At 35.9% G+C, this 72,089-nt stretch overlaps 3 protein-coding genes, 1 long non-coding RNA gene and 5 other non-coding genes across 14 annotated transcripts in view; 4 read left to right on the top strand and 5 right to left on the bottom strand.

The window, feature by feature from the left end:
- LOC111910497 (uncharacterized) overlaps positions 1-3,858 on the top strand; it is a 16,420-nt gene extending 12,562 nt beyond the window's left edge. The window contains exons 4-10 of the mRNA XM_023906336.2: positions 2,198-2,300; positions 2,653-2,703; positions 2,827-2,974; positions 3,066-3,204; positions 3,293-3,393; positions 3,555-3,708; positions 3,787-3,858. Coding sequence (XP_023762104.2) covers positions 2,198-2,300; positions 2,653-2,703; positions 2,827-2,974; positions 3,066-3,204; positions 3,293-3,393; positions 3,555-3,708; positions 3,787-3,858 — 768 coding nt within the window. The remainder of the gene's footprint in view (positions 1-2,197; positions 2,301-2,652; positions 2,704-2,826; positions 2,975-3,065; positions 3,205-3,292; positions 3,394-3,554; positions 3,709-3,786) is intronic.
- A 1,783-nt stretch (positions 3,859-5,641) lies between these two features.
- On the top strand, positions 5,642-7,747 carry LOC111910505 (protein ALTERED PHOSPHATE STARVATION RESPONSE 1). The gene has a single exon (XM_042898112.2). The coding sequence runs from the start codon at positions 6,581-6,583 to the stop codon at positions 7,334-7,336; it is 756 nt and encodes a 251-aa protein (XP_042754046.1). The 5' UTR covers positions 5,642-6,580; the 3' UTR covers positions 7,337-7,747.
- Positions 7,603-9,087, top strand: LOC122194949 (protein ALTERED PHOSPHATE STARVATION RESPONSE 1-like). The gene is made up of 3 exons (XM_042896370.2): positions 7,603-7,805; positions 7,884-8,754; positions 8,952-9,087. Exons 1-2 carry the CDS (start codon positions 7,603-7,605, stop codon positions 8,602-8,604), a joined length of 924 nt encoding a protein of 307 aa, XP_042752304.1. The 3' UTR covers positions 8,605-8,754; positions 8,952-9,087.
- A 22,578-nt stretch (positions 9,088-31,665) lies between these two features.
- LOC111909233 (uncharacterized) lies at positions 31,666-36,301 on the bottom strand. Of its 6 annotated transcripts, none has more exons than XR_008231170.1 (13): positions 35,787-36,301; positions 35,386-35,437; positions 35,169-35,295; positions 35,041-35,082; positions 34,825-34,940; positions 34,704-34,758; positions 34,514-34,611; positions 33,652-33,733; positions 33,494-33,578; positions 33,156-33,312; positions 32,182-32,888; positions 31,995-32,087; positions 31,666-31,915 (listed from the first exon to the last, which is right to left on the bottom strand). It is a non-coding gene; the product is annotated as an uncharacterized LOC111909233 (long non-coding RNA). The 6 variants fall into 6 exon arrangements; XR_006189416.2 differs by adding an exon at positions 34,082-34,136 and having other exon boundaries at positions 31,995-32,888; positions 35,787-36,299; XR_008231168.1 differs by having other exon boundaries at positions 31,995-32,888; positions 35,787-36,047; positions 36,134-36,298.
- A 3,040-nt stretch (positions 36,302-39,341) lies between these two features.
- TRNAL-CAA (transfer RNA leucine (anticodon CAA)) lies at positions 39,342-39,425 on the bottom strand. The gene has a single exon. It is a non-coding gene; the product is annotated as a tRNA-Leu (tRNA).
- Positions 39,426-43,354: 3,929 nt separating this feature from the next.
- Positions 43,355-43,428, bottom strand: TRNAR-UCG (transfer RNA arginine (anticodon UCG)). Its single transcript has one exon. It is a non-coding gene; the product is annotated as a tRNA-Arg (tRNA).
- A 160-nt stretch (positions 43,429-43,588) lies between these two features.
- On the bottom strand, positions 43,589-43,662 carry TRNAR-UCG (transfer RNA arginine (anticodon UCG)). Its single transcript has one exon. It is a non-coding gene; the product is annotated as a tRNA-Arg (tRNA).
- A 131-nt stretch (positions 43,663-43,793) lies between these two features.
- On the bottom strand, positions 43,794-43,867 carry TRNAR-UCG (transfer RNA arginine (anticodon UCG)). The gene has a single exon. It is a non-coding gene; the product is annotated as a tRNA-Arg (tRNA).
- Positions 43,868-62,412: 18,545 nt separating this feature from the next.
- On the top strand, positions 62,413-62,519 carry LOC111910908 (small nucleolar RNA R71). The gene has a single exon (XR_002856677.1). It is a non-coding gene; the product is annotated as a small nucleolar RNA R71 (small nucleolar RNA).
- Positions 62,520-72,089: the final 9,570 nt, after the last annotated feature.

The raw sequence follows: 72,089 nt of genomic DNA, 5'->3' as shown, positions 1-72,089 counted from the left end.
CCTCATCCTTTTCATCATCCTTTTCAGCCATCTTCTTAAGGACACAATCTTTAGCATAGTGGTTTTTCCCACCACAGTAGTAACAGCTTACTCCAGAATCACCATCCACCTTCGGTTCCTTCTTGGGCTCTTCAACCTTCGGTTCATTGTTAACTTTTTCTGAACTATAACTCCCCTGCCAGTTTCGGTTTTTATTGCTGGGGAATCTCTTCTTTATGAACCTCTTGGGGTTAGACACCATCATAGCATAATCCTCAGACGTGAGGTCATACTCCTCCAAGTTAAGGTCTTCATCCTCCATCACAGCTTTACTTTTTGACAGGAGGGCCAGCGAACCAAGGCTTGAAACAACGTTCTTCTCCTGCAGTACAATCTTCTCCTGGGACTTGAGAATACCCACCAGTTTCGCCAAAGAGTATGATTTAAACTGCTCATGGGCTTTAACTGTTGACACCACAGCTCTCCATTCTGACCTTAGACCATTTAAGAACGTAACCTTCTGCTCGATAAGCTTCCTTTCGATGTCATGCTTGATCATCCTGCTGAGAAGATGATTGAAGCGATCGAACGTCTGGGTCACAGTTTCTTCGGCTCCTTGCCTGAATTCTCCAAACTCAGATAAGAGCAAGGTTTGGATAGAATGTTCAAGATCCTCGTCTGTAGAGTACAGTTCGCGAAGTCTATCCCAAACTTCCTTTGCCGTCGTGCATGAGCTGACCAACCTGAAGGTGTCGGACTGAAGGGCGAATCTGATCAACCTTAATGCCTTAATATTGCACTGGAATTTATCCTTTTCATCTTGCGCAATATCTTTAACATCCTTCAACAGGTCATTGTACTCCTTTTGAGTTTTGATAAGCCTTGACGTTGCAGAGTGAGAAAAAGGTCCATTAATGATTGCTTCCCATATGAGGTATCCATTGTCCTCAGATACTATAACGTAGTCTTCAAAGTGATGCGCCCAGACTTCATAATCATGGGTATATAGGATTGGAATCTTCGTGGTTGAACCGATGCTGTTGGAAATATTGATGGGGTTTGATTGCGACTCGTCCATTATGATCGAAAAACCTGTTTAAAGATCAGACTTGTAATAAATCAGATTAGGGAAAAACAATAAATATCAAGATACGTCAATAATGAGATGACGGCTCAATAAATATCAATGATTGCGGAAAAACCCTAATTGAAACCTTTTCACAGAAAAGATGTGTATCGATTACACAGCCTCCCGCTCTGATACCAATTGATGAGATTAAAACTTTAATCTTTGAAGATCGATTAGATCTTAAACAGGTAAGTAAATATAAAACAGCAAGAACACGAAAATAAGAACAAGGCAAGAGTGAATCAAACGTGTCGAATGATTAAAACAAAATCCTCAGAAGAGCTCGATTAAGAACATCAACTATAGAGGATTGGTAGGTTACAAGAACGATAAAGAAATCTGTAAATACTATCGTTATACTCTAGATCAATCGTTCAATCCTTAACCTAATATGCATGCAAGCATATACTTATATATTAAACATAATGGGCTCTCGGTTGGACAGGCCCAAACCGGAATACAAATTAAATAAACAAATAGCCGAGCCCAAAGATGCAACCCTTGAACAAATCTTCAACCCAACATAGGTCCCTTATGATAGGTGTTTAGGGACGTAAAGTGAGGATAACGGGAACGGGTAATCGGGTTATTGTTGATCGATGAAATTAATAAACTTATTTATTGTGGGTTGAAAACCCTATGTGCTCACCAGGCTCCCAAGCCTGACCCACTCAGTTTTATGTATTACAGGTAGTGGCGCATGAGCATAGGTGTGATGTTTTGGACGAGGGATTACGGATATAGGCCTGTAGATATGAAATAATGTAGTAAGGCTTATATTGTACTGTTTATGCTTTTGATCTGTACGAACATGACATCCCGAGTCTTTTAATGAAATACATTTCTATGGAAATGCTTTTGATAAATCTTTATCATATTTTTGTTTTGGGACAAATTCCGCAACACTTTCATTTAAAATGTAACTCTGATTTTTAAACAAAGCATAAACAAACCGGTCTTTTCTGGCCGTGATTTTGGGGATGTCACAGTCTCTTTTACCATACTTAAGTATAAGCATAATATTTTTTTGTGGTATTTGTGTCTCTTTTGTGTTACTTTTCCAAGGCTATTATGCTTGCTCTGTATCAGGTATGGAGAGCGGAATTGGTCCTATCTGATTTTGTTTTGCATAAGATGTTCACTACATCTGAATTTGATGGGATTGTGGCAATAGAACTTGGTGCTGGTACAGGTAAACTTGAAGTGCATCTCATAAAAGAATTTACTGTCTCATTAAAATTTCACTTGGAATGTACCTCATTAAAATTTCACTAGAAATGAAACAGCTTTATACATACGACACTTTTTCCATACAAATATCATTTTATCCATACGGTACTGAATGAAAAAAAAACAGCCCCTCAATCTTCCAACTTTGTAATTAAAGCCCCAATATTGCATTCCAAATCAATTGATTAAATGCTACTAATTAGCTTTAACTGTACACCTTCCATTTCAGTTCCCATCTTTGTTGAAACTCTAGACATAAAAATGGTAAAACATAAGTGCTTGTATGACAAAATTTTCATTTTATCTTTGTAAAGGCTTGGTTGGTATGCTACTTGCAAGGGTTGCAAAAACAGTCTTTCTGACAGGTATTGGTATTCATTCATGCATATATACACCTATGGCTATACCCATGTTATGTCCCTCCCTCTTGTTTAAGCTCCTAAACAAATAGGATGCATTGCAAATTAACTGATACCTTTATATTATAGATCATGGGGTGGAAATACTTGAAAATTGTGCAAGGAATGTGCATCTTAATTCTGTTATGCTACCTTCTAAAACTTGGGTTTATGTACGTGAACTTGATTGGAAGGCTTCATGGCCCCCTAACCAAAGCAATTCAACATCTTCTCATAGGTGAGGATGAGCATGTGTCAGTCTAACTAAAAACATTTTTGTATTATTATTTCTTAGTTGACTAGAACTCGACTGTTTGTTTGTAATCTAGTTATGGTTGGAATTTATCAGAAATTGAAGAACTTGAGAGGGCATCTTTGCTGGTAGCTGCTGATGTAATTTATAGCGATGACCTCATCGATGCATTATTTACTACTTTAGAGAGGTTGATGTCACACGGTTTGAACAAGGTACCATTTAAAAACACATACTTGCATAAAGAGGTTGCACTTTCACTGTTACTTTTGTGTAGTTGATAATGTAATTCTCTTATTTCAGGTGTTATATCTGGCAATTGAAAAACGTTACAATTTCAGTCTTGATGATCTTGACGTCGTTGCAAACAGGTATTCATGTTTTCGAAGTTATGTAAGGGATGAAACAGGTAGAGATCCCTTCTTTTTTAGAGTGATACTCTTATCTCTTGTCAGTGCAAAAGACCTAAATGCCCTCATCATCCGTATGAAAAATAGCACTAGAAAGCTTGTTTTGTCTTGTCTAGTCGTTTACCACTTTTGGTTTCTAATGGTGGTTTGGCAACAATAAATGATGCAGAACACCACGAGCTTCTTCAAAATGGAATGGAATGTACGTTTGTTGGCTCACGAATTGATCTTACAGAGATCCCTCAGTATGCGAATAATTACGATCGAGGACAGGATCTAGAACTCTGGGAAATCAGGTATGCAAGAAAGGTAAAAAAAACCAAAAATTTGAAGCGCTTTGTAAAAGAGCACTTTCTTTAAGTTTGCATTTTGGTTGTTTTCTTTAAGACAAAATTAAAGGTTGAGGACACATATTACAATTTACACCTGTATTCAATACAATTCTCACTTTTGCCATGATGAATGTATAAATAAATGATAACTCACAGTAGTTTAACAGATAAAACGGTAGTTGTGACTATGAATTTGGAAGACAGAACACATCTCTTTAAAGTTCAAATCTTGCTGAAATACTCACAAACTTTGGATTTAATACTAAATAGGAATAGGATTATGTTTGCAACCATTTCAACCCATTGACCACAAATTTAGTTGCAATTAATCTTCTAACTAGTTACGCTAGAGGTGCACATTTATCCCAGGCTTTCAGGCAGACCCTGGCCTGGGTTGTGCAATAACTAGGCGGATCATTCTATTAGTTAGGCTTGTTTGGCAAAAATAAACTGGCTTATAAGTTAGCTTGTTGTAATCTACTATTTAGTAAAACCACAAAAGTAGCTTATTTTAGTTTATGAACTAGCTTATAAGCTAGCTTTTGAACTACCTCATGATTTATACATGTTTTTCATACACTCATGGAAGTTGACTGTTTACTATTAGTGTTATATTTGACATTTCTTATCCATCAATCATCCTCATGGATTTTTTTGGTTGTCCATTTCTTCTCTTCGATTTGTTCTAGAATATGTTTCATCGGTGTTGAATCCAAAAGTAACCTCACTCATCTTTTCAACATCTTCTTCTTTGGCCAATACAACATTCTTCATCACGTCGGTCATTTTCTAGTGATGTTGATTGTCGGAGCTTGAATGACATTTAAATTTATGAGCGATTTTAAACATTTTAAAAACCGACAAGCCCAAAAATGCCGGTGTATTTTGATTTTTGGCACAAGGAATGAACGAATGCTCAGGCAAAGCCTATGGGCCTAAATGTCATGATTTAGTGGTTTTCGGATCGAACCTTCATCAGGCGTTGCTTTTATCCGGTCTGGGTTTTTAATCTGCAGGCAAGGTTGGGCTGGAAGCCCATTTATGCAGCTCTAGATTAAACGAAGTAAAGTAGATTAATACTTGGATGCATTAAACAAGTTGAAATTTGTCCTTGGTGCATTCAAATGATCAAAATCCTTTAATTTATTTTATTATGAAAAAATAAGATTTTGTTTGATAATATAGTTATATAACCATGTTCAAATTATCACCACCTTGCGAATATTACCACAAACCAGGCACTTATCTTTGCCAAAAAAAAAAAGACCTTGTAAAATGCTTTTCTTTTTGCAAGATGCGAATTTTTGTCAATGGACATTTTTTGTGAAATGTTGATTCCGTTTAACAAAACAACTGTGAAATAGATGTCATTTTTTTGTGATTAACGTTTAAAAGTTGATGTGATAATCTTTTTGATCATTTTAATGATTAAACCTTTCAACTATTTCTTAAAAAAAATATATACAAATAAATGTTTGCAAATTAATCCGAAGAATATCATCTGTCTCAACCTAGCTAATCCGTTATAATAGGTTACCCAACATGTATAACCCATGCTTTTTTGCACTACTATTGTACTTCATTTTTATTACCATACTTTTTGTTTATCTATAATAATAACAACGTATTTATATTTTAACCCATAATAACAACATAGTAAATACTAACATTTATTTGTTGATAATAACAGTATGTAATTTGAAACTTGCAAAATATAATTTATGTTTTAGGCAACTTGATGATGCACTTATATTTCTTTTACATATAACAACAATATATTAACATATAACCTTTTATCCATAATAGTAAATACTTTTATATTTTTTTTACCAATTATATAATCCAAAAGTTATAAGCACTTTACAAGTTTCAAGCAATATGTTGTTATACTGTTATTATCGGTATAAAGATACAAGTATTTTGTATTATGTGTAAAAATGATAAATAAATTGTTTTTATACGTAAAAAAAACTTATGCGCAGAGAATTAAGATACTGTGGGTAGGCTAATGCCAAACGAAGCAAACTAAGTTTATTTTCTGAACCTCCACCAACAACTGGACATCACTTGGATGCATTAATAAGATGCCAGAGGTTGGCATTTTATGAAGACATTTAAGCAGACTTATTGTCTGTTAATGGATGACTAGAATTTGAAAGCTTTGGATTTATTACTACTGTATGTATACCAGCATTCTATGTCAAGGTTTGTGATAATTTTGTTTATGTAAAAATAAAAGAATAGCCAAAATACAAAAAACGAAATAATACAACTTGTTAAAAGATTTTTTAAAACATACAATTTTTTAGATGACTCGAGCTCAACGACTGTTCAAAAAACCCCAATTATGTTTTATCTGTTCAAAAAAACCCAACGAATTTAACATTTTGAACAGACAAAACCTGATTGGAGTTTTTGAACGGTTTGAAAACTTTGTTGGGTTTTTTTTTTAAAAAAATGTTAAGTTTGTTGGATTTTCATGAGCAAACAAAACATTATTGATGTTTTTTGAACGGTTTGGAAACTTCGTTGGACTTGTAAGTAATTTCCCCTTAAAAATTAGATTATTATGATAATAAAATTATTTTATAATCACAATAACTTATTAACCAGCTAACAAAATTTTAGAAGTAAACAATTTTTATTATAATATTTAACTCATTTGTTTTTAAACTCGTAAGTTTGACCTCTGTTGCGACCCTGATACCTGTTGGCTATTCTGATTATCAACCTTGATATTGCTACTTTGTTTTAACTTACATACATACCAACATGCATAAAAAACGAGCCCAAAATTCTCAGGTTCGAAAGATTTATCAGATCATAAAGATTAAAGACTAAGAAGAAATATGGGGTGTTCGCAATCAACGATTAGGATGGAGAACAAAGAAGCTGTTAACCAATGCAAGGAAAGAAAAGAGTTCATGAAACAAGCAATCTCCGCTCACTACGCCTTTGCCGCCGCCCACTTAGCTTACGCCGCTGCCCTAAAAAATACCGGTGCCGCCTTCACTAATTACGCCCTACGGGAGCTCCAATTTGCTGATCATCTCCACCCGACGTCGCCACATCCCCGTTATGATTCCCGTCGTCCTCCACCACAACCCGATGGTGGTAGCAGATTTCGTACATCAAAACAGGAGATGGAAAACGAGAATGTACCTCCTCCGCCGGGAAACGATGGAATCATGCCATGGGATTTCTTTTTTACATCAATCGAGGACGTCATTGGGTCTGAATTGACTGAAGTTGATGGCAAGGGTAGCAGAATCGGGAAACCTGATATTCAGAGGACGATGGCGGATGATAAGAGGAGACATGACGGTGGTGGTGGCTGCCGTCATCGTGCAGTGGTGGAGAGTGAGAAAGAACCACTACTGTCATCCATGAAAGAATATGTGGAGAGTATGGACTTGTTACATGTAATTACAAAGATCGATGATGGTTTTGTGAAAGCTTCGGAGAGTGCTCATGAGTTTTCAAAGATTATTGAGGCCAATATGTTGCAACACGACTCTAATTCTGCAGATAATCTTGGTATATATATCATATGGTTCCCTAATCACTTTATCTTTCATACATTTCACATATCATCTTTCCTTTGAAATGCTTGGATTTAGGCCATACCGATCATTCTACAAGAGTCACTACATGGAAACATTTGTTTAAAGGAGACCAAATTTCTAATCATGATGATGAGGACAATTATGCTCCCAAAGAGAAACAAACTCATTACATAATACTAGACAATATACTAGCATGGGAGAAGAAGCTATACGATGAAGTCAAGGTATATGTCCAACTTTTTGTTTCTGTAGTATAAAATGTTATGATAATGATTTAATCTGATACACAACAGGCAGGTGAAGAGATGAAATATGTGTACAAGAAAAAGATTGCTTCACTAAACAAACATACAATGCGAGGAACAAGTAGCGACTCATTGATGCGAATAGTAAGTCATCTGCACACAAGATGCATTGTGCAAATGCACTCCATTGATTCAACCGTTTCAGAAATCAATCGCCTTCGTGATGAGCAATTGTACCCAAAACTAGTTCAGCTTGTTAAAGAGTAAGTTTAGATGCAAAGAAGATTAAAGACTACCCAGAGAAAAAGTATGAGTAAAAATGTTTCAAAACTTGTTTGCAGAATGGGCACAATGTGGGAGAGAATGGGAAAGCAACATGAAAACCAATGGAAGATGGTGCAGGAGTTAATCAAAATCTCTCAATCCCGGAATGAAACAAGCGAGGACAATCATAGCAACACAAAGCAACTCCATGTTCATGTCAAGATGTGGTGTTCTGGATTTCAAAAACTTATTCTACACCAGAAAGAGTATGTTAAATCTCTCAATAATTGGCTAGAATTAAACCTCATGTCTATCGATAACAACTTAAGAGACAAAGCTTCCTCTCAGCAAAAGCCTCAAAACCCTAAGATTCAGTCATTGTTACGTACCTGGCAAGATCAACTCGAGAAGCTTCAAGAAGAAGGTGTCAAAACCGCTATAAACACTTTCGCGGCTGCAATTTCTACCATAATTCATTATCAATCAGACGAGATGCAGATGAAAGAGAGGTGTGAGGAAACTCGAAGGGAGATAACCAGGAAATCACGAAAGTTTGAGGAATGGTGTGATAAACAGATCGCGAAGAGAACTCCAACAGATGTGGTGGATGATATAGAGGTGATTGCGGAGCACCAGATTGTGATGGAGGCGTTGAAACGGAGGTTGGAGGAGGAGGAGGAGGCATATCGGCGGCAGTGCATTAAGGTGAAGGATAAGTCGTTGATGAATAAGAAGACCGGTTTGTCGTTGGTCTTCGCGGGCACGTCCGAGCGCTGTCGTTCTTTGGTTTTTACCTAATTTACAAAATCCAGTAAAAATGTGGTACGCAATTTACAGATTAACCAGAAGGGCGACAGGACTACAGAGGATACGCTTCAAAAAATCGAGATTATCGTTAGGGAGAATGGGGTTACTTTTGGGCTTTGTATGTTAGACAGTTAAACTAAGGTCATCTCCAATCCATTAAACTCATGAAGAGTTGCATGGATTGCCACATAGGAAAGAAAACATACACATTCAATTTAATTATTAAAAAATTCATTACTTTTCATTACACCATTAAACTCTACACTCTCTCTCTTCTATATTATATTCACATTTAATCTATTAAACCCTCATACAACTCCCATTGTGGATGGCCTAAGGCCCATGTTCAAGCTAGGCCAGTATTGGCCCACCTATGTAAGACCCACTGGCACTGGCTACTGACTAATATATACTGCAAATAATTTGTAAAATCAAAGTTTATATAAATTTGCAAATATTCTAAAAATTCTATCACATTTGTCAGGATGTTCCTTTCCAAATAAATCATCAAATTTATCAATTAAATCATAAAATCAACAAAGACAAATATTTTCAAGTATGAGAATATAAACACCTAATGTGTAGGTTACGACACATAAAAGTTTACGTATAAATATACACGACATGATATGATAGCTCGGAATTACGAAAAAGAAAAATATCAAATAATTACACAAAATGAGTAAGATTTTGGTCGCATGGAATCCAGTTTGTAACACTGATTGCTTTAAGCACCTAATAAAGATTTCCACTACATGGAATCCGATTGTTAATTTGAGATTTTAAAGCTTTTGTTGAAAAGATGATTAACATTTCTCAATCTATACTTGGGAATGTGAATTTAGTAGTTCTAACTTTGACTGTTTGTGTTTCAGGTTTATAAATTTGATAGAATTATAAAAATGTAGATAGTTGGAGGATGGAGGGTTGTCCGTGACTATTTCGAAGCCAGGGGGTGATATGTAACTTGTGTCCTATATGGTGCCTGATTATGATGATTTGTTAGAGATATAACGTTTCACATTGTGGTTATCACAATTTGAGAGAGTAGTCATCTTCGTTACACAAACCCTAAAACTCTTTGTACCAATAAATGTTAGGATTTACTCCTATTAGTTTGTCTTTATTTTGTTAGCTTTTATATGTGTTAATGTAGATAGCTTGAATCTACGAGAGTGAGAGTAGGTTTAGTTTTGTTTGTATAGGTTAGAGTAAGGTTTCTTTTTGTAATTATTATGAAATGGTTCTTAAATAGTTAAGGGAACTGTTCTTGATATCTATTTCATGTTTTTTAAGAGCTATTTAGCTGACTTTTATAAATCATGTTGGTTACTAGTCACAACATCGGTTAGTACTTGTCATTGTACCTCTTTATTTTTTGCAGTGCATTGAGTGGGTATCATGAAGTATATATGTGTAACCTAGTATGACCATTTAATGGTTACAAAAATTATTTTTTGCGACATATATATTCAGATGGATTTAGGACATTATAGTCATTTACTAGTACCAACAAATCATAATCCAAGGCCATGTTAAGTACTAAGAAATGGTAGTACGTTAGTTGACCTTTTACAATGATTGCACTTAAATCTACCATTTTACTTAGTGAACTCACCACCATGGTGAATCTTCAAAGAAAGCAACGACATGTCAAGAATAATTATGGAAGAAGACACACAATATTTGAAGTAATTAAATATCATGCCAAATGTATTAAAAACAACCGATAACACCTATGTAATGCATAAATTATGCTATAAATCCTTAATCACCAAGGAAGTAAATAAGTTGACAAACACACCATATACCTCTTGTAGGTTAATGTGATCCATCGTAACTCTGAAGTTTTACATCGACATTCCAAAAGTGTTCGGTTGATGATTAGGTTTTTTTTTCATAAGTAGTTAAATATTCAGATTTTGATCAATGGATATGAAGAGTTCTTGTTTTAAAAGAATGTTTAACTAACAGGGGGATTGGTTTGGCAACTTTAATCATTGGGTTTTGATACTATGTATGTGTGTATGAGAGAGAGAGAGAGTGTGTGTGTGTGAGAGGAATTGACAAATTTGCATCCACGTGTGTCGTGCATGGGAGGGTTCAACATCATCAGGGTAATTATACTACTAGAAAAAGAAGGGATTTCCTACGGATATTTCCGAGGAAAATGAATTTCTCGGTATTACCTACCAATTACCGAGGAAATTCTTAGGAATAATCATAAACGTGCTTTTCTCGGAAATCCCTCGGAAGTTCCTACACTTTTCCTAGGATATTTATAAATACCCAACTTTCCTTGGTATTTCCTTAGTAATATTTTTTTTAACAATTTTTTTTTTGTAACAACAAAAACATATCGAGTTTATATATAGAATACACTCATTGTTCCTACATTTTTCCTATGGAAGTTGTACTAACTACACTTTCCTTGGTATTCCTTCGGTATTTCCTACGCTTTTTCTAGGATCTTTATCAATACCCAACTTTCCTCGGTATTTCCTTAGTAATAATTTTTTAGCATTTTTTTCCCTTGTAACAAAATAAATCATATCGAGTTTAATAGAGAATACAGTCATTGTCCCTACATTTTTCATACGAATGTCGTACTTACTACACTTTCCTAGGTATTCCCTCGGTATTTCCGAGGCATTTCCGAGGAACTAGCATACAAATGATCAATTTATATAGACACTTGTGTTACTTAAACAAATTAAACCATGACTGTTACTAGACTTAAATAATTTATATAGACACTTGTGTTATGTACGTATGTACACCACCATAGCACATTACTCAAAGCATTTGTTTATTATTATATATTCTATATATTGTATGTGCATATATGTATGTTTACGTATGTGTATAATACATATTTTGGTAAGATAAAAGTATTTCATGTATAACAAAATTCCACAAAATATGGAACAAAAAATTGAACGTTTGAACCTATAAAAATGAAAAAACGAGTTTGCTTTCTAGGAAATCCCTTAGAATTGTTGGAATAGTGTCTAAGGCTGCAACTATATTAGGCAAGTATTTGACCCGATTATGCATGGTCCTTTTGGGTTGCCTTCATCATAGCAACTTGACAGGATGATTTATTATGAGAGAATAATATAAGGAATACTAGTATTATTATTTGATTAATATAAGTCATAAATCAATTAGAATTAATTTGGTAACTTAAAGAGATTAATTAAATAAGAGGGTATAAATTGTCAATTGTTTGTTAGTTACACTTTGGGCTGTAAATCCTTTATGGATAGGGTTGGACGATTTCTAGGGCTTAGGATAAGCCACAAATCGTCCAAGGGCTTATCTTGGAAAGGATTTGGATTGCTTTGAGTAAAAGATTATCCAACTAGGGTTTAAGGGTGAAACCCTAGGAGCCTTACAAGTATAAATAGACCCTTGGGGCAAGGGAAATCGGCACCTCTGCTAAAGCAAAAAAACCCTGGCTGATTTCTTCCCTTTCCTCTCTCTCAAATCATCCTCTTGCTAGTTGGTGTTTGTAAGCCATTAGAGGAGTGACATTTGTGACTCTAAAGCTCCAAGAACTAGAAGATCAAATAAGTGTTTCAAGGTATGCTTCTAACTCTAATTTTGTATTGTTCTTATACTCTATTAGTTATTAGAAGTCTTGGATCCAATGCATGTTTAATTAGAGAAACCTAGATCCAAGCATTAGGGTTTGTATGCGCACATAGAAATGTTCATATGGACAAAACCCATCAGGAATTTCATATGCATTTCCTAGAAATTTGTGACGAATAATGTCTTTCCTAGGAAATCCATCGGAACTTCACAAATTTTTCCTAGGGATTTCCTAGAAACGCAGTCCATTTTCTAATATTAAAAGTTGAAACATCTATTTTTTGTTCAATATTTTGCACAACATCATTATACATGAAATGATTTTAGTTTACCAAGTTATGCATGATATATACATATGTAAATGTGCGCACCACCATAACACCTTACTCGAAACATTTGTTTATGATTATATATTCTATATATTGTATGTGTACATATTTATGTTTATGTGTGTGCATAATTCATATGTTGGTAAGATAAAAGTATTTCATGTATAACAAAGTTTCACAAAGTATGGAACGCATAAAAAATAATAAGAATGAAAAAATGAGTTTGATTCCTAGTAAATCCCTTGGAACTTCCTATGCATTTCCCTTAAATTTGTGACGACTAATGTATTTCCTCGGAAATCCATCGGAAATTCCCGCATATTTCCTATGGATTTCCTAGGAACATAATCCATTTTTTAATATTAAAACACGAAACATTTATTTTTTTCGTTCAATATTTTGTACAACTTCATTATACATGAATTGTTTTTAGTTTACCAAGTTATGTGATGATATATACTTACGTAAGTGTGCACACCACCATAACACATTACTCAAAACAATTGTTTACCATTATAAATTTTATATAGTATATTTTTACATATTAATGTTTATGTATATGCATAATACATATTTTGGTAATATAAAAGTATTTCATATAAAACAAAGTTGCACAAAATATGGAAAGAATAAAAAATAACATTTGAACCTATATGAATGAAAAATTTTGTTTGATTCCTAGGAAATCCCTTGGAACTTCTCATGCATTTCCCATAAATTTGTGACGACTAATCTATTTCCTCGGAAATCCATCAGAAGTTCTCTTATTTTTCTTAGGGATTTCCTAGGAGCAAAATCCATTTTCTAATTTTAAAATATGAAACATTTATTTTTTTGTTCAATATTTTTTACAGTTGCATTATACATGAATTGTTTTTAGTTTACCAAGTTATGCATGATTTATACATACGTAAGTCTGCACACCGTAATAACATATTACTAAAAACATTTGTTTATCATTACACATCCAATATAGTGTATGTGTATATATTTATGTTTATATATGTGCAAAGTTGCACAAAGTATGGAACGAATAAAAAATAATATGAATGAAAAAATGACTTTGATTCCTAGGAAATCCTTTGGAACTCCCTATGCATTTCCTACAAATTTGTGACGACTGAGGCATTTCCTCGGAAATCAATCGGAAGTTCCCACAAATTTCCTAGAGATTTCCTAGGAAAAGAATCCATTTTCAAATATAAAAATATGAAACATTGATTTTTTTCGTTCAATATTTTGTACAAAATCATTATACATGAATTGGTTTTAGTTTACCAAGTTATGCATAAAATATACATACGTAAGTGCGCACACCAACATAACATAATACTTAAAACATTTGTTCATCATTATACATTTTATATAGTGTATGTGTACATATTTTTATGTATGTGCATAATATTTTGGTAAGATAAAAGTATTTCATACATAGCAAAGTTGCACAAAGTATGGAACAAATAAAAAATAACGTTTGAATATATAAGAATGTAAAAAACTAGTTTGATTCCTAGAAAATCCACTGGAACTTCCTATGAATTTCCCATAAATTTGTGATGGTTATGTATTTCCTCGGAAATCCGTTGGAAGTTCCCAAATATTTCCTATGAATTTCCTAGGAACTGAATATATTTTTTTATATTTTGAGATAAAAACGTATTATAACTCCTAGGTTAAATGGTATTTTTTTTCCTAGTTAATGAATGCGTTATTCCTATAACATTCCTAGGAATTAAACTAAATAAACTCTCCTTATATACTATAGGTCGTTCTTTTTTTCACAGCTAGCAACGATGTTTTTTTATTGCGCTCCAAAGAAGTCGGAGTTCCCCCCAATTTCGTCAGCAAATTCCACCATCGCCACGACCGCTAGTGTCGCCGCCACCGCTGGGTCGACCGAAGCTACACTCAACGCCTTTTAGTTCAACCTCTTCTTCCTTGAATCGTTTTTTGAAGGTAAAACCCTAACTTTTTTATTTTTTCGAAATCTTTGAATTTAAGTGGTTAAATGTTGAAAATTAGGTTTAGATTTATGTTATTATATGTTTAAATGTTATTTCTTAGATTTTAGGTTGAATTTTGCCCTGAATGGTGTGATTTCCTTTACTACAGTTGAACCATATGTATCAAAAACGAACTTGTAGTTGCAACACAAGATAAACACTTAAAATGTTAACAATTGCTTTATAAAAATGATGAAAAACGGTTTATTATTGTTAACTACAGTTGAAGCAACTTGACCATATGTATCAGAAAACAAATGGATGATAGTAGCAATCATTTGATCCCATCCATAAGGTTAAGGTTTGTTAGTAAAATTGAATTACTATTAAATTAAAAGGGCTAAAAGGGTAATTACTTTTTATGATGATCACGTTCTCTTCTGATTTATTTAGAAAAGATCCTCAAAAGTTCCTTCTAAATTCATCAAAAATCCACTAAAATTCTTCTACCCACTTTCTAGATTTGGTTTGTAACATTTGTTTCTGTTTTTTGATTTGGTTATGTTTCTGTTTGTTTTTGTTTTTGTTTGTTTGGTTTGGACAAATTTCCAAATTTGTTGTCTGGTGTAATCTGTCATAAGTGTCATTTTTTAAGTTTTTGTTGTGTAATTGTTTAATTCATGCATTGGAGTTTATCTTTCTAGACCTGTAGTGACAAAAAAAGTGACATATACCCTTGAAAACATGTAATTCTACTCAATTTTCTGTTTCTGGTTGCTTTTTGGTGTGCCAAAATCTCAAATCATCACCAAGGGCAAAATCGTCAAATTCATAAAAAAAGAATTTTGCATAGACCTGTACATACCAATAACCCATAAATAATAGATTACATTTCCACTAGCATCTTAATGTTTGTTAGTTTTATTAATATTTTGAAGTTATGATTTATGTTAGTTTATTGAATTGTTGGTTTTACTAATATTGTAAAGTTATGGCTTTAATTATATTCTATAAAAAGTTTGTCTTATTGGAAAAATCTTATTCTAACCGTTCTTGTTTAATCAAATGCAGGATACACACATTATGTCGGGTAGTCGTGGAAGGCAACCTCGATCACATCACTCTGCTGCTCGTGGTCGTGACACTACTGGTAGTCGACGACATGACTCTGCTCGTGGTGGTGGTAACAGTACTGGTGGTCGACTACACGACTCTGCCCATGACCATGATAGTACTGGTAGCCGACCTCAGGACTCCAGTCCTAATGACCGACAACGACAGGGATGTACACGGCTTACACCGTTGAGTGTTCATGATGCTGAGAACTTAGGTCGTGGATACGCTGGGAGTACTAGTGGTGTTGGTATATCTCATCAAATGGACGATAAGCAGAGGATAATTAAACGTCGTCGTGTACATGAGGCCCACAATTCTGGCATCGACCCTGACAATGATTCTGAAGAAGATGATGATGATGATGATACGCAACGCGACTCAAATGTCGCAGATACACCTCATAGATATGGCGATACTAGGCCGTATCTTGAGAAGTTCGGAAAAAAGTATGTCATTTTAATAGTTAAATTTATGTTGTTGACTCATATTATAAAAATACTTATTTGGTTATATTTCATTGTTGTAGGTTTGCATCCTATCAGGTACATCATCTGATCAGACTTATATTTGATCAATTTTTGGATGGAGCATGACCCACATTTACAAAGTTTCCGCCTACAGTATTTCAACAAATGTTTCGTGCTTTTGGGGTAATATCAATTAATAATTTGCATACCTTAAGTTGATTTATTTTATGTTTGCACTTTTAGCTTTAGTTTTTTTTTTTAAACAGAAATACTATCGGTGGGATTCGGTAAATGATGGAATGATCGAAAGTGGATTTAGAAGTGTGGTGCAAGATCGTTATTCAGACATAATGAGTGAATATCGACATGAATCTGCAAATAGAGCTCGAGCGGCCGGTCACAACATCCCGGACACAGATAATCACTTTGCAATCATGCGTGATTTTGAGCCTATTACTTTCAATGAGGACGTATGGAAGGATTTGTGTAAAGTAAGCTAATTAATATATTATTGTTCTTTTGTTATTTTTTTTCCTTTTATATATTATCTTACATATTCTTTTTATAGTATTGGGACACAGATGCTTGGAGAAAGAAGTCGGCGGCTGGCAGAGCCAACCGTATAAGAGATGACGACGCCGGTACAGTTTCGAGACATACAGGGGGATCCAGGGGTTATGATCAGTATCGACTGGAATTGGTAATTATGCGAATCAATATTTGTATAATTTAGTAGTTGGTTTTACTTAATCATAGATTACACTAATTATACTGTGTGTTTTATGTAGCAAAAGGAAATGAAGCGTATCCCTACATTTCTGGAATTTTTTCTTATTACCCACCTTACTGCAGAGGCCAAGAAAAAATTCAAGGCTAAAGATTATGATACAATTTAAGAATTGGAGTTTTGTACACCTACTGCTAAAGCAATATGTGTAATTTATCTTTTCCTTTATAGATAATTAGTGCTTCAACTTCAAATAGTACAATAATAACAATCGTTTTGTTTTGATAAATTGTAGGAGAGGTACACTAGTGCCATGGTTGAAAAGTACGGGGAGGACCTAACTCAACATCCAGAGGGTGATGTTGACTTGTGGGTGCAAGCACAAGAAGGGAGAAGCAAGTGCAGACGTATTTATGGGGTAGGAAGTTCAGATCTACATTTCGTTGTCACGGGGACATCATCCAACGGGAACAAACCGACCTCTTCTGAGTACCAGCAGTCACAACAGCGGGTATTTTTCTTTGACATAAAAAAATGCAAAGTAGATAGAATATGTTGTTATTATAGATAAAAAAAATCAAGTTTGTTGCTATTATGGATAAAATAAAGTTGCTTCTATTATTTAAAAAACATAGAAGTATATGGTCTTTGATAATAAATAACAATTATAGTATGTTGGTATTATGAAAAAAAGGTAAAATGCTATAATTGATAGAAAATAAAAGTATGTTGCTATTTGTAACGCCCGCGGATCCGGGCTAGTCAAATTAGAGGCAATAAGTGTCGAAAACGACTTTTCGACAGAAGCTTATAAATAATTTGAACCAAGTTGTAGTATATGTTACTAGGTTTCCGTACATATAAAGAAGGCCGAAATCCGAGTTATAACGAAGAAGTTATGACCCGTCGAAGTTTCGCGACGGAACCGGCTCGATACCGGGAGGCTTAAATAGTGAATTTACGATAGAGCGAGATTTAGCCTTGGCGCTCTAAACGAAAGTCGTAGAATATGTTAAACTAAGAACTTCGATAAAAAGAACGCCCAAATCTGACTTTGTATGAAGAAGTTCTGATTTTTCGAAGTTTCGGATTGGCAGTGTACAGCCCGAAATTCGAATATTAGATCGAGCGATTTTTAGCCAACACGACCTAAACAAGAATCGAAGATCTCGTTAAGAGTAGCATAACGAGAAAAAGATGGGCAAAAACGGACGTCGGATAAAGAAGTTATGAGGATTTAACGGACCAATCCTGTCCCGGCCTGTTAAAAATATAACTTTAAAAATAAAGTCAAAATTAGCCGACAGAGTCTAAACAAAAGTTGTAGAATACGTCTCCACCTACGCGTGGATATAATGAACGTCAAAAACGGAGTTCGTATGAACGAGTTACAAATTATAATAGCATATTTACGTATTAAAATAAAGTATAAATCATATATACGTACACATATATATACATATGTATATATCATTAGAAAGGTATCGACGATGCGGTCATTATAAGACTAATGATGAGTTCTTTCGACATTAGTTTAGTGCAAATATCGTTAAATCTATTTAAAATAGTATTATAAAGGGGTGTTTAGTTGTTTATATAACTATAAGGTCATTAAGTAATTATGGATGGTAGTTTTTGTAAATACAATTACTATAAATAAGAGGCTTGGGCTCTCATATTTCTTGCACCATTCTCTTGATTCAAGAGTCTTTCTCTCCTTATCCCCCGTGCATTTCGGTCCCTCGTGATTCGACTACTCTTTCTATAGTTCTAGTATAGTAAGGTGAGCGCTGAAGCGCTGCACGAATCTTTCTTAGAAAGATTCAGCGACGAAGTTCTGTCCCTCCAGAGTCCGACTCCTAGCTAAAATCCCCTTGTAAGTAAGTTATGTTTACCCTATTTTAAATATAGTTTATATTTAAAATAAGTATTGTTATTATAAATTTATAATAAATATTTGAGCTATTATTATGACTTATATAAGTGTGGTTATAATATCTTTTTAACTACTCGCGGTACGAGGAATCTGGTTTAAAGGGCCGCATAGGGTTGTTGGATTTCAGAAGTGCTATATGCCAAAATGGTCATGCCCTCCGGTGTTTTATGTCTGGCCCCTGTCTAATAATAATAATAATAATAATAATAATAATAATAATTAGTCACGGTAAATATTAGACTAAAATCTAGTGGTAATAATACTAGGTTTCGTCGAAGGAAATTATTTTAAAGTAAACGAAGCGTTGTCCGAGTACCGAGTCGCCACCTTCTCAGGTGAGTGCATAGTCTCTTTCATCTTACACATAGATATGAAGTATTTTAATATAAATTACGTGATGTGTGTGCATATTGTCTGAATACTTGTTGTCTATACTGGGTGAAAGATTTTTATATATGTTTTAAATGATTTAAACTGTATATGTATTTTATATCTACATAATGTGTTGGGTAAAACATGGGTAGATGAAATAGTTGCTTTGTGATAACACGATGGGAGACATCAATGTTGTCAGTGATCCAGTCATCTAGTGGAGTATAGATGATGACCATGGGGGATACTAGACGGTCCGGTGGAACGCTAGTAAGCTCGTAACCTGTAGGTGTTTTTGAACTGGGTGCTCATTAGGTATTTTGAACTGAGTGTGTTCATTACGTATCTTTGAACTGAGTGTGTTCACTAGGTATTTTGAACTAAGTGTGTTCACTAGTTACTTTTAAACTAAGTGTTTATTAGATGTTTTGGACTACGTGTTCACCAATTGTAATCTATAAGCTTTGGTAACGATGGACTTCGTGCCGATTCCTTAGGATAATCCTTAGGAATGAATGAACGAGAAATAGCTGATTCTTAGGGTAGATCTTTAAGAGTAAAGAAGATAATGGGGATGTGTAATTGGGTTTAATTGCTTGATTGTTTAAACATAATAATTATATTATTGTGGGTTGAAAACCCTATGTACTCACCAGGTTTCCCAACCTGACACACTCAGCTTATTTATATCACAGGTGTTGCTATGAAGTCACATTACACTGAGAGATTAAAGAGATGTAGATCACTAGTGTAAATAAATGTAAGTTCTGTTTATGCTTATGTTTCTGTATTGACAATGACATCCCAAATGTTTTAAAATGAATAAAATACGTTTCTTCGAAAATGTTTTAATAAAGTATTGATCGTGTTTTTCTGTGAACAAATTCCGCAACATTTTTATGAAAAGAAGTACTCTGACTTTTATAAAGCATAAGCAAAATCGGTCTTTTCTGGTCATGAAAATGGGGATGTCACACTATTGTATATAAAAATGGTAATATGTTGCTATTGTGAATAAGAAAACTTAAGTTCATTCCATTTATAAGTGAAATATATGTTGGTATAATAGATATGAATGTTAATATATACTTTGTTTTTACTATTTTTTATGTTACTAATGTATGTATGTTTCTTTTAACATTTTTTTTAGGTCCAAGAATTGGAAGAAGCCCATGCCAAATTGGCCCGACAAAATGGTGAAATGGCCAAAAGACAAGCACAAATGGAAAAACAAATGGCGGAAATGGTCGAGTTCATGAGACGATATGACACTAATAACCGTCCCGACAATCCATCCAATCCATCGAATGCTCCTTAGGTTATTTGTTGTAAACGTTTGTACGTTTTTAAGACTTCTATATTATCTTTTTGGTTTACATGATTGTTGAAACTTATGTTCTAAAGTGTAAACGTTTGTATGACTTTTAGATATATGGAATGAACTAAGTTTTTTTGTATTAGTTCTTTTTCTGCATTTTAGGCTAAATTTTTTGGTTTTTTAATTTTTTTTATAGCTGCATTGTTCCTAGGAAATTCCTAAGAACTTCTGTCACGAACAAGTGTCACAAAAAGCTGTAAAGAAAGTTTCTTAAAGGTTTCACGGAAACAAATTTCCTCGGAGATCCCTCAGAAATAATCCTTGGAAATTCATCAGAAATAAACTTCCTTGGAAATTCGTCGGAAATAAACTTCCTTGGAAATTCCTCGAAAATAAATTTCCTCGGAAATTCATCGGAAATGAACTTCCTCGGAAATTCGTCGGAAATAATCTTCCTTAGAAATTACTCGGAAATGATCTTCCTAGGAAATTCCTCGGAAACTAAATTCCTAGGAAAACCCTCGGTACTTACGACAAAACCATTTCCTAGGTAATGCGTCAGAAAGTTCCTCGGAAATCCCTTACAAAACATTTCCTAGGAGGGTTTTACTGACGCATAGGATTTTCTCGGCATTTCCTCGGAAATGCCGTTTTCCTAGGAATTTCCGAGAAAAGTGTCCCTCGGAAATAGCGCTTTTTTTTAGCAGTAATGACAGGTAATGACGTCCATGGGTATGTAAACCAAACAAACGATCCATAGGAACGAAGAAGTTTATACATAAAGATATTGACATAATTCATAATTCTTGGTAAACCACGAGGAAACCAGTTAATATAATTTTACAAAATCAATGTTCACAATATATATTATGCTAAATAAAATATTTTCATTTTGGTGATTCTTTAGGAGGCGGCAAAAAGATCTCTAAGGTTGTGTTTGACTTCACCTGAAAAACAAGTTTTAAGCTTATAAGCTAAGTTATCACTAAGTTATCTCAACTAGCTTATAAAAAAGGTAGTGGTTCTGGTTGGTGCCTTCAGGGGCAGAACACAAGCAACAACAATAGGGGGGCCGAAACAAAAACATAGCGATAAAAACTTTCAAACTGTGGGCTAACTAAAAAAATTATCTTGTATAAATAATAATTCAATATGACAACATATTTTGTATAATAGTGCCTCTCACACATATTTATTTGTTACAAAAATGCTTCTACTCTAACAATATTAGTATTGTCCTACTTCTTAGTAGTTAAGGGTTCAAGTCTCATCTTACACATGTAACATTAATAGCAGTGGCGGATCTTAAAAGGGGCCAGGGGAGGCCATGGCCTCCCCGGTTTTAAAGCTTCTAATACCTGCATATATATACTGTATATATGAAATAAATCAACTAATCTGTAAATTGGCTAATTAGGCCCCCTGATTTAAGCTTACTGATATATATTTACTGATATATATGTAAAAAAAATTAATAAAATTTAGTTTCTAAATAAGAAACAACATACCAAATTAACCAAAAATCAAGGAGATCACGAAAAAGTTGTAACAATCCCATTAGGCAACTATATCTCTTAAACAATTAACTATATAAAAAGCTAAAATGTAATCAAATTTATGAGGTTCTTGGCTCAAGTTTTGGGTAATAGAAATCAGTAAAACCCTCACGAAAAGTATCAATCCACCGGGAAAACTCAAAATTTCACCGCCAAAATGACGTTGTCGCCTAATTGCACCTCCTCCACCTGTTGTCGTTGTCGGACTGACGCCTTCTTCGAGCGCTCATTCATCTCAACAGGACGCCAGACAGTTTACCTATAACATCCCCTTTGCGATCTGTCGGCTACCGCTTTTCTGTCCGGTCCTGGCTCCTCTCTACCAAAGTGAGCTATACTTGGTTTCTTACGGTACTCTCTCATTGCTCTTTATTTCTTGGTTAAAGATTGTGAAGTGTGAATCGTGATTGTGAAGATATATAGAACAAAGTACATCTGACACCAATTGCTTTATCGTGTAAGATAGACTAAAATCATACACAATTGCTTTATGATAAAGCATGTAAAAATATTTATCATTTTTATACCGTGTTATTCTTTGAAAATGTAAAACCAATTTGAATACAATAAAGGGTATAATACGTAACATATGTTATCTTATATATAGTGAAAAGTAACTAAGTAACTTGTATTTTTCTCCAAACTGGTTGTTTGTTACATATATTTAATTTATTTGTTTAAAATTCGATAGTATCATATTTTGAAACGATTTCTTTACATGGTTATTATAAAGTTTTGATTTCGGCCCCCTCGGTTTTAGTATTCATGTTCCGTCCCTGATTAATAGCAACTTAAAAGTAAATTAGATTTGCAGGTTAATACTTATTTGTTTGAAAATGGATTCCTATGGCAAACTTATACATAAATCTTGTTTATATTATTTTAAATTGTAATCAAAATCAACTAAAACTAATAATTATACTAATGTAAATATAAAAACATCCAATTGCATTACAATTAAACAAAACGTTATATGCCTAATAAAAGTTTAGCTTGTCGAAAAAGTAATTAAATTAGACTCATAAGTTCAAACTCAATTGAGAACACTCAACACTCTAAAATAGAAAAAGGGCCATCAATAATTAATCAAGACATCAACGTGGCAGGTGGTGCATCGAGCACAATCGACAAAGCAATACTCACAAATATATTTAAATAAAATATCCAAATCAAAATTGAATAGGAGAATATCTAATCTAAAAAGCAAATAAAGTTTAACCCAAAACACAATACCTTACTGTCATCCTCATAAATCCGAACTACAAATACAGAACAAGAAGCAAATGGGAGATGGAGATGGCGACTGGGAGGCATCAAGCGAGCAATCATTGTGTGTGTGGTCAGCAAAGGCAAGCGGCGCTGTGGTGGAGTGAGATGGAAGAGCGGAGGAGAGGGCGAGATTTTATATGAAGTGACGACTTTGTATGGGATGAGTTCTAAGGGTTATGGATTCAATATCTTTCGTTCCGTCTATTTGATTTATTTACATATGTTTGTTAACGATTTCAGAAAACCCAGGAGGCCAAGAGCAATATTATCCTTAGATATAAGTTAACTAATGAATTATTTATGTTAGTAGGCTAAAAAAACGGGGAGGCCATGGCCCCTTCTGGCCTCTTAAAGGATCCGCCACTTGGCACCTTACTGAAAAATTAATAAGTTATCTCATGTGGCTTAGGGATGTTATTCGGGTCGGAACCGAACCAAACCGAACCGACCCGAACAAACCGAAAACCGAATAAGGGTAATTGTATGAGCCGAAAACCGAACCAAATAAGCAATACGGGTTCGATTCGGTTCGGTTCGGGTATTATTCGGTTCGGTTCGGTTCCTGTCCGAATAACTCAAATAACATGTACAAGATGATTAAGGAGTCGAATAACCCGAGTAACCCGAATATTTTGTATTACTTTTGTAGCTCATGATTTCATAACAAATCTTTTAAAGAAACTAAATTAAACACTAAAAATTAAACATCCAAAACACCCAAAAATCTATCTTTAAGTATATAACCCGAATAACTTCATCAATATGGAATAAAACAAGTAAAAGAACATATATGGTTGTTTTCATTAAATTCTCTTATTCAAGGTCAAAGTCCCTATTGCTTGGACTTATAGAAAAAAAGTTAATTGTTAACATAGCACATTCAAATTTCAATTGATAACATACATAATAACACATTTAAAAATTGAGTAGTAGATTAACACATCCAATTTTCAATGAGTAACAATCATAATAACACATTGAAAGATTGAGTAGTAGATTAAGATATAAATTTTTACTTGTGTTTCTTGATTTGGAACCCAATTTTCTATAAATTGAATGGAGTAGAAACTAGAAAACAAGATGAGGAGATGATTCACAGAAGTTTGAAGTACGGAAGTCGATCTAAAACTAATGTTGATCAAAGACTAATGTCGTAAGGAGCAATTGTCGATCAAAAAAATATATCGGAAAGCGCAATTCACAATCAGCAACTGTCGATCAAACAAAATTGTCGCAATCATCAATATGTAAGTAGTCGACTCGATTTGGTGTAATAGGATATTCAATTTGGTGTATTAAGTGGGTAATGATCTTCGATTTGGTTTTTTTGGGATCGATTGTGATGATCACAGAACCGAATACGTAAATTGTGTAAGGGAAAAAAAACGACTCTTCGTATTCGGTTCGATTCTTTAGACCAAATAAGCCCTTATTCAGGTAACCCGGACTAAATAACCCAAAAACCAAATAAGCGTTATATAGATACCCGAAAACCGAATCGAATTGCTTATTCGGGTCTAATTCGGTTCGGTTCTCGGTTCGGTTTGGGTTTTCGAGCCAAATTATCATCCCTAATGTGGCTTATCAAAAAGTTGGTTTATAAGCTACGATAAATTACTTCTAAAAAGTTGGTTTATAAGTTACGATATTATATTATTGGGGCCGAAATAAAACAAATTAGTTTTACATGTCAAACAAATTAAGCAATTTTTTAGTCTCACCAAACACTAAGACTAAAGTGCAAAGAATTTAAAACAAAAGAAATGAATAATAAATAACATATACTAACTAACAAAGCCTAAAACAAGAAAGATAGAATTTTGGCAATAATTTGATATGGTTTTGTAGTTGTGCAGGTATCGATAGCAGTGTCCACCCAACCTAAACCAACAACAAACAATGACCATCACAATGGTTATTGTGGTTACTTCGTGTTCTCATGCTCTTCTTTTCTCTGATACCAGACTCCCCTCTTCTTATGGACATGAAACTCGCTTAACTCAAAACAGTGAAACACTCAACTGTTGGAAATAATTTTTGGTAATATGTTTAATAGTAGTAGATTCCTTTTGGATTGGCCTTACGACCTAAATAGCAATAAGGAAATGAAGAAAGATAACTTGTTAAAGAAACTTTTTAAGTAATTAAAAAAATTGGAAATTATTTTGATAATTAATTAAATTCTTTTAATTAGTTAAAGGGCTTGAATATTAATTAATCCAAGAGATTAATTGGATATTCCAAAAGCTCCTGGAAACCTAACTAATCTAATTCTTTTAATTAATTAAAGGGCTTGAATATTAATTAATCCAAGAGATTAATTGGAAATTATTTTGCTCCTTTTGTTAATAGTACTTGATCTCATATTTCATTATTTTCTAAAGAGCACATTTCTTCATTTATTGCCACTAACTAATCTAATTTTTCTTTACTTGCAATAGTCTTTTTATATGATCTTGGCTCATTTGAACCAATATTATCTTCGATTGTTGATACATATGCAACTTAAACAATGTCACAAGTATTAACACATCTTGCAAATTTAGCACACTTATGAGTATTCCTCTTTAGCTCCCTTCTTGCTATAGATTCTAATTGTGAAAATCATAATTACTGGCTCGGCCCTGTATACAAGAATATTTGTAATACTAAATAGGTCTCTCCACCCCGAACCCCCATGTGATAAGTGTTTTTTTGTGTACGACGTTAGGCCTTATGGCCTTTAGCCCACTTCAAACACTTAGCCTTACAAAATCGTCATTCGAATTTCTTCACTTCGTTCTGAGTCAAATTATCTATTTAGATCACCAATTTCCTACTAACACTCCAACATCTTTTTTAATCAAATTTAAACATTGTTATTTTTAATATATTTTGATTCATTTTTCACCTACATAGACATACATTTATATTAAATCTTAAATTGCAAGAATTCCATTGGGACCATTTCTCCATCCAACTCTATCGATCATGTCTCTTAAATTAAAGCATGATGAATAAATCTTAAATTACATTACCACCTAAATAGACATACATTTACAACTAGTGCTTGCATCGATATAAAACCGAAAGTACTGAATTAAGTATACCAATTTCGTTCCGCTTCAGTAGATTCTTGTTCATTGTTGGTTTACAATTTCCTACCACATTTTCACACTTTTATTCCCCAGCTATGAATGGTATTGTTTCTTCGTTAGTTTTTTTTTTTTTTTTTTTTTCAGTCTGTTGGTTTCTAATTATATTTGTCTTTGATTTTTAATTTTGGAAAAATTATGATATAACTGCTTTTATAAAATACAAATTTTAATTATATGTTATTTAATAAAGTTTCTTTTAATCATATTTTTAAGAGAACAAGTTCCGAAAACCAAGGCAACGATTCTATATAAACAAAAGATACAAATTAACTAGAATTAAAATTCATGATAAAAAAATACTTATTAACAAAGATGAGGTAATATTTTGCATATAATCTTTAATAAACCATTCACAAACCTTATTAAATGTTTTATAATAACAAGATACACGAAAAATAAAGATCTCGAGAACATGACAAAACAGTATAGTCATGTAACTCCTCTTTATGTCTAAATAATTGTTGAAAATATATACGTCCAAATCAAACACAATGTATTTATCTTCGTTTTTTTAAACGACTGAGTTATCCTCTTTAATAAATGAAGAGTTTTTTTGCCACTTGTTAAATTCTTAAGAGTTTTGCTACATGTAATTTTGTGGGAGTTTTAGAATTATTATTTTCCATTTGTCATTTTTTGGGAAGTTCTATTTTCTTAAAATAAAATTTCTTATAAGGAAAGATAATTATTCTATTAATTTGATAATAAAGTCTCATAAATGCTCTAAAGAATATTTGATTTCTTTTATAAATGTTCCAAAAAATTACATTATGTTATATAAAAGTATTATTTTATAAAATATTTAATGTTTAAATTTTTATATTAAATTTTTATTTTTAATAAACCCGTGTAATACACGGGTCTCACACCTAGTAAGTATATGTCAAGAATTGAAGTCATGACCTCCTTATTAGCCAAATATACTAGCCACCACTTGGATTTATCCTCGAACGAACAACAAAAAATTATCTACAAGACATGAAATGTACTTAATTGATCATATTAATTAATGTTGTAATTATCAATACATTAACCCAAAACATAATCATGGAATAATTTATTTTTTACCATTTGTTTATTAATGTATGGTGATAAAGTATTAAATAATATTGGATAAGAAATAATGATATTTAAACCCCATGGCTTTTACGTTATATCCAAAGTCTTACAATTATATAAAAAAAACATATAGTACTATATATCTACGACAAGAACAACCACAGAAAAGCATTCCTAAATCAGTATAAAGAGCCATATATGCACATCCACTCATCTACAAAAGCACACATTAAAGGGGGACTGGTTACTAGTGTCTTTTAGTTCTTCCTCTTTCTAGTTTCTACCCATTTCAACTTTCCATTTAACTTCTTATAAATTAGCCATGGAAGCCACTGTCGGCTGGTGCAACTCCGGCTGCCGGAGTCAATACAAGACCGGCCAATACCACGTGTTCATCCACGTGAGTATCAATATGGGTTTGAAAGGTGGGCCCATTTGGAGAATTTTGTGGGGGAAAATCAAGAAAGAGAAGATGAAGAAGAAGAAGAAGAAAAGGAAGAAGAAAGTGCATGGGGTTTTGAATACGACGTAGTTTAGTTATGATCCGTGTGAGTATGCACAAAATTTTGATCAGGGGTTGATGGTGAATGATTTCGATGATCTTTCGAGATCGTTTTCAGCTCGTTTTGCTGTCCCGTCTACAGTTTTCAACAAGGGATTGACTGTTTGATTGAAGCATGTACTATTTAGATGTAATGATCAATGTTTCCCAGTGGACTTAGTCAATGGAAAATAACGTAGTTTAATTTGTTTCTACTTGTTCATTTCATTTTCCTCCTATCTTTTTATTTTTACCAACAGGGGACAAGATTGGACATGACTAACAAATTTTGTAGGACTATTTTCTATGATGATGGAGGTTATTAAGGTCCATGGACCAGAGATCAAAAGGAGGTCCCCCTCTCATTTTATTCCATCCTTTTGGGTTGGAGAAAAGATTATACTCTATAATATATCTCACTAACATCCGTGTTAGTCTATAATCTTAATGGCAAACAAATTAAATAGACTTTTTTTTTTCATAAGGGGTCAACTTTGTTCATTCCTTTTTGTCTAAAAGAAAATGCAATTTCTGACTTAAAATATGATATAATCAAAAGTATGACTACTACCCGACCAATTAAAATAGCATACGATAACAATTAAATAAAAGGATATTAAGGTGTTGTTTGTTTTTTGGAAGCAAAAATATCTGAAAGTCTACATACCATCTCTGTAACCCTCTGTAGCAGAAGAGGAAAACCAAACGGCTGCAGCATATAATAAAAAATATGTTCGTTTTTTAACATCTGCAGACTGCTACAATAAGTTAAAGTAAGGTGTGAAGATATTTGAAGCAGAGGGTCAAGTGTTGCGCCACACATCACACGCGCATCAGTTTTTAAGTCAGAAGTCTTCTGAAAAACAAACAACTGCGAAGGGCCAAGTGTTGCACGGCATAACAATAAGTGGCCAGAAGTGATTTTTTAGAAAAAAAAACAATCACACCTAACTAACAAACTATATTTTAAGTTTATAATATTAAACAAAATAACCATTTTTGTAAATGATTAATATTTTTGGGATGGATCATTCCGAATAGGAGTGTTATTTAGTCGGTCCAATTGGTTATCGGATTCTTCGATTCTTTTTAATCAATTTTTTGGTTTTTAAAATATTAACAAAAACCGAATCAAATAAGATTCACTTTAATCAGTTGTCAATTTAATTGGTTAGGTTTGTTTTGTTAGTTTACCGTTAAATACAAATAACAAACTTATATTTCTCTTACATTAAAATGATTTTCTATAAATATTGTTAACAAACTTATATATTACCATGATACCATCCATTGAACTTTGCTTCTTACACTATCCTACACAAACATATTTGTAAGATGGTGAAACTTTCTAAAAACCCAAAGCCAATAATCATTTAATCTGTTAATTAGGTATCACGGACTTGACCCAGCACACCCTTGTCAGAGGTGACATGGACTCGCCGAACATTGGGTTGAACTCGGCATGCCGAGATCAAAAGGATAACTCGGCAATGGCAAGCCGAGTCTCGCTTCTTCTTCCTCCATCTTCCCCCTTTTCTTCCTTGGTGGAGCTGAGGTTTAGCTCAAAGAGCTCAACACCACTCCCCTTAGCCTTATAGCAGCCAAACAGTAAATAAATAATAATAATAATAATAATAATAATAATAATAATAATAATAATAATAATATTTGTGCTTGATGTCGTGGTCCTTCAATTTTAAATCACGAATGTGCACACAATTGACAGTGTTTCTTGCGCAAGATTAGAAGCAGATGAAGACCAAACATCATCTATAATGATTGTCATTATTTATGGTAACAGATTAATTGTTTATTAATCTATTATAGAATGTATATGTATACTTAAAATTAGAAAGTAAAAAGGTTTATAACTTTAAAGTCTTAATCATTTTGTTTGGTTAAATTGAATGGTGAAAATGTTAAGTGAACCAAACTAAATAAGGCTTCAGAATTACAATTTACGAAAAATAAACCGAATAAGCTCAACCAATTAAATTGAACCTTATTCAGTTCAACCAGTTTATTTGGTTTCACTTTAATTCCGGACCACTCAAATCAAAAGTATTTTTGTTTCAAAAACGTTCATTTCGGTCCAAAATTCCGGATTTTGGAAGAGAAAAATTCGGGATTTCAAGAACGAGTCCGAAAACTAATGAACAATTTCGAAATTTCGAAAAAATGCTTCGATTATTTACTAAAGTTTAACAAAAAAAAGCTTAAAAAACATATCAAAGGGAAGTATATACATATAAACTTTTACACACATTTGATTAAAAAATAGTCTTATTAAACATTTCAAAATAGATATTTAAGACATAAGTGAAGAGAACTTTTAATAAAAATGTGCTACATTAAATATTTTTGGTCCATCCACACTATCAAGAACAAGTCTGGAATGACAATTTAGGACAATACCATTTTCACAAAACATTAAAAAAAATGTTTCTTTTATTGAAAATCTTATTTATAATGATTATTTTAATAAATATCCTTAATAAATAGAGGAATTATGTAAACCAATATCAATCAATGTTGCTCGTATTTTGTAATGGTTGCTAGCTGAACAAAAAAATGTCACCGATTATAAGACATCATTCAATTGAAATTAATGAATCTATTTAATAAAAAAGTAGTACTTACTATGTTTACTATCTTTAAAGAGAGCAAAACAAAAAAACTTTATAGTAAAGGTGGTCAAGGTCTAGATTGTTAGACATTTTAGCTAATGAGAATTCATGATTCAAATTCAAATACATGTCTCCAATTCAGGGCCGGTCCTGACGGTGGGCAACCCGGGCGACCACCCATGGCCCACGACTTTAAGGGGCCCAAAATTTCTCAAATATATAATATATATACATATATAAAAAATAAAATTTGTGTATATGTCTTCTAAGGGCCCAATTATAAAATTAACCAAACTTTTGCCTAATGAAATAACCTTTTTTTGTCTAGACTATAGAATGCTTTTTGAAGTAACGTTAAGCAAACACTACCGTTTGGGGCGTCTTACAGGAATCCTCATCAAGCGGGAACCAATTAATCTAATTGACACCTCGTGAATCCTAATCGTTGCCTCGTGAATCAACATCAGAAGAATGATTCATAATCAGTTATGTCGTGTGACTTCTTCCCTTCTCGTAGTCTCATACCAGCCTTCGGATTATAATCAGTTATGTCGATTGAATGCAAAATTGCAAAGCACCAGATGAATGAGATAAAAACCATAAGGTTAGCTATAAAAAAATTTTGTTTGTTTTTTTCCTCTGATTCTTTTGTTCACTACTAGAAAAACAGTCTTTTACGACGCTCATTGCGCGTCGTAAAAGGCTCAGACGACGCGCAAATGCGTGTCAAGGAAGGCCATGCGCGTCGTCTATAGACGACGCGCATTTACGACGCGCATTTACGACGCGCGTTTACGACACGCAATGCGTATCAAGAAAGGCCCTGTCATAAAAGAAGTCGACATGCATTCACGTGTCGTAACCTTACGACGCACGTGTTAATGACACACAATGCGTATCAAGAAAGCCCCTGTCAAGAAAGGTCATGTCATAAATGAAGATGACACATATTTTTGCGTATCGTAAATTTAAATGTTTAAAAAAATATTATTTATAGATTTACTAATTTTCAAATTAAATTTGCATTTAATGTCTTATAATATAAATAAAGTACCATATACAAGAAATACAATCCATTGCATAAAATTTAATGTCATACAATTCTATTTCTTACAATATATAAATTTGTATTAATCTAATCTACAATAGGAATGTCATGGAATTGCAAAACAATTACATGTAGTATACTCTCTTAGGGGCAGAATCGTAATCAGCAGCTGGAATTGGCTAACTTGGAGTGGGTTTTGATAGCATAGGAGTCGTTAACTCTTCTAGGTTGCATTTTATTTTCTTGTCTACTGACTCAATCTGTAAAAATGAGGAAACTTTATGGATTAAGAATTATCTATCATATGATATGAATTAAAAAAAAAAGGAAAACTCTTACCTTATGATCGTGCCTTTTTGATGTATTTTGATGACAGAAGTAACCATAGTAAAGTGCTTGGGTGGTAAGAGCTAAGGTAGTCACCAAGTACAGCTACATCCCATCCAAAAGTCAATAAAAAGTGCAAATTCAACTTATAAAAACAGAAAAATGAATTAAGACACTTTGTGGGTTAAGAATTGCTTACCATTGCCATATAGTACTGTGTTTGAAGCTTAAAGGTAAGAGAATACAGCCAAACACCATAATTAAAACAATGAAGAAGAAAAATAACATATCTTTAAACATAAATAGAAACTCATTGTTGCTTTCACAGCTGCGAGGTAATAACCTTTTTCTCAGTTTCTAACCAATTATACTTAGCTACGTACTTTCATATATTTTTTTCTTACCAAGACATTGGAAATTATAGCAATGAAAATTGCTTTGTGTTTGTATAACACAATGTAAAAAATTAAAAAAAATACATGAAAGTAGTTTGTTATTTCTTACCCAATTACCTTTCCATATTGACCTTGGCCTCCACTTTGTTTCTTATGTAAATAATCAAATTCTGAGGCTTTCCAACAATTATGTCAACCTTTTGCAACATGAAAGTAAAATAGTAATAAAGGCTGACCAAGCATCATTTTACGTGTATAGATTTTACCTGTATAGATTGAAGCCTCATGGGTCCTTGAGACAACATCAATACCATTTTTGGGTGCAAAATAGTAATTAATAAAGGCAGACGAAGCATCATCTCCTTCAAAAACACTAGTGCAATAAGCATGCATTTCGATGACTATTTAATTTTCTAGTTTTTTTTTAATCGTCTTTAATGTATTAATTAGGAATAAAAAGGATCCATTACTAGTGAAAATCCATTGGTTCCTGGCCCCTCATAAGCATTGTCTGCATAAGGAAATTCACATAAAACATAAAAATCACAAGTTAATCATGAAATAGTAAAAAAAATGAAGTACCATGAAATTGGTATGCAAACTTGATTAATTTAAGTAGTTCTTCGTAGACAACATAAATAAAAGTATGAATAAGAGCAAATTTTTTAGCCAATCAGAGAAAGGGAATTTAAAGTTATATAAAAATTAAGATTCAAGAGTATGAGACACGTACTCTTAGCAAAAGAGAAAATAAGAAAATAAGAATCTTGAAAAGTACCTTCATCTTCTACACCAAATGAATCCTCCACAGCTTCAACCCCAGATCTTTGTGCAGTGGGATCCACATGGTTCAACTCAAAAGGCGCTGAACTTTTTGTGACGGGCTGCTCTCTTGTTGCTGATGGTGGTGCAAACTACCCTTTTTCTACTTCCAACTTCAAGGAACAAATGTGACAAAAATTCAATATAAGGGTAGTTTGGTAAATTGTATTTAGTTAAAGCAGCTAAAGATGAATTGCATATATTGGAAACATAAGTACGCTTTGGTAAATTGTATTTAGGTAAATTGTATTTAGTTAAAGCAACCAAAGTCAAACGGTCTTGTAATGCACTCACTGAACCATTTTACTTAACAGAATCGTTGTCTTCAAGATTGTTTTCAACCTCAGGAGCTTTCAACTGTTGCTTTTGGAAACTGTAACTGTTCACAAAACCAATTCTCATGTTAATATAACTCTGAATATAAGTAAACTAATATCTTATGACAATTTTACCTTGTTGCTCATGAAAGTAGTTTTTCTCTACGCCCATTCTTCCAAGAAATAACTTGATCCCCATACAGGAGCACCTAATTGGCTAGAAAAAGATACAATCAAATAGTAAGAATCCACACATCAACTAAAAAATCATCGTTCAATTATTCTAAGAAAAATAGGGGAAGAAGATACTTGACAATCAGTACTTCAGTAGTTCAAGAAAGCATACAACAGAAGTAAACAAACTCAGCATTAGAAATTATACACGGTGGCCTAGAAGTTTAAGCTAATATGGTCAAATTAACAGCTCATCCATACATGCCATTCAAATTCAAAACATTACTTTAGATAAATTCCTAAATAAACAAATGAAAATATGTATAGTTGTGTCGACATACTGCAACAATGGTAAACAGTTTTTTACTATTATGGAAATTCAACAACTTACGTATACTTAGAAGAACGGGGATCTTGATCTAGGTGATGTTGTATATAACATAAACCTTGCACATTCATCTAAAAATCAGGATTGAAAGCTAAACAACAATAAAAGATTTAATAATTTAATCACCACACAATAAAATGACCAAATTACCCCCACAACCAACATAGGGGAGGATGGAAAATTATAAAGTGTCATAAGAGTAAGGAAGTTGATGCAGGGTCAATTTTGGAATAAAAATAAGTAATCAAAAGTTTTTCATAAGATCATATTTGATAGCTTTTAACAGAATCTCCATGATGTGAAGTGGTTATTGCAAAACTGCCTTTCACTTCAGTATGGTAGCATGAAAGGAAAGAGTAAGTTTATCAATCATGATGATGATATTACAAAAAATGAGTAAAATAACCATTGGCTCATTAAAGGATAGAGATAAACCTTGTCACAAACTTGTCAGTATATTGATCTGTCAGCGAAGTGAACTGCAGGCTAACTGATGTTGCAGTTCCAACTTTCAAGTCTAATGGATCAGCACCCTGCAAATAGAAAGCAACTTATCACATGCTTAAAGATAAAATGCTTTGAACATACAAATAGAATCTGTCAGTGTATGAAAAAGTCACCATACTTTCTGTAAAAACTCTAATTATCTTCTAAAATTTTCAGCAACATTGAATGTATCCCTGCAATATATATAAATCTGTCAGGTTGAAAAAAGAAAGAAAATGGAAATCAAAGAAAACACCTACAAACACAAGGAAGAACGATGGTTTTATATAACTCATTCCAGAGGAATTAGGTTGCTTGTTTCCTGAACTAGAAGAGGTCCCTTCCCCTCTAGCACATGCTAGGTTCTCAAATCCCTCTGAAATTATAACATTCCCAATAATTAAGAATATAAGAAATACTGTATTATTGATATTTAAATCATTTCATTATTAAACTTATAAAGAAATGCTAATTACCTGCTTCCCTCTGAAAGACCTCCTGTTTTTCATCATACACATCTACAGAAATATTTATGACATAAATCAGAATGTTGACAAATTTATAATAAATATAAAGAAAAATGTTGAAAGAAGATTATCTCAACTGTAGTCACCATCCTCCACCAGCTTCATGGCATCTTCAGTTAGTTGATCAGACATAATTTTTGTTTCAGCTGACATCTTTTCCTTTCTATTAGAACTTCCTTTCAGCCTTCTTAAAGCTTGCAACACCTAAAAAGAATATTATACTTATTATTTTCATCAATCAGTTTGAAAAATAATAAAAGAGAATTGAACAATTTGACATAACAAGAAACTTACTGTCTCCCCAGGTTGAAGCACATCAGCAATTCATCTCTTGATATGAGACATCCTAAACACATACGAGAAAAATGAATACATAGAGTTCATAGAAAAAAAAGTAGATAGAAACAATACATCGAAAAACTTTGTTTATGCCCTTAAATTTCAAGGCATCTGAATCTTTCTTTCCAGGTTTTGTCTTCTCCATTGAAAATCTCTGATCGATAAAAACAATAGAAAACCTAGATTTTATGTGCTATCGATAGACAAGAAGCGTCTGGACTCTAGGGGGAGGGGTTTCGTTTGAAATCACGATGGTTTTTGAGGTTTTTTATTCAAAAGCTTGAAATTTCTCTTCAAGGTTTGTCTGTGTTTTATGTGTTGAAAACACGAGAGAGGTAGAAGATCGAGTGAGTTACCTTACCAAATCTTCCTCATTCATAGATGCAACAGATCTCGGGGCAGGTTCTTGACACCGATACGCAGCGATTCAACAACTACCAAGTTCGATAGAAAATTAAGGAAAATCTTCTTGAGAGGGGAAGTTATTTGGGAAGAACTTGAAGCATTTGAAACCCTAGACCTTGATTCGATGTAACTTGACAATAGCTATTGTAGATTGATAGATTAAAGACCTGGAGCGATCCCTTGTGAAGAAAGATGCGCGATTACAGAGAGTCCTTGTTGACCGAATCCAAAGATTCCGCCAATTAGGGTTTTTTTAATGAAAAATGAAAGGGGTTAATGGATTGGGATGATGTCGTACCTGAGAAAACAAAGAAAAAGAAGGAGACCTCGCAGATCAATTACGATTCACCTTCGAGGTTTATAGAGAGACGAGAGGTAGAGAATGAAGGGAGATCTAGAGGAGAGAGTATCAGAGAGGGATAGTGGATTGTACAGATGAAAAATAGATAGAAGATAGAAAAACAAGGCGGGTTGTTAAAATTTTAAGGATTTCATTTCCCCCTCGTCTACTAAAAGCGCGTTTCATTAAAATTATAAAGCGACAGGTACAGACGACGCGCGTTTAAGATGAAGCGCCCTCCGTGTTTTTAATTTTTTTTCTTGAGACACTAAATTAAGGGCACGCAATAATGCGTGACGTAAATCCTTAAATTTTTTTGGAGAAATGACACTATTTTAAGGGCACGTCCTTTTGCGTATCGTTAATCAGCACGCGTCGTAAAAAGCGCGTCATTAAAGGTCTATTTTCTAGTAGTGGTTTCTCATTCTGATTTGATTTCTTATTCACGCTCCTTATAGTTTTTATTTATTTATTTATTTATTTATTTTTTTGATTTTGTTTGTGTATCTGTGTCTCAGATTGCTAGATTGATGGAGACTGGACTGTCAATTCTTTATAGATTCTACCTACTTTTTATATTTCTTACTTAACAAGATAATTTCTTTGTAGATATCTGATTCGGAACTCAAAATTATAAATCCAATCCTAATTTTTTTGATGTTTTATTGTTGTTTCTGATTTTATTTTGTATTCACATTCCTGATTTCTGGTCCTCGTATCTAATCAAATGTTGAAAGCTTATAGTTTTTTTTTTCTCAGATTTCTTGAAACTTAACTTTATATCTTCTACCTACTTTTTTAGATCTTTTTACTTAAGAATGTAATATATTTATTGATATATGATTCAAAATTCAAAACTTTAAATCCAGTTTTAAATTCAGATGTTTGATTGTTTGTATTTGATTTTATTCTGCACTTGCACCTTGATTTAAATTAAATATGATATTAGGCTTCTATAACTTTAAGACAGAAATCATATATCAAAAATCAGATGTAATCTTTTCATATAAGTAGATAGTGTTTACCTATTGACAATCTATAATGTTTTCCAAAAAACAATTATCTAGAAGCCAAAAAAAAAGGAAGAAACGAAAAATTTCTGATGCTTTCAATCAAACTTATAAAGGATCTATACATAATTTTTTTTAAACCGTCGAGTTCGTATAGTTTGAATGAAAATGATACTAGTTTGAATGCAGAAAAACTAATTCGAATTAAAATGATAGTAATTTCACTTTTAGGTAATGTTATGGTCATATTTACGTTTCTAATATTAATAGTGATTTTTGTGGACTTTGTAACGTATTGTTTATTTTTGAATTAAATTAAATTTTATTTATTATTTTGGGGGCCCATTTTTTCTTTTTGCCCTGGGCCCATAATACATTTGGACCGGCCCTGCTCCAATTTAATTGAGGTAAAAATTGTAACTAGATAGAAAAAATTTGATAGTTGGATGGGTTGTTAGTAATATCATCTAAAATAATTAATATTAAAAAAGTTTTTCTGCGTTTCATAACTGTTCACAACAAGTTTTTACATACGAGGCATAGAGCCATAGAGGGCAAACAAGAGGATTATAGGTCAATAAACAGAAATTAGAGAATTTATTTAATGAAAAGGAGGATTGAATCGTTACCCACAAGAAAATGTGGCAATTGTAGGACAATAAAAGAAATTAGGTGAATTTATTTATTTAAAAAGAAAATCGAATCCTTACCCACAAGTGGCAATTATAGACAATAAAAAGAATACTGGTGAATTTATTTGATAAAAAATAGTACTATCGTTTAAGAGAACAAAACAAAAGCTGTATGATAAAAAAAGGTGGTCAAGGACTCAAGGTTATTCTAGACATGATAGACATTTTAGATCTTCAATTGTCAGTTATTTGTTTGAATCTTTTTTGGGATTTTTGTTTGTTCTTTCCCTGAGTATTTGTTCCTCTTTGTGCTCTTGTTCTTGTTTTTCTTTAAATTTTAGGTGAATTCTTTAACTCCAATCCTTTTTTATCAAAATCTGTCAAAGAAAATACTCCTTTATAAAAAGAATTATGAAACTAGCATCATTTTCAGAGTCTGTCATATTTCCCTGTTCATATGTAAGAAAAAAAAGGTCAAAGGTGATATACTGATATTCATCTGACTTCTGAATGAATGAAAAAAAAAGGTCCAAGAACAATTGCAGCAGCAAGGCATGTGCTTCAAAACAAGCATACTGACCAATTGCTAATTTTATCTATCGTCTGAAAGGGAATACTTGGTCCCATTTCATTAAATTCATACCCACTGACAAATCCACCTAATCAATGACACCCATTTCCTATTGTACAAGTCATTAATGCGTCAAAAAGAGGTTGATTTAAAAACCCGTTACAAGTGGTCGATGCATGAAGAGGGGGCAGCTTACAGTTGATCAGTTCCATCGTGGAAAAGGCATCCAGAACCATGATCAATGTGTTTCAAGCCCTCACCTGTGTAAACCGGCTACATTAATGATCCATTTCTAGATGCAAATGGTAAGTACATGTAATGATGTAACGTTTATCAATAATTGGCAACTAAATTTTATGTGTTTCAGTGCACAAGATGAATCCTGTTTATTGTTCCATAACAACTGGTAACAAAATATCCATAGTTTTCTTCAAACAAAATTAAGCCAACATTAGCAACACAATATATGAGATTCAGAGTGTTAATTCGCTAAATGTTACGAAATGGAGCATGTTCAATGCTCTATAACAATGAATTTCTTCGTAGAAAATTACTAACTGGAAATCAGATGCAATCATGCAAATTGTGACAGATAACGAAAGAGCAATTTAATGGTGAAGATGAATTGGAAATTATATTCTGATCGATCGGTGTTATTGTCAAAAAAGGAAAAATTATGGAGCATTGGACAGATTCACATATTATTTTTGCAAATGCAACTAGAATTCATACAATTTTCGTTTACCAAACAAAGATGATCACACGAAAACGATGGCACATATGAATTGGAAGCTTCATTGATAGATATGATGATTTTGTTGTCTTAAGTATGTCGAGTGATTTAGACAGAACGGCACAGATTTTTAGAAAAATCAAACTATGATTGTACAAGACGAAATCAAGGCAACGAAAAAAATGCAAGTAAAAGATGGCACATAAAAAAATTCATTATATGTCAGAAGTGGGATTTGAACCCACGCTCTCTCACGAGAACCAGAACTTGAGTCTGGCGCCTTAGACCACTCGGCCATCCTGACTTCGATGCTTTTTTTAAGAAATTATTATATAAAACCAGTTCATCAGGCTTAGTTTCTTTTTCCTCTTATTAGAGATCGATGTTTGAATTTTAAGTTGTAACGTTTAAATTTGAATACAAACTAGTATTTAGGTCATATAACTCATTTCATTTGTAAATTGTAATTAATAAAAAAGAAAAATACAAAAAAAGTTATATAAAAATGCAACTTTAAAATATAATAAGAGATAAAAATTGTAACTTATAAAATAGTAATAATTTAACTTTAAAATAATAAAGGATGAAAACTATTAAATTAAAATTTCTTTTGGGAAAAAATGTAAATGTGAAAATCTGTTATGACAAGAAGCAAAATCCTTATTTTCTAGAAGAATGTTTATTTTGCATCTTGTATTTATATTTTGTTGTAATATAATATGGATTTAATCATTTTTTGTTTGAAAAGAATAAAACACAATGAACATTAATCTTATGAAGGAATACCGACATTACAAATTAATAGGTATATAATTACATAAAGGTTTTGGTTATGTAAAGTATTCTTTCTTTTTTAATCTTAATCTCTTTTTTTATTAGTATAATTTACGACATATATTCTTAGACATTAAATTTGAAAATAGATGTTTAAAATGTAATTATTGTGGTAAAAGGAAGAAAAAAGTTTCATTTTCTCTGTTTACACTACCATGTGGATGATTTGGAATGCAAAGAATGTGTTGGTTTTCAGAAATTAAAGGTGGGCTGCTTTACATGTACCGATGATATTAGTATTAGCAATTTTAGTTGGATCAACTTGTTAAAAGATCAGCCCAAGGCAGATTTTAAATCAGTCCGAGTCGAGCTCGAACTTAATATTAGGCTCGTTTATTAAACGAGTTTGAGCTCGAGTTTATGTCACTAAGCTCGATTAGGTCCGCAAGCCTAAACGAGCATATATATAATATAACTTATTATTTTTATATGTTAAAATAGAAACATATTTGAAGAATTAGATATTTAGGGTATTAATAAACGAGTTTTTTAACACGCTTAAAACTTATTTACGCCCGTTAGACAAAAAAACGAGTCGAGCTTGTATAATTCTTCATGAGATTGAGTCAAGCTCAAGCACGAGCCCTTATAACTTAAATGAGTCTGAGCCAAGCTTGACAAGGCTCGGCCTCAGCTCACCCCTAATCATACCCACACTACCCCTTCCTTTCTTTCATTACCAATCCAACACCACTATAGTTCATCACCCACTACCTAACTTAAAATCTATTAATCATCCTTCGACATCGACGGTTATGTTTGCTAACAACTTCATTGATCAATTACCATAGGCAATTGACTCACTGCAACTATCATTAAGTCTTCAAATCATAGTCCAAAATATCAAATCCAAAAAAGATTTGTGGATGATGATCAAACCTAGAAAATCAAACAAATAAACTCAAACCTAGGTAATGCAAATCAAAACCTTATTATCAAACCAGAATAAACTAATGAGAATCAAACCTAGAAAGAACCCAAGAACTAATGTCAAATCAAACCCAGAAACACAAACAAAAATCAAACCTATAAAATCAAATGAAATATGAAAATTTGAAAAATCTTAGAGACCATCTATGAAATTCACACATGATGTCTCAATTACCCGATCTACTTATGATAATAAAACGATTTTCAAGAAAAAAAAAAGTTGTCAAGGTTCATTACTTTTGTAAAAAAGTTTCATATCAACACAACATACATTTTGCAAAAATTAGTTTTATATCAACACAACAAACATTTTCTAAAAATTTATCTTTAATCGTATTTCTTATTTTACAATAAGCACATAATCACTTATATCCAGTATGTATCAAAAAATATTTCATGAAAATACTACATCTTATAAATGTTTGCAAGCTTCTGTAATTTTATGAAATACCCACATGCATATCAATATAGAGTGAAACAAGGTCTTTCTTTTTACCACTCTTCTCTTTATGTTCTCCCGATAGTGAATCTTCCAATTTTGCTAATGACCATATACAAAATCAGTAGGCACTATATAAGCATGTTCGAACAGGTGTTTAAAAAAACGGATAATTCTATTACTATCAAGATTGTTGGTGGTTTTAGTGTCACCATGTCATTTTAAGTAACTGGAACTAACATGTGAGCTAAGGGGCTTCATGTTTTGTACTCTAATCCATGTACGGGGCTATGCGGAGTGCACGCATGTATAAGATCGAGTCAGAAGCCGGTTCGACGACTAGTCGGGGGTTCAGGGTTTCCAAAGGGGCAGCGCCCCTAGCGGGGTCCAGGGTAATCCAGATTAATATTACTTGCTTCCAAAGCAACTAATGACGGCCCAAACCTAATGAAACCCTAATCGTGTTTAATATATAAACGACTTTTCCTTTCCAGAACCCTTTAGCATACTAGCTTACGTTTTCTGTGCCTAGAAACATAAGTGTCCACTTGGATTATCCTAGGCTGAATTTCTTGTTACCCAGGTATAGGGTAGAAATATCAGTTCGGAAAGTGATATCACGATCCAAGCTGGTATCCAGATCTCCACCGCAAACCCTAATATTCCCAACAAAGATCTCATTTGTCAACTTTGTTTTGGAAATATAGTGTGCGGCTTACCATCAAGTGTTCGACCAACAAAACTTGTAGTCAATGTTAGTAAATATTGATGTCTCAATCTAGTCTTCCACTTCTGTTGGTTGTCTCGGTTTTGCCCAACACCTATAATAAATAAGATTACATAATATTTGTGAACAATACCGAAACTATCTTAATAAATAAGATTATATAATAATATTTCTAACAACTATATTAATGATATATATATATATATATATATATATATATATATATATATATATATATATATATATATATATATATAATATATTGTCATATATTCATTTGAAATTTGAAACAAATACAAAATCGAAAACATGAATAAATAATTGAAGGTAATAAATAGCATTTATACATGATTTTGAACCCAAAATCATCCATCTTTCCAGCATTTGAAAGATAGTCGTGGGATTTATTCTTATTTTTAAGACAAAGACACATGAGGCAAACATTAATGTTGAAATAAGATTTATTTATTACGTTAATCAACCATGCATTTTTTTTTGAACGGCAAAATTATATAAATGAGGCCCCAACTAGCAAGTGACTAGGAGGGCACCAAGAAGCAACAGATACACAGATTGTCATGACATACACTTTTCAAAAGAAAAAAGCAACATGGTCATAAACAATAAAATGGAGAAGACATCCATTCTCCCCACCTATATAGTCCACCATTTCCCCTGCTCTTTATCCAAAAATAAACCAAAGATTTGATATTTTCAGCACCTTTATTGGAACACATCATCTTTTGATTGAATATGCAATTATTATGATACTTCCATAAACTCCAAATGAGTCCATAAAAGATAATCATTATTCTGTGACGCCTCCTTGTATTACTGCTCATGTTTGCAATGTAGTTGATCATATCTCCAAGGTTGTTACAATCGGGCCCTATTTTTTTCGGGGCCTTGTGAGGTTGCACATGTTGCACACCCTTAGGGCGATTATGTTGGAAGGTGGACAAACTTTGGGCAAAGTTTTAGTTTTAATTTGTAAGTAAATTTTTGAATAGAGATGTGATAACTTTGAGTATTTAATTTCTGCACGGAGGACAGACTTTTAAAGTCTAGCTAATAATGAAACAAATAAGATGGGTAAAAGGGTGATATGAGTAAAAAAATATTTAGCGGGTCTTTAAATGTTTATATATTTAAAATAAATCATTCCAAACAAATTAAATTCTTAGTATAACCTTTACAGTTATTTTTATAGATTACGTATTTATAAATATTGTTGAAGTATACACAAGCCATTTTGTAACTCAATATCTATTCAGCCAATTTGCCACAATAACAAAAATTTAAGCGACCACAGTGGGAGTCGAACCCACGACCTTTTGATCCGAAGTCAAACGCGCTAATCCACTGCGCTATGCGGTCGTATTGATGATAAAAGTTATTTTTATAGACTACATATTTACAAATTTATAAATAATTGTTGAAACATACACACAAGCGATTTTGACTGATAGTATGGTACTATTAAAAATAACTCAGCTAAATACATTCAGCAGATTTGCCACAATAACAAAATTTTAAACGACCACAGTGAGAGTTTAACCCACGACCTTTTGATCCGAAGTCAAACGCGCTAATCCACTGCGCTATGCGGTCTTATTGATGAAACATACACACAATCGATTTTGACTGATAGTATGGTACTATTAAAAATCAAAATTAAAAAAAAAAAAAATAACTCATCTAAATACATTCAGCAGATTTGCCACAATAAAAAAAATTGTAAACGACCACAGTGGGAGTCGAACTCACGACCTTTTGATCCGAAGTCAAACGCGCTAATCCACTGCGCTATGCGGTCTTATTGATGAAATGTTTGGTAAAGATATATTTATCTACTACACAACGTTTTTGCTGAAAGTTAAATTCCAATGCAAGTTCAGTACATATAATGTAGATAGGTATTTTATTTCGTACTAAAATAATAAGGAATGCAATATCAATCTATGTATTTGTAACTCAAAATAATCAAGGATAATCACCAAAGAGTCTTTAATCTAACGTAAGGTTGGATTCTTTCCAATAAAAGATCATGAATTCAACTCTTTCTAAGATTCATAGACATTATTTAGGAGTATGTTTGTTTGATGTTTAAAAAAATAAAGATAATCACTAAAATAATTACGAAATACTTGTTCTTTTTTTAAATTGATCACAAAAATAACCATATATTTTATAAATTGTTTCTTGCACAATCAAAACTATTTTCTTACCATTTTAGAAAAAAAAAAGCTTATCGCTTTATGAAATTGTAATTATTTTAAGCCAAAACTTCAAAAATGGTCCCTGTGGTTTTCAAAAATATCAAGTTTAATCCCTAAGTTCAAAAAACCTCACAGATGGTCCCTGTGGTTTCAAAACTTTTGACAATTGGTCCTTCTGGCTCACTCCGTTAGCATTTCACCGCTAACTCATTTTTAATACAATATTGCAGGGGTAATTTCGTCATTTCAGTTGTAACCTTCTCTCTTTAAAAGAAATTGCATGTCCGATTTTTGGGCAAACCCTTTAGCTTTATCAGTCGTCATCTCTCCTCCTTTCCACTGTTGCTCGACCGTTGCACCCTTCACGACATCCAATCGCTTCTGATTCAAAGATGGTGACTTGCATATGTGGGAATGAAGCAATGAAGATCACTTTATAGACGGATCGTAACCCTGGAAGACAATTTTGGAACTGTAGAAAATGTGTGTAACATCCCAAAATTCAAGCCCAAAAATTTCATTTTTGATTAATTAATTCATAAACATTCATTATCAAATATTGTATAAACATGTCATCTCAAAACCAAGTATCATGTTTGAAACCCACAACCATGAACAAATGTCATATCAGAGTACAATCCCAGAAAACACCGTGCGGAAATCATATGTGAGTGTGTGTGATGTCATGCTACGCCGCCGGCTCCTTCCCCTTGGATGAAGAGGTACCTGAAACCAAAAACTGAAACTGTAAGCACAAAGCTTAGTGAGTTCCCCCATCATACCACATACCATACAATCCCATCGGTATCTTTCAACCGGTAATCGTCATCGGTATCTTTCAACCGGTAATCGTCATTGGTATCTTTCAATCGGTAATCGTCATCGGTATCTTTCAACCGGTAATCGTCATCGGTATCTTTCAACCGGTAACTGGGGACTATTCCACCCCCTACCACTAGCAAACAATAGCATATATAAGCACACATTCAGACATATCCGGGTACTGACCTACCCCTTGGTCCTACGGACCACTATCAGGGAAACTATCCCTATCATGCAACATATCATACAGATATAACACATAACCAAATGCAAACCAGACCAAGATAAATTATCACAAAGACAATTATCTTCTAAATACTCCTTAATGGTGGGCCAGCATTGTGGCCTTAGACCCACCCCTACTGGAAGGCAACTCACCTCGTATCTGCTGAACTGCGCGGAAATCCTCAGACTGCTGCCGCGGCTGCTCCGGAAGTCCCCCAGCTAAAAATTCCCAAAAACACTTAGTCAGAAACTAACATCTACCCCTAGGGTAAAATGACCCTTTTACCCCTTGACCAAGTCAAAGTCAACGTCAAAGTCAACTTCCAGATGACCTGACTCGCTGAGTTGACTCGTCAACTCGCCGAGTCCATATCCTTCCATCATACCTCATACCCGTCTCTACTCGTCGAGTTAGGCGATGACTCGACGAGTTTTCCTTCTAAATGAACACCGACTGAATCCACATCTGACTCGCCGAGTTGTATGAACAACTCGTCGAGTTCATCGTCAACTGATACTCATGTCCTGACCTGACTCGTCGAGTTGTATGAACAACTCGTCGAGTCACTCTTCATCCTATAAACACGTTATGTCCTCGACTCGCCGAGTTGATGAACAACTCGCCGAGTTCCATGAAGATTGTCTTGGACTCGCCGAGTACCATGAATTCCCAGAACCCTTTGCTTAGTCCAGAACGTTGGGTCACTCTCGGGACTCCTAAAAACGCTTCCACACTCAACTGGTCCTTACGACCCTCGCTGATATGGGACCAAAACCCTTGGACTCGCCGAGTCCAGGAATGGACTCGCCGATTCTATCACATTCCTTACAAGGAACTTCGATTTCTGATGTACAACACTTAACCAAATGATAGATCCATGCCCCTAAACTCGATTTAGCACGTAAAGTTACAAACTTTACGTGCATGCATGGGACATTAGAGCTAAAAAGGCTCTAGAATGGTTCTTTTGTTGCATGGGGCCTTCCTTGGTGTAAAAAGCAACCTAGATCTGACTTGTGGCTCAGAAAATGACATGATACAGAAGCCCAAACCCCCAACCATGTTTGCAAACATGGTTGGCCACCAAAAATGGCTTATAAGAGCCCTAAATCAACCAAAAGAGGGATCTAACAAAAGAATGAGCAAGGTTCAGACTTTATACCTTCCAAGGACTGCAAATGATGAACCAAACTCGAATCCTTCAGTCCCCTCTTGATCCTTCTAAGCTCTTCCTTCTTCCTTGAGACCAAAACCCACAAGAATCACTCAAAAAGCCTTAGATCTTCACAAAAACGGCTAGGGTTGCTATGAGGAGTGTTTGGGAGCATCAAGGGGGAAAGGAGGCTGCATAAGGTCGTTTAAATAGGGTGCAAACCACTGGATTAGGGTTTTTGCCCAAACAGCGGCTACTCGCCGAGTCCGCGACTTAAACCCCGCGCCTCATCCCGCTTCTACTCGGCGAGTCAGTCCTTCGACTCGCCGAGTCCAAGGCCAAAAGTGCAAAAATAAAGAAGATTTAATAACAGAACACATACCAAAAACCAGGTGCTACAAATCTCCTCCACTTATTTTAGACTTCGTCCTCGAAGTCTACTGCTCGATCCTGGAACAGCTCGGGGTAGTGCTCTATCATCTCGCTCACCGACTCCCAAGTCCACTCCGACCCCTTCCGGTGCTGCCGCTGCACCTTCACGAGTTCTACCCTTTTGTTTCTCAGATCCTTCGACTTCCGGTCAAGGATCGCCACAGGCCGCTCAATGTAATTCAGGCTGCCATCGACCTGAATGTCCTTCAAGGGTACCACCGCCGTATCGTCCACTAGGCACTTCCCCAGCTGAGAGACGTGGAAAGTGTTGTGGATCTGACTGAGCTCGGCTGGCAAATCCAGCCGGTACGCCACCCTGCCCGCCCGAGCTACAACCCTGAACGGCCTAATATGCCTTGGGCCCAACTTGCCCCGCTTCCTGAATCGGATGACGCCCTTCCATGGCGACACCTTCAGGAGAACCATATCCCCGACCTGGAACTCCAGGTCTGATCAACGCTTATCGGCATAACTTTTCTGCCGACTCTGAGCAGTCTGAAGCCTGCTCCGGACCTGCTGAATCTTCTCTGTCGTCTCGAGCACTACTTCGGTGTTCCCCATGACTCTCTGGCCAACCTCGCCCCAACATATCGGGGTCCTGCACCTCCTCCCATACAACATCTCGAAGGGAGGATGGTCGATACTCGCATGATAGTTGTTATTATACGAGAACTCTGCCAATGGGAGGTAGGTATCCCAACTACCTCCGAAATCTAAAACGCATGCCCGCAGCATATCCTCCAAAGTCTGGATGGTCCGCTCGCTCTGGACATCTGTCTGCGGGTGAAAAGCGGTGCTAAAATGCAGACGAGTACCCAGCTCGTCATGAAACCTCTTCCAAAACCTAGAAGTAAACCGCACGTCTCTGTCTGAAATCACCGAAACTGGCACTCCGTGCCGCGCCACCACCTCCCTGATATAGATATCGGCCAATTTCTCGGCCGAGATGCTCTCCTGAATCGGAATAAAGTGGGCGCTCTTGGTCAATCGATCCACAATGACCCATATCGAATCCATCCCCCGCGCGGTTCTGGGAAGCTTCGTGATAAAATTCATTGTAATATCCTCCCACTTCCACAGCGGGACATCCAACGACTGCATCTTGCCGTGAGGTCTCTGATGCTCGGCCTTGACCTTCCTGCTGGTCAAGCACCGCTCCACGTACCATGCCACATCCCGCTTCATGCAGGGCCACCAATAGTCTAGATGAAGATTCCTATACATCTTCGTCGCCCCGGGATGAATGGAGAATCGGGATTTGTGCACCTCCTCCATCAGGACCTGGCGCACTCCTCCATGATAAGGGACCCACACCCTACGGTGAAGAGTCAATAACCCTCGGCTATCATAGTCGAAAGAGGAAACCTGCCCCACAATCCGCTCACTCTTCCGATGTTCCTCCTTCATAGCCTCCTGCTAAGCCTCTTGGATCCGCTCCAGAAGCGAAGTCACCACTATCATTCTTAGACAGACATCCCTGATCAGCGCTGCCTTGCGGCTAAGCGCATCGGCCACGACATTGGCCTTTCCCGTATGGTAGAGGATCTCACAATCATAGTCCTTCACCACATCAAGCCACCGACGTTGCCTCATATTCAGATTTGGTTGGTCCATGAGGTACCTCAAACTCTTATGGTCCGTGTAAATCGTACAACGAACCCCATAGAGGTAATAACGCCAAATCTTGAGGCCAAACACAACAGCCCCCAACTCCAAATCATGCGTCGAGTAGTTCGCCTCGTGAGGCTTCAGCTGCCTCGACGCGTAGGCGATGACATTAGAGATGGAAACGGGGGCGGGGAATACAGGGGACCCCAATCCCCATCCCCATCCCCAAATCCCCATTCCAATCCCCATCCCCATCGGGGAAAATAAATAAACCTCCATCCCCACCCCCAACGGGGACTGGGGATCCCCAACGGGGAAACGGTGATTTCTTTTTCTCTTTCAACATGCAAACTTTTACATAAGAAAAAACTCTATATTTCAATTTTACCAGCATAAGTTTAAAGATTTTATAAAATATATAAGTACCCATAAATTGGATAAAAATATAAATAAATTTTCTACCAAATTTAAATACATACATGAAAAATCAAGTAGAAAAAAAATTATCGGATTGATATTTAAGGTAAAATAGATCAATCAAAGAGAAAAAAATATATATACACGAGTTTAAATTAGATAAAAGACAAAGTAAAAGGTATAATTTCAACCAAGTAATTACTAATGAGTTAAGTTACTTAGATCAAATTTTATGTATTATAAACTATACTATAAATATATGTTCTGTATTATTTTTATATATTAATATATGTCGGGGGCGGGTCCAGGGTCGGGGATTAAGGGTATCCCCATCCCCATCCCCATCCCCACTTTTTTTATTCGGGTATTCCTCATCCCCATCCCCATCCCCGGTCAACCTGGGGATTCCCCAGTCAAAACGGGTGCGGGTTTCGGGTTCCCCATTGGGTATGGGGCTTTTTGCCATCCCTAGATGACATGCCCTCTCCGCATCAATACTGTGCCCAATCCTGCGATGGATGCATCGCAGTACACAACAAAATCCTCCATGCCCTCTGGCAGGGCTAAAATTGGCGCCTCGCACAATCTCTGTCTCAGCGTTTCAAATGCGGCCTGCTGCTCAGGCCCCCAGCGATACACCACCGACTTCTTAGTTAGTTGGGTGAGCGGGACTGCTATCTTGGAGAAGTCCTGAATGAATCTCCGATAGTAGCCTGCCAATCCTAGAAAGCTCCGAATCTCAGATGGAGACCTCAGAATCTCCCAATTCATCACGACCTCTACCTTGGCCGGATCTACCGAAATCCCGTTCTGGTTGACAAGGTGCCCAAGAAACTGCACCTCGCGCAACCAGAACTCACACTTGGAGAACTTAGCATACAAGTTCTCCCTCCTCAAAGTCTCCAGAACCTCCCGCAGATGCTCCTCATGCTGCTCCCGCGTCTTGGAATAAACCAAGATGTCATCAATAAATACTATCACAGACCGATCTAACATCGGTCTACACACGCGGTTCATGAGATCCATGAACGCGGCAGGAGCATTGGTGAGCCCGAAAGGAATCACCACAAACTCATAGTGGCCATAATGCGTCCAAAACGCAATCTTCTGCACATCCTCCTCTCTGACCCTCATCTGATGATACCCTGAACGCAAATCAATCTTGGAGAACCAGGATGCTCCCTGAAGCTGGTCAAAGAGGTCATCAATCCTCGGGAGTGGGTAGCGGTTCTTCACCGTTACCTTGTTCAACTCCCGGTAATCTATACACATCCGATGCGACCCGTCCTTCTTCTTCACAAACATAATCGGGGCTCCCAGGGTGAACTGCTAGGTCTAATGAAACCCTTGTCTAACAGCTCCTGCAGCTGTGTAGACAACTCCTGCATCTCAGGAGGAGCCAACCGATACGGTGTCTTGGCTATCGGAGCCGTACCAGGAACTAGGTCGATCCTGAATTCCACCTGTCGTTCCGGAGGTATCCCAGGCAACTCCTCGGGGAATACGTCCGCAAACTCCCGTACCACAGGTACATCGTCCGCCGTAAACCCTACCCGTTTCCCGGGTATCCATAACATACACGACATAACCTGCGCAACCCTGCTGGAGGTAGTGCCTAGCTCTCGCTGCTGAACATAAAGCTGGTCCTCGATGTGGCCTCTTGCCCTGGATCACCAGCTCTCCCCCGTTTGGGATCCTGACCCGCACCAACTGATGCGCGCAGTCAATCACTGCCCCATTAGGGCTGAGCCAATCCATACCTATAATCACCTTGTTCCCACGCAACGGAATGGGAACCAAGTCTACCAGGTAGCGCTCCTCAAATAACCTCAGCACACAATCTCGAAATACCGTCGATGCCCTCACCGAACGGTCGTCTGCAATCTCTACCTCTAGAGGGCAACCCAACATGCCCGAAGACTCGGAAAATCTCTTGCTAAGCGCAAGAGACACAAATGACCGGGTAGCGCCCGAGTCAAATAATACCAGAACCGGGATGTCGTTCACATGGAACGATCCTAAACAGAGCACATATCAAAAACACAATCACAACAAAAAAAAAAGATCAGAGGGAAAGAATCATAACCGTCACCACATCGGGTGCAGCGCGTGCCTCCTCGGCTGTCAGCTGAAATGCTCGGCTCCGCACCATTGGAACCTCTGCCTTGACCTTCCGGCCATCTGTAACCCGCGCTGTCACTGAGACCGGTGCTGCCGCTGGCACTGCTGCTGACGCTGCTGTCAATCTCGGGCAATTGGCCCTTTTGTGGCCCCTCTGATTGCAATGGAAGCAAATCAGGTCTGTCATCTGTACCACATGGGCAGGGGCAGTACAATCCCTGCCAAAATGCCCCACCTTGCCACACTTATAGCAGCCCGAACCCGGCCCAGTGCGGCAAGCTCCCTCGTGTGACCGACCGTATTTCCCACAGCGGTCCCGTCCTACCTGGCCTTTCAGCCTACCATCAGATCCCTTGGGCTTCTTCCCCGAAGCCCCAGTCGCCAGCCCCTCCACTGCCTTCCTCTTCTGGATGTGCTCCAGATCAATCTCCCTCTCCCTAGCCCTGGCAATCATGGAATCCAAGGTAGGGCAAGCCGAAAAACTAACATGATCCCGAATGTCAGCTCGTAGCATGTCATGGTAGCGGGTCCTCCTCATATCCTCATCACCCGCGTACTGGGGCACCAGCAATGCCCTCTCCCGGAACTTGGCGTTGATATCCACCACAGTCTTCGTAGTCTGCCTCATATCCAAAAACTCCCTGGCCAGCCGCTGAAGCTCCACAGCTGGCGCAAACTCCGCCCTGAATCTGGTCACAAAGTCCGACCAAGTCATAGCCTCAATAGCCGAGGCTCCCAATGAGTCACCAACAGACTCCCACCAATCCCTAGCCCTGTATCGCAAGCATCCTGCTGCATACCTCACCTTCGACCCCTCTAGGCAGAAGCTTGTCAGCTGCACAGACTCAATGTCTGCGATCCATCTCCTAGCAGCAATGGGGTCTTTCACCCCCATGGAAATCCGGCGCACCACTCCCATGAAAGTCCTTAAATGACAGTGTGCGCGTACCCAGCTGGCTAGACGCCATATCACTCCTGAATGATCGAAGACGATCCTCCATCAGCTCAACAATCCCCTCCTTGATCGACCCGAAGATGATAGGGGTCGACTCAAGGATACCTCTTGTGATCTCAAACGCGATGAACTCACGTAGCCTGTCATAAACCTGCTCGGATCCCGAACCCGAGCCCGATCCTGATCCTGATCCGGAACCTCCCGCTCCAAGTCGTGTGGTCACCATACTGAAAACACACGCATAAACGTCAGAATCATACATATACTCGAGAGTTCTATCACGCTCCTCAAGGTTCCCGATTTCATCTACGCCCTCCTTGATTCAAGTACGGGTCCTCTGCTTTCAGTAGTACGGGCCCATACTACCTTCCACATCTACCCGTGCTTTCCTCAAGGATTGCTTCGACTTCACCAGGTCCCTTTACCGATACCCCTTTCCACTAACCTCATCCTAGGCTTCCCTAGGGCACTCTCCGACCTACTCTCCGCCATCAGCTGCGCAGGAGTCCCTACCATTTCCCCCTAACTAGCTTGTAGGTACTATTACATATCCACTCCTTAGTTAATTGGAAATAGCCAGAACCCCTATAGCACAAAGCAAGCGGCATTCGTGCATCGAGTAACCAAATCAGGCATAACCTATACAGGCCATCCTACTGCTGACTAAACAACCCTAGCATATAGCTCATACAATAGGCATATAAGGCATCCTCCTAGATCCTTAGCCCTAACTAGCACGCGATTATCAGAATCATATATCAGGCACACAAGGCATCTTCCTTGATCCTTAGTCCTATTCTAGCATGCAATTCTGAATCAAGCCATATAGCATAACATAACATGTATGGGTATCTTGGGGAGAACTTACTTGAGCCTGGACGGTCGCATGCATCACACACCTTGTCTTTCGTAAAATCCTTTTGCTTAGATTTTTAGAAAACCATTTTATTGCAAAAATATTTTAGCCCCTTAGTTTGAGTCCAGACCCCCCCCCCCCCGAGGGCGTGTCCGAGTCCCTCAAACCAGGGCTCTGATACCAACTTGTAACATCCCAAAATTCAAGCCCAAAAATTTCATTTTTGATTAATTAAATCATAAACATTCATTAGGAAATATTGTATAAACATGTCATCTCAAAACCAAGTATCATGTTTGAAACCCACAACCATGAACAAATGTCATATCATAGTACAATCCCAGAAAACACCGTGCGGAAATCATATGTGAGTGTGTGTGATGCCATGCTACGCCGCCGGCTCCTTCCCCTTGGATGAAGAGGTACCTGAAACCAAAAACTGAAACTGTAAGCACAAATCTTAGTGAGTTCCCCCATCATACCACATACCATACAATCTCATCGGTATCTTTCAACCGGTAATCGTCATCGGTATCTTTCAACCGATAATCGTCATCGGTATCTTTCAACCGGTAACTGGGGACTATTCCACTCCCTACCACTAGCAAACAATAGCAGATATAAGCACACATTCAGACATATCCGGGTACTGACCTACCCCTTGGTCCTACGGACCACTATCAGGGAAACTATCCCTATCATGCAACATATCATACAGATATAACACATAACCAAACGCAAACCAGACCAAGATAAATTATCACAAAGACAATTATATTCTAAATACTCCTTAATGGTGGGCCAGCATTGTGGCCTTAGACCCACCCCTACTGCAAGGCAACTCACCTCGTATCTGCTGAACTGCGCGGAAATCCTCAGACTGCTGTCGCGGCTGCTCCGGAAGTCCACCGGCTAAAAATTTCCAAAAACACTTAGTCAGAAACTAACATCTACCCTTATGGTAGAATGACCATTTTACCCCTTGACCAATTCAAAGTCAACTTCCAGTTGACCTGACTCGCCGAGTTGACTCGTTCGAGGGCGTGTCTATTTTTAGAAAACCATTTTATTACAAAAATCTTTTAGCCCCTTAGTTTGAGTCCAGACCCACCCCCCCACCCCGAGGGCGTGTCCGAATCCCTCAAACCAGGGCTCGGATACCAACTTGTAACATCCCAAAATTCAAGCCCAAAAATTTCATTTTTGATTAATTAATTCATAAACATTCATTAGGAAATATTGTATAAACATGTCATCTCAAAACCAAGTATCATGTTTAAAACCCACAACCATGAACAAATGTCATATCAGAGTACAATCCCAAAAAAACACCGTGCGGAAATCATATGTGAGTGTGTGTGATGCCATGCTACACCGCCGGCTACTTCCCCTAGGATGAAGAGGTACCTGAAACCAAAAACTTAAATTGTAAGCACAAAGCTTAATGAGTTCCCCCATCATACCACATACCATACAATCCCATCGGTATCTTTCAACCGGTAATCGTCATCGGTATCTTTCAACCGGTAATCATCATCGGTATCTTTCAACCAATAATCGTCATCGGTATCTTTCAACCGGTAATCGTCATAGGTATCTTTCAACAGGTAACTGGGGACTATTCCACCCCCTACCACTAGCATACAATAGCATATATAAGCACACATTCAGACATATTCGGGTATTGACCTACCCCTTGGCCCTACGGACCACTATCAGGGAAACTATCCCTATCATGCAACATATCATACAGATATAACACATAACCAAACGCAAACCAGACCAAGATAAATTATCACAATGACAATTATCTTCTAAATACTCCTTAATGGTAGGCCAGCATTGTGGCCTTAGACCCACCCCTACTGGAAGGCAACTCACCTCGTATCTGCTGAACTGCGCGGAAATCCTCAGACTGCTGCCGCGGCTGCTCCGGAAGTCCCCCGGCTAAAAATTCCCAAAAACACTTAGTTAGAAACTAACATCTACCCCTAGGATAAAATGACCCTTTTACCCCTTGACCAAGTCAAAGTCAACGTCAAAGTCAACTTCCATATGACCTGACTCGCTGAGTTGACTCGTCAACTCGCCGAGTCCATATCGTTCCATTACACATCATACCCGTCTCTACTCGTCGAGTTAGGCGATGACTCGACGAGTTTTCCTTCTTAATGAACACCGACTGAATCCACATCTGACTCGACGAGTTGTATGAACAACTCATCGAGCTCATCATCAATTGATACTCATGTCCTGACTTGACTCGCCGAGTTGTATGAACAACTCGTCGAGTCACTCTTCATCCTATGAACACGTTATGTCCTCGACTCGCCGAGTTGATGAACAACTCGCCGAGTTCCATGAAGATTGTCTTGGACTCGCCGAGTCCGTTCATGCACTCGCCGAGTACCATGAATTCCCAGAACCCTTTGCTTAGTCCAGAACGTTGGGTCACTCCTCGGGACTCCTAAAAACGCTTCCACACTCAACTGGTCCTTACGACCCTCGCTGATATGGGACCAAAACCCTTGGACTCGCCGAGTCTATCACATTCCTTACAAGGAACTTCGATTTCTGATGTACAACACTTAACCAAATGATAGATCCATGCCCCTAAACTCGATTTAGCACGTAAAGTTATAAACTTTACGTGCATGCATGGGACATTAGAGCTAAAAAGGCTCTAGAATGGTTCTTTTGTTGCATGGGGCCTTCCTTGGTGCAAAAAGCAACCTAGATCTGACTTGTGGCTCAGAAAATGACATGATACAGAAGCCCAAACCCCCAACCATGTTTGCAAACATGGTTGGCCACCAAAAATGGCTTATAAGAGCCCTAAATCAACCAAAAGAAGGATCTAACAAAAGAACGAGCAAGGTTCAGACTTTATACCTTCCAAGGACTGCAAATGATGAACCAAACTCGAATCCTTTAGTCCCCTCTTGATCCTTCTAAGCTCTTCCTTCTTCCTTGAGACCAAAACCCACAAGAATCACTCAAAAAGCCTTAGATCTTCGCAAAAACAGCTAGGGTTGCTATGAGGAGTGTTTGGGAGCATCAAGGGGGAAAGGAGGCTGCATAAGGTCGTTTAAATAGGGTGCAAACCACTGGATTAGGGTTTTCGCCCAAACAGCGGCTGCTCGCCGAGTCCGCGACTTAAACCCCGCGCCTCATCTCGCTTCTACTCGGCGAGTCAGTCCTTCGACTCGCTGAGTCCAAGGCCAAAAGTGCAAAAATAAAGAAGATTTAATAACAGAACACATACCAAAAACCAGGTGCTACAATGTAGTTGCAGTAGGGGTTAGAAGTCCTTCACACTTATCTATTTCCTTTTGCACCACACATAACCTTTTCATGAGATACTCTCTAATATACTCTAAGCAAGTGATAATAGGTTTATCCCTACCTTCATCTAGCTTAGAATTGAATATTGTTGGATTAGGTGTCTAAGCCTATAACTATAATTGGTATGTACTTGAATTGATAGCAGCACAGTCCTTTTGGGTTGCCCTCAAACCTAGCAACCAAACAAGGAAATTATGAAAGGAGAGATATTGATTTATTATAAGATTAATAAATTAATATAAATGGTTTATTAATATGTTAAAAGATTAATATATTGATTAGGAATCATAATGTATAATTAATAGTTAGACAGAAATTAATTAGAATTAATTTTGGGGTTAACTGTATTAATTATAAAGTGTAGGGACTAGTTTGTAATTATCTAATAGTTGAGTGGAAGGCTCCAGAACCTCCTTGGAAGGGGGTGGACGTAATCTATAGTGGAAACCCTAATAATTTAGTCCATGGGGGCTTGGATAAGGCCGTTGGGTTTGCTTAGACCCTAAGCAAGGAGCATTAGGGTTTTTCCCTAAACCCTAGATCCCTCAGCTATATAAGGAGCCTCCTGGCTCACATTTTGGGCACTCCTTTTTTTGAAGAAACCCTAGGTTGAGAATTGCATACTCTATCCCTCTCTTTCCTTCTAGTTTCCTTCTTGCTAGCTATTGGGTGTGATTCCATTAGAGGCATTACATTTGTGGTGCTAAGCTTCCAAGAAGATCAAGATCAAGATCAAGAGGATTGTCAATTGTTTACTATAACATTTGAAAGGTATGTAACTCTTGAACCCTAGTTTGTTATTTTTGCAAATAGCCTCTCTCTTCTAGGGTTCTTGTTTTGCAATTCAAAGTTATATGTTCAATAGTTAAAACATAGATCCAAAGTAGGTTGCATGTGAACTTAGGAAATGTTTTTCTAGTTTATTTGTTTTACCTAAAACCCATCAAATACCTCACAAAGGTTATTCAACAAACAATCAGTATGTGCCCTTCCTGAATAATAGATATTAAGAGAAGACAATTACACATATAGTAAACACACAACATGGAAGATTAACATTTCTCAATAAATTTCTAGAAACTTACCACTAAAGTGAGATTTAGCCCAAGTGTTTGCTGGGATCTTACACACCCAAGCATGAGCCTCTTCATTGATCTTCTTCAACTCATCCATTGCTCTGTTAAAGTGATTGACTGTTGTTGCTCTACCACACTCCCAAAGCTCCTCACTTAAGTCTTTTCCTTTCCACTGTTTCTTCATGTTTTCCTGGATATACCTCAAACAGAACCTGTGTTCTGCACTAGGGAATACCTTCTCCATTGCTGGTATTATTCCCTAAACAAAAGTCAATGTATGCAACATCAGTTAACCAAATGTATTTAGAAAAGGTAATAAAAAAAGTTAGGTGATACACACCTTTTACCTATCTGAAATGAATGTAAAGTTTGAATTTGGTCCCAGATCCAGATCTTCTCCTAACAGTTCCAAGAACCAGGTCCAACTACTTGTTGATTCTGTCTCTACCACTGCATATGCTACAAGGTATATGCCATTGTTTGAGTCCAACCCTACAACAGTTAACACTTGCCCAGGGTAAGGGCCCTTCATGAAAGTACCATCCAGACCTAGAAAATCTCTTAACCCAGATTTGAATCCTAACTTTAATGCACCTAGACAGACATATATTCTTCTAAAAGTTCTTGTGGTAATAGACAGGGAGGTTTCTGGATACACATCAATCCGAACTGTTGTACCAGGATTAGTGTTGAGTATCTCCAACACTTAATCCCTTAAAAATCCATATTGTACTTGGTAGTCCCCACTAATGATACGCTCAGCCATTGACTTTTCCCTAGCAACCTTTTGCAATGACATTCCTACCTCCAGTTTCTTGCACAACTCTTCGTGTAAAGCTTTCATTGGAATTTTAGGGTTACTTTGTATTTGTTGAACAAATAAGTTTGTTACGTATCTGGAAGTGCACGCTTTAACCGCCCTTGTTTGCAAACATTTATGCTCATCCTATACTGTTTTCATCAACCAATCCTGATTTACATTAGCCCTTGATATTTGGACTGCCCATGGACATGTACCTTTATTGGTAATTACATCTTTACCCTTGCACTTTGCCCTACTTCTAGTTGAGGGCCCACCACCATCAACTACTTTAGAAGGCTTACTTACAACACCTTTACATTTCACCCTAATCCAGATTTTGTCATTTTATGCTAGGTATAAAGACCTCCTTGTTGCTATAGCATGTGAGTTCATGTAGTTTTTAACATCAAGCTTGGTTTTGAAGACCTGGCCACTCTGAAATGGTTTAACATGAACCTCTCCATGTGAGTATGCACTTGACTTACTCAACTCTTTTAGCAATCTCTTCCTATCATCTTCATGAAATCCTGCAAATTGATAATCATCAGTGGCAATAACTTCCAACTCATCATCAACCATGTCAATCCCTTCATCTTTTGAATGATTGTTCAAGATTCCATGTTTATCTACATCAACAACAGTATGGAACTCACTCATGTCTGCATCTACATCAAATTGTATGCTAGACTCATCCACATTGTATTCACTGTCATCAAAATCATCTCCACTATCCTCAGAACCATGGCCACTCTCAGAGTAGAAAGCCTATCCACTATCATCACTCACCATACCCTCTAGATAATCCACTTCTGGTTGTTGTTCAAATGAAGTTTAAACATTATACTCATCATCATAATCAGAATAAAGTGAGTAATCCTCTATAAATGGTTCATAGTCATCAACTGTTGTAGTATTAGCTCCATCATCAGCTTGGCAGCTTGGTTCCTGTACATGGTAAGTTCCCAATGGTTCTTTAGTTTCGACTGCACTAGTGCTCACTTCTTCTTGAGTTTCAATTTCATGATTCACCATTTCCTCTTGAATGACATGACTTTGTTTTCCTTGTGACCTTATAAATGGTAGAATACTCTTTGAGTAATCATGGCCTTCATCAACATCTAACACTTGTGACTGCTCATAATAAGGGTTCATAGACTTGTTTAGATCAAGCTTTCTACTACATGCTCCTGCTTCTCTCCTACAAGGTTTCTTTCTATTCATTTCAGGTGACACACTATTAGGCTCCAACTCTTTAATAACAACTTTAGAAGGAGACTTGTAATAACTAGTACCCTTGTCTGACCAGTTTCAATATACACCCTAATAAGTCTATGTTTAGGGACATATGATACCATTTTAAGTACATCTTGATCATTACCTAAAGGCATTAAGCCATAGTCCAAAGGGTATTTAGGGATACAGACAATGATAGTAAAGGGTTTTCTCAGTTTTGTACCCTAGTTCTCGAACCATGTCGTCAAGCTCATGAACTGAAAATAAATCAGTGTCAACATCATCTACATATGCTACAACACCATCAACATATTTCCTTCCAGGTGCTTTGGTGAAGACACCACTGTAGTGTATCTTCAACGTGAAATAGTTGTCATAACCTTCTGGAAACACAAAAAAAAAGAGTAAAATCAATGATTTTCTTACGTCAACACAATAGACCAAGAAAAAACAAGTTTGGTTGTAGTATTGTACCGTATCTTTTTCCTAAGTCCTCCACGGTTACAATTTTTTCTCGAAAACACCATATTGATAGCACCATTGCAATTCCTGCAGCTTAAAACCCTAAATCCCAATTTTTGTTCTTGCTTCTACGATGGGAATGAACCCGATGAATACAGATGTAACTGGTTATCTTCTTGGGAGAGGGACGGGTATTGGTGTGCAAGCAATAGGTAATCATTTCATATTAAAGAGAGAAGGTTACTACTGAAATGACAAAATTACCCCTGCAATATTTTATTAAAAAATGAGTTAACGGTGAAATGCTAACGGAGTGAGCCGGAAGGACCAAATGTCAAAAGTTTTGAAACCACAGGGACCATCTGTGAGGTTTTTTGAACTTAGGGATTAAACTTGATATTTTTGGAAACAACAGGGACCATTTTTGAAGTTTTGTCTTATTTTAATAACATTGTAAAATGGTATAAAATATATTAGATTATTTATTTATTTTTTTAATTTTGACATTTAATTTTGACCACTTAACCGGTATCCATCAAGTCACCCAGTATCATTTATTATTGGAGCTGACATGCCAAGTAGGTGTCGTGGCAGCCACATGGACTCATACATGGCATTATAGGCTGTATAAGAGACATCTCCTCAAACTTTTGATTACCTTCTTCGAGAAATGCGTATTTTAAATGTTCAGGTAAGGTTTTCAGCTCTAATTTCGTGTTCTGTACATTGAAAACGTCGAGACCATAGGAGGGACTCGTCGAGTCCAGGCTAAAATCTTTGACCGATCGCAATTTTCCTGATGGACTCGTCGAGTCAGTGACCGTGACTCAGGGAGTCGGCTTTTCAGATCTCCTTATTATTTCTTCGTATTCAGATTCTTCAAGCATTCTCTCTATCTCTTGCGGGTCCCTTTCAACATCAAAGTCATCTTCAAGGGCGCATGTGGATTCGCTTGGCTTGTCTTCCTTTAATTCTTCCATTAGCTCATCGAAAACATCCACCGAGAAGGCCGTGTCATCACTATACTTGGAATGTTTCATTGCTCGATCAACTCCAAATGTGACTGAATCTTCTCCCACCTAGAGGTAAGCTTGGATTCTCTCATGTCTACTATGGCACTTGCGGTATTTACGAAAGGTCTTCCAAGAATGATCGGGACTTGGTGATCTTCTTCTATATCTAGGACTATGAAATCCATGGGGAATACAAATTTATCAACTTTTACCAATAAGTCCTCACATATTCCCCTCAGAAAAGTCACCATCTTGTTTGCTAAATGTATTGCCATACAGATTGGTTTCGGCTTTGGAAGGTTCAACTTTTTAAAGAAAGAATATGGCATAAGATTGACAATTGCCCCTCGAATCCGCCAATGCATAACTTATAGCTAAGTTTGCAAATTGGCAGGGCAAAGTTAAGCTACCCGGGTCCCCCATCTTATTTGGTAATTTGTTTAACATTGCAGCTAAACAATTCTCATTAAGCACCACCTTGGACACCTCTTCCAACTTCTTTTGATTAGTTAGTAGCTCTTTTAGGAATTTTGCGTACTTGGTCATTTGTGCAACCGCTTCTATGAAATGAATGTTGATTTGGAGGGCTTTGATGTGTTCCGGGAACTTTTGATAATCTTCATTCTGCTTTTCTTGTCTTGCCCGGCTTGGAAATGGAAATGGAGGTTTATATGGTTTCAAAGTAGGATCATATTTCTTTTCTGACTGTGGACTCATCGAGTCCTTCTCCTCGACTCGACGAGTCGGATCGACTGACTGGGATTTCGGGTCTTCTTTCTGCTTTTCCTGCACCTCTCTTGTATCATCATTCATTATAGGTGTCAGAGGGGTAATTATTTTCCCACTTTTAGTTGTCACAATGTTAATGTGAGCACCTCTCGGATTTTTCTCGGTATTGCTTGGAAGTTCACCCGGTGCTCTTTGATTGATTTGTAGTGCAAGTTGGCCTAACTGTTTTTCAATGTTTAGTATAGACGCCTGCTAATTTCTCATCAATGATTGTTGCTCTTTCATCAAGGCTTGTTGTTCCCTAATTGCAGCATCAGTTTCATTGTGTCTCTTTTCAGATGCAGTTGCAAATCTTGTGAGCATGTCTTCAAAGTCCATCTTTTTATCTTGCATCGACTCCTCCTTTTGATAGAAACCTCTTGTCATCATCTTGTATTTTTCCTCCTTTGCCTTTTTGTGTTCATCATATGGTAGCCACTCCTTTCTCGGTTTTCTCCAATCCTTATCATATCTATTGCCACTTGAATAGCATATTTGTACTTTCCGGTTCCCATTCTCATCTAGATCACAATCCTTAGTAAGGTGAGGCCCGCTACAATGGTCACATCCCACCCGGATGACATGGATGGATAGATCCATCTTTGTCATTCTTCGGTCTAAGCTATCCAATTTTGCCATCACTGCCACTATATTATCGGACACCGAGTTCACCACCCCACAAGTCAATTTATTCCTTGAATTATGATATTCTCTAGAGTGCTTAGAGAATTCTTCAGTTAACTCTTTTATAACTATGAGGTTTTTCTTCGTGAGTGGTCCTTGGGAGTCAAGGAGCTGCCTTGTTGTAACATTTACTTCATCATAGAAAATGGAGACTTATTGTTGAATGTTCAAGTCATTGTGGAGGAAATTCCTAAACAAGCTTTTGTATCTCTCCCATGCCTCATATAGTGACTCGCCCGGTTGTTGCTTGAAATTGGCAATGACTTTCTTCAATTTTGCTATTTTTGAAGGAGGGCAAAATTGGTCAATGAACTCTTCACGCATTTTGGCCCATCTGGTGATGGACCCTGGAGGGAGTGATTTTAGTCAATCTTTTGCGACTCTCTTAAATGTCACCGGTAACATACAAAGCATAAGGGTCTCGCGAGGCACATTAGGAATGTTGAAGTAGTCAGCTATGTCGTTGACCTCGTCGATATGCTTGTATGCGTCTTCGTAATCTTTCCCGTAGAATGGGATGTCCTTGATTTGAGCGAGTATGTGGCTCGAAGGTAGCAGTTGCTGGAATCGCGGGTTGCACGAGTCCCGGCCCGGTATCATCACGCATCCTCTTCTTGTATTCACCCATGGTGATATCAGAAATGTTAGCCATGGTGTTATCGGGTTCGCCTTCTTGGTCGTTTTCTTCTTTAGTTTCTGTTTCGGTTTTGTATTCGGTTTCTTTTGGAATTGGATCTTGTTCAAAACTCTCGAGCTAGCTTCCGTCGCTCTTCTGACTGCTAGACTCACCAACTTTCTTGCTTTTCTTCTTTCCAAAAACCGATTTAAGGTCCTTGAAATGTGATTTCTTTGGCAGGTTAGTGTCTTCAACGGTCTTATCCTTGTACTTCATCTAAGCTGATTCCGAATTTTCAAAAGGTGGTTCCAAAGATGAGTTCGATCCTCGGGTCATAAAATACCTGAAAGAAACAGAAAACACGCATAAAAAGAACAAAATTGTAATAAAACAAAATTGAAAATTTTACAAAGGACTCGTCGAGTCCGTTCGACTGGACTCAAAGAGTTCAACATAAAATTTTAAAAATTAACAAGACTACTAAATAACTAAAACTAGATAACTAATTAACTAAAATGGTAACTTTGTGCAAGATAAATCTTACACAAAGGATCGATAGCATTAGCAATTAAGATAACTAATTAAAACCGTTCCCGGCAACGGCTCCAAAAACTTGATGTGTGTAAAATGCACTAGTTTAATCCTACTACTTCAAACACAAATAAACACACGAAAGGCAGTGTATCTATCGTTAGCAATATAGTTCAAGCAAGCAGGGTATCGAACACAGGAACGGTAACTACTAAATTAAATACTAAAATTACCTAATTAAAACAAATAATAAAAAGAAGGGGTTTTCTCTATTTTTGAAAGATTAGAAACTTAACAATTAATTAATACTTAAACAAAAAAACAACTAGCAGCTAAGGAAATTGAAGATAACTAGATTCAATAATAAAAGAGACTTCTGTTTAGGTTCGAATCACTTGTTTCTATAGTTGATTTTATGGCAAGTGCAATGGATTATTTTGTCATCGACTACCGATAATTGTGATTAGACTCGTGTTCACTATTACTAATCCTTAGAAAACAGTTTAATTTAAACAGTGGTCAATTGGTTAAACTAATGAATTTCTTAGTATTTTGATTCGAGTTAAGTAAGACTCGTAGTTTAGCTAATTAAATGACTAATTTAATCAACATCTTGTATGGTTGTTCAGCACACAAGCTTACACATTAACTTACCTGTTTTCTGTTAATCCTAGGTTCATATTCACTAAGCATATAATGTTGTTTTCACATAAATCATATGAAGCAAGTAATTAAGAGGATGTTCATGCAACTCAATAGACTTGGTAATTAACAGAAAAAAAATTATTGTCAACACATAAGGATCGATTACAAGCTTAGCAAAACAGTTTTCACCAAATCAAATAATCCACACCATAAAATCAAATTTTATTAACAAGTTATTCTACCTTAAACAGAATATACGAGTTTTAGCTCATAATTATAGCAAATAATAACTCAAAACGAAATCTAGAAGTAAAAACATGGTTTTGTTCAAAAGATTAAGAAGAAGTTAGTATATGTTGCCTTTAATCACTTTCGAATTGAACTCTAGGGTGAAATCTTCGAACTCCAGAGCTTCAATAACCCTTCAATCGCAGTTGAGTCGCCAAAGGTATCCAGAAGAGGTTTTTGTTTCGGATTATTATGTCTTATTTATAATTTTTTGAAAATAGGGGCGACTCGTCGAGTCCAGTGACCAACTCGACAAGTCCATCACTAAGAATCCGTGTACGGAAAGTCTTTAAGTCTTCGCGAAGATTCGTGTCTACTCGGCGAGTAGATGGCCAACTCGTCGAGTTCTTTATTCTTTTAGCCTCATTTTCTTCTTTATTTGTTCCCCGAGCTTTCGTTTTCTATTCCCGCTTCCTTTTTAACTCGAGCATGTCTTTTAGGCTGCAAATACAATTTAAATACAATTAAATACCTTTTGTTCAATAATTAGGCCAAATTAGCCAAAAAAATATTAAGATTTTAGATAAACTATGTAACTAATTATGCACATATCAATCATCTCGATTTCCAGTCTCTTGGAATAACAAAAGCATGAAAGAATATACTTTTGTTGCAGGTCTTTCCAAGATGAGAAAGAATATTATAAATACTTTGAATGGTATGATAAACTAACTAGTGTATGGTACAAGTGAAGTTTAACAAGTTGAAGTCTCAAACCATTACTTCCCACGATCCTACTATTTATAAATCTCAACTCCAGTTTTTTGTTTTTCATTTGGGTTATGATTTCCTTATTTGTCCTTTTGATAATCCTTGTAAGGATGCTACTTTTCTTATTGTAGAAGGGTTAAGTAGTTAGGTCAATAATTTGTGTAGGTCTTGGGGATTACACTATGGCATTGACTAGGAGATATATCGACGAACACACATTGGTTATTGGCAATAATGTGTTTAACTGGAACTCTCTCATTTTTATCAAGGTTAATGTTCTTTGTTGGAGGCTTGCATTAGATAAACTTCCAACAATAGTTAATCTAATGCACAGAGGTATGGATATACCTCTACTCATTGTTTGGCTTGTAATTTGGTGGCACAACATGGGTATTGGGTGTGGTTTGTAAGTTCACATTTATTGTCTTTATTGATTGGAAGATGTGGCTCACGGCTTTAAGGTGCAACAAGAAAGTAAAAAACATTTTAGAAGCTATTTGCCTTGCTACTCGGTGGGTGATGTGGGTGTATAGAAATAATTGCTTGTTTTGTTGTGTTAAGCAAAAAAGAAAAGTTATTCCACAAGACCGTAGCTCTTTTTTTTTTTTTTTTTTTTTTTTTTTTTTTTGGGGGGGGGGGGGGGGGGGGGGGGGGGGGGGGGGGATTGTAATAGGGGTAAGAAAGTTAATCCAGAATTGGATGTAGAACTGAGAACCTGATTTTTCATTTCCTGATGTGATTGTTTTTCTTTGTTAAGTTACTTGCTAAACTTTTTAATAAAATATTTTAGTTGTTAAAAAATACACATTCGGTTAACAACATGTAATTTAACTCCAATTAATTGTTTTATTTGATTATAACTTATAGCAAAGACTTATACACACTTATTGAGAAGGTGCATTTGTTTGTAGTTATTTAATGTTTATAGACAATCTTCTTTGGTTTAACTCATCCACGTTCATTTGTGTTAGACATACTGTATAACTAATCGTTTATCCGCGTCAAGCGACGGGTGCGAATAATTTCATATAGAAATTGGTTTTAGAGGTGATTATTTCTTTTGCAGCAATTATTTCTTTTGCACAAATAATTTGCTACAACTAAAAAATTGTCAATAAGATTAATGCTAGCAAGTATGAAATCAATAATAATAAAAAATATAGAGTTATGACTGTCTTAAAATGTATATGAACATATGATTGATTGTATATTATTAATCGTAAAACACTTTTTAATAAACTTTACTTTACCTTCTTAGATGATATTATTCCTTAGCGGTGTTCCAAATTACCCGATTCCATAAATCTGGAAAATATGATCCGTAATTATCTGAAATTTCTGATATGTACAATAGTTCGGTTCGGTTTTTACTAAAACTAAAACCGAATACATTTTTTTTTTGTTTTCTCTATTTTTGGAAGAATTAAATTGTCATTTTTTAGGTTTTAGGTTTTTTTGATTTATTTTATTTTATTTTAACAATATTTATGGCCTTATACGTTGACATTTTTGTTTTATGTTTTTACCTTTCCATATTAAAAATAGTAAAGCTTAGGAAACATAAACTTATTAGTAAATGTTGGATATATACAAATTACAAATATAGATATGATTTTTTAACTTACACAATGTTGGATATATACAAATTACAAATATAGATATGATTTTTTAACTTACACATAACAAAACTAACTTTTTTATCTTGAATTTAATTGAAGGAAAGATGTGTTATAATCTTAGTTTATAGTGATAACATGTTAGATAGTTGATTATTGATCATCTATAATTTTTTTTAGAAAGGAAGAGACCTAAACAGAAATAGAAATTAAGACCTATTCTTCCAATACATTCCAAAAAATATAACAATTACACTGTACAAACTTTTACTTGACATATTTCTTGAGTTGCGTCTTGTAAGGGACCATTATTCTATAGTAACAAAAAGCTCACATCAACTATCATAAAATGGTCTACCACTTAGAAACATAACGTAAGAAAATTATAAAGGGTTACCATTTGAAAATTCCTCAATGCTTTAGGTTTAATTTCTAACAAAAATCCACATCATCAATTCAAATAGCAAATTCTAAACAATTTAGTTAATGCAATTTAACATAAATTTCAAAGTTTCTATGACCAAAAAAATAAAATTGTTAAAGCTAGAAAATTAATCCAATAAGATGAAAATAAACCACTTATATTGATTTATTAAAAAAACTAAAACTAAGATAAATGTAAGTACATTTCATTTCCTTGCATTTAGCCTTTTAGATTAAAAATAATGTGGTTGACGTACCTATAATTTTTTCACCAAATGAAACATTATTTTGGACCTTGGCTATTCACAAAAAAGTTTCACTCATGACTGCTACCACGAAGTTTCCAAAATCTAGTATGATTTTGGTTTTTTCTTAGACAAAATAAAAAAAAAAAGTGCAGTTCACACATATACTTACACAACCAACCAAACACACACCCACAATTGTTCTACTTTCACATTTTTAGTTGTTATAATCAAACTTGCAATCAATGTTTCTTCCAATTAAATGAAAGTAGAATGCTTCAATTGATATTAAATGAAAGTAGGATGCTATAATAACAATTAGATGAGAGTAGTATGCTATGATAATCAATTAAATAAAAGTAAGTTTCTTTTTATTAAATATCATTGTCATTCAACCTCCAAAAGTGGGGATGGTGGCTACTACAACCAAATAGTTGTTTTACTTGCAACCAAAATCATAAACTTACAAATTTCATGTAAAAGTTTGTGAAATATACCACACAGTTGGTGCAAAATATGTGACCATAATCCCCTGCTTATTCTCATGATACAATTATTTAGTAAACATTTGTATTTTTTATATCCAAAATATTACCTCTTAATCATTTGGGTATGTATCTTGCCACCATTGTAAGGCAATATGCAAGCCTCTGTGTCACACCCCAAAACCGGAATGGCGGAAACGTTCAAGGGTGGAGGACATCATGTTCAGTATCACAACAATGCATAGTAGTAAACAAGCAACAACATCATCCATTGCATTAATAGTATAATTTAATACAAGTGTGTTCTGTTAAGTTTAATAGACACCAAAAAGTAAATCAAAATATGAGATGAGTCTTGAATGTGCTCCATCTTCTCAAAAGCCTGGTATCGGTACCTGTCTACTGATGACCTGAGAATACAAGTTATTTTGAAAGAGTTGATCAGCTTTAAAGCTGGTGAGATCATAAGTATTTTAGTGTAATTGGTTGTATGAAAGTGTTTGTATGCACTTGATGAATAAGTTTGTAAATGTTTGTAATTGTTTGTAAATATTTGAACTCTCCTAGAAAACCCTATGTTTTCTACTAAAAGCAGCCTTCTACCAAGGCATCAAATGTTTGTATGTATAACTCTTGTAAGAGTATGTATTTTCCCAATTCTGACTATCATTAACCAAAAATATAGTTTTTACATTACTGTTCATTGTGAGAAGATCACAAGTGAATGCAATGGGGAAATAAAATACTATTGTAGTGTTGTATTAGGTAACTACTGCTGTACTAACTACCTTAATCCAATTGTTAATTAAAGTACCATGTAATATGCCTGTACCATACTACTGACTAAAAACACGATGATGAAAGACGTCGGAAGAAATTGATGGGTTTTAGGTAAAACAAATAAACTAGAAAACAATTCCTAAGTTCACATGCAACCTACTTTGGATCTATGTTTTATCTATTGAACATACAACTTTGAATTGCAAAACAAGAACCCTAGAGGAGAGAGGCTATAATCGAAATTTACAAACTAGGGTTTAGTAATTACATACCTTTCAATTGTTATAGTAAACAATTGATGACTCCCTTGATCTTGATCTTGATCTTCTTGGAAGCTTAGCACCACAAGTGTAATGCCTCTAATGGAATCACACCCAAACTAGCAAGAAGGAAAGTAGAGGAGAGAGGGAAGAGGGAGTATGCAAAATTTCGGCCCTTAGGGTTTCTTCAAAAGAAAAGAGTGACCAAAACATGAACCAGGAGGCTCCTTATATAGCTGATGGATCTAGGGTTTAGGGGAAACCCTAGTTATCCTTTGCTTAGGGCCTAAGCAAACCCAAGGGCCTTATCCAAGCCCTATGGACGAAATTATTAGGGTTTTCCCTAAAGATTTCGCCCACCCTTATCCAAGGGGGTTCTAGAGCCTTCCACTCAACTATTAGATAATTGCAAACTAGTCCTTGCACCTTATAATTAATTCTTTTAACCCCGAAATTAATTCTAATTAATTTCTGGCTAACAATTAATTAAACAAAATAATTTCTTATTAATATATTAATCTTTTAACATATTAATAAATTCATTTATATTAATTTATTAATCTTATAATAAATTAATATCTCTCCTTTCATAATTTCCTTGTCCGGTTGCTAGGTTTGAGGGCAACCCAAAAGGATTGTGTTGTTATCAATTCAAGTACATACCAATTATAGTTATGGGCTTAGACACCTAATCCAACAGTCTCCCACTTGGATAAGTCTGTAACTATAATTGCTAGTATGCCTTCTAAATTTGACCAGCAAATTGTAGCTTCCAAAAAGCTGCTGCCGAACTCTGACCCAGTCAGTTACATGTCCTAAGATAAGTGATCATATAATCCTTCGTTCTGCTAGATATCCCTAGACAAAAGACATAGAATGCAATCAACCTCTTTGTCCAGAATCTATGTTTCCCGATTCCTGATTAGTGATGATGTAGGACTTCTAATTGAACACATCAATTTAGTCTTGGCTGGGCCCAGCATATAAGTCAACACCAAATCATCGAGGGGCCCACAGATATTGCTTTTTCCCATTAAGGAAAAAGGAACGAATAAACATTGACTCATATGCTTGTATCTTTTACTCATCAAACCATACATGATAATACGTTTTATAACACCAAGTTACTGATGCGCTTTCGTATTACCAATGCATAGCCGACTTGCAAATTACAACTCATATATCTCTGTTTCAAGATTATAAGATATTATCGTCTCAGTATTACTCGTGATGAACTCCATGAAGTAATACTCTGAGCGAGGGTTTATCCAATACTCAAATCTCAATTTCTGAGTACTCATGAACGTTGCAGCAAAATCTATTGCCATGTCTATCCTTAGACAATCTACAATCCAGTTCATGACAGTCTTGATTCACTACTTACTTCCAAAAGTACGAGCGACTGTGGAGTTTGAATAATCTTATTATTCGGGAAGTAAAACATGCAAAAATGAAACACAATAATTGACAAAAGGTAGAACCCAAACTTATAAATAATACTTTATTATTTAATCACCAAAAGTCAATTACATTTACTTTGTTACAAGTTTCAGAACAAAACTAATCTAACTTCTAAAACTAATATCATCTTTCAGTCCTATGCTCCGAGCATGCTGAATATGCTTAGCCCTACTCAGACCCTTTGTGAGGGGATCTGCTGGGTTATCTTCAGATGACACCCTCTTCACTATAAGATGGCCTTCTTCTACTCTATGTCTGATGAAATGGTACTGTCTGTCGATATGTCTGGTTTTACCATGATCTCTCGGTTCCTTTGTCAAGGCAACCGCTCCTTCATTATCGCAGAACAGTTCCATAGGCTCCCCGATGAAGTTCCTCAACCAAGCTGCTTCTTTCGACGCTTCACTTGCTGCTATGTACTCTGATTCACAAGTAGAATCAGCCACCGTATCTTGCTTGGAACTCTTCCAAGTAACCGTTCCTCCATTTAATAAGAATACCCAGCCTGACTGAGAACGGAAGTTATCTCTATCCGTCTGCAAGTTGGCATCACTATAACCATCTACTCTCAAAGTATCATTGCCACCAAGTATAAGGACCCAGTCCTTCGTACTTCGCAAATACTTGAGTATATTCTTCACGGCTATCCAATGAGCCCTAACTGGGTTTCCCTGATAGCGACTGACCATGCTCAAAGCAAATGCCACATCAGGGCGAGTACATGTCATAGCGTACATGATCGATCCAACAGCGGAAGCATAAGGTACACGACTCATGTCATCTATTTCCTCATCTGTACTCGGGCATTGAGTCTTACTCAATTTGGTATTGCTCTGGATAGGTAGCTCTCTCTTCTTGGAATTTTCCATACTAAACCTCTTTAGTACCTTATCCAAGTATGTGCTCTGACTAAGTCCAATTAGTCTCGTCTTTCTATCTCTCAATATTCTAATCCCAAGAATATAGGCGGCTTCTCCTAGGTCTTTCATGGCAAAACACTTTCCAAGCCAAGACTTAACTTCATTCAAGGTTGGAACGTCGTTACCAATGAGTAATATGTCCTCGACATATAACACCAGAAAAGTTACTATACTCCCACTAGCCTTGATATACACACAAAACTCATCTTCACTTCTAGAGAAACCAAACTCTTTGACTTTCTCATGGAAGCAAAGATTCCAGCTGCGAGATGCTTGTTTCAATCCATAAATAGATTTCTCAAGCTTGCATACTCTATTGGGAAACTTTGCATCAACAAAACCCTCCGGCTGACTCATGTAAACATCCTCAGCCAACTTCCCGTTAAGGAAGGCAGTCTTGACATCCATTTGCCAGATTTCATAGTCATGAAAGGCAGCTATGGCGAGCAATATCCTAATAGATTTAATCTTAGCCACCGGCGAAAAAGTCTCATCATAGTCAACCCCTGGGGTTTGATTGAAACCTTTTGCAACCAGTCGAGCCTTGAACGTATGCACATTCCCATCCATGTCTGTCTTCTTCTTGAAGATCCATTTGCACCCAACTGTCTTCCGACCTGGTGCACTATCAACCAAATTCCAAACTTGGTTGTCATACATGGACTTAATCTCGCTGTCCACTGCTTCTTTCCACTTGGAAGCCTCTGGGCCTGCCATTGCTTCCTTATAAGTGACTGGTTCATCTAAGTTTACCATTGTTCTGTCACTTATGAATGTGTCACCATCTGAAGTAATATGAAAACCATACAACTCAGGTGGCACACTCACCCTAGTGGATCTTCGAAGCGGTAATGATTTATCAACT

This window comes from Lactuca sativa, chromosome 1, assembly GCF_002870075.4.
Source record: "Lactuca sativa cultivar Salinas chromosome 1, Lsat_Salinas_v11, whole genome shotgun sequence".
In the NCBI taxonomy this organism is placed as follows: domain Eukaryota; kingdom Viridiplantae; phylum Streptophyta; class Magnoliopsida; order Asterales; family Asteraceae; genus Lactuca; species Lactuca sativa.
Note: the sequence above shows the minus strand (reverse complement) of the source record. Positions and strands in the feature narration are given on the sequence as shown.

Coding starts and splice junctions, on each gene's coding strand:
- LOC111910505 (XM_042898112.2), top strand. CDS start 6,581: ATGGGGTGTTCGCAATCAACGATTAGGATGGAGAACAAAGAAGCTGTT.
- LOC122194949 (XM_042896370.2), top strand. CDS start 7,603: ATGAAATATGTGTACAAGAAAAAGATTGCTTCACTAAACAAACATACA. Junction 7,806..7,883: donor CTAGTTCAGCTTGTTAAAGA/GTAAGTTTAGAT, acceptor ACTTGTTTGCAG/AATGGGCACAATGTGGGAGA.